General features: G+C 38.6%; 5 protein-coding genes, 1 non-coding gene and 1 pseudogene across 20 annotated transcripts; 2 read left to right on the forward strand and 5 right to left on the reverse strand.

Moving 5' to 3' along the window:
- Positions 1-2,749: 2,749 nt before the first annotated feature.
- TRNAS-UGA (transfer RNA serine (anticodon UGA)) lies at positions 2,750-2,831 on the reverse strand. Its single transcript has one exon. It is a non-coding gene; the product is annotated as a tRNA-Ser (tRNA).
- Positions 2,832-3,372: 541 nt separating this feature from the next.
- Positions 3,373-12,706, forward strand: LOC147477271 (G-type lectin S-receptor-like serine/threonine-protein kinase At1g11330). 2 transcript variants are annotated; one of them, XM_086583484.1, is made up of 8 exons: positions 3,379-3,706; positions 3,818-5,056; positions 10,246-10,353; positions 10,430-10,614; positions 10,865-11,075; positions 11,599-11,836; positions 12,094-12,244; positions 12,341-12,706. In XM_086583484.1, the coding sequence occupies exons 2-8, from the start codon at positions 4,126-4,128 to the stop codon at positions 12,644-12,646; spliced, it is 2,130 nt and encodes a 709-aa protein (XP_086439610.1). In that variant the 5' UTR covers positions 3,379-3,706; positions 3,818-4,125; the 3' UTR covers positions 12,647-12,706. The 2 variants fall into 2 exon arrangements, with proteins under 2 accessions (XP_086439609.1, XP_086439610.1); XM_086583483.1 differs by having other exon boundaries at positions 3,373-5,056.
- Positions 12,707-12,845: 139 nt separating this feature from the next.
- On the forward strand, positions 12,846-14,861 carry ENODL8 (early nodulin-like protein 8). The gene is made up of 2 exons (XM_086583488.1): positions 12,846-14,192; positions 14,276-14,861. The coding sequence occupies exons 1-2, from the start codon at positions 13,904-13,906 to the stop codon at positions 14,659-14,661; spliced, it is 675 nt and encodes a 224-aa protein (XP_086439614.1). The 5' UTR covers positions 12,846-13,903; the 3' UTR covers positions 14,662-14,861.
- A 1,322-nt stretch (positions 14,862-16,183) lies between these two features.
- On the reverse strand, positions 16,184-31,927 carry LOC147477273 (uncharacterized). Of its 12 annotated transcripts, XM_086583486.1 has the most exons (8): positions 31,527-31,927; positions 30,302-31,397; positions 18,161-18,248; positions 17,930-18,060; positions 17,692-17,848; positions 16,983-17,106; positions 16,714-16,896; positions 16,184-16,603 (listed from the first exon to the last, which is right to left on the reverse strand). In XM_086583486.1, exons 2-8 carry the CDS (start codon positions 30,330-30,332, stop codon positions 16,478-16,480), a joined length of 840 nt encoding a protein of 279 aa, XP_086439612.1. In that variant the 5' UTR covers positions 30,333-31,397; positions 31,527-31,927; the 3' UTR covers positions 16,184-16,477. The 12 variants fall into 12 exon arrangements, 2 of the variants coding, with proteins under 2 accessions (XP_086439612.1, XP_086439613.1); XR_015208344.1 differs by lacking the exons at positions 16,184-16,603; positions 16,714-16,896; positions 16,983-17,106; ... (1 more) ...; positions 17,930-18,060; positions 18,161-18,248 and adding exons at positions 24,994-25,715; positions 26,040-26,221; positions 26,548-29,628; positions 29,712-29,896 and having other exon boundaries at positions 31,527-31,921; XR_015208340.1 differs by lacking the exons at positions 16,184-16,603; positions 16,714-16,896; positions 16,983-17,106; ... (1 more) ...; positions 17,930-18,060; positions 18,161-18,248 and adding exons at positions 24,994-25,715; positions 26,040-26,279; positions 26,548-29,628; positions 29,712-29,896 and having other exon boundaries at positions 31,527-31,921.
- Positions 20,164-23,482, reverse strand: LOC147477274 (uncharacterized). Of its 3 annotated transcripts, XR_015208348.1 has the most exons (7): positions 23,417-23,482; positions 22,856-22,952; positions 22,666-22,762; positions 21,817-22,589; positions 21,462-21,523; positions 20,532-21,006; positions 20,164-20,434 (listed from the first exon to the last, which is right to left on the reverse strand). XR_015208348.1 is itself a non-coding variant. In XM_086583489.1 (5 exons), the coding sequence occupies exons 1-4, from the start codon at positions 21,841-21,843 to the stop codon at positions 20,756-20,758; spliced, it is 369 nt and encodes a 122-aa protein (XP_086439615.1). In that variant the 5' UTR covers positions 21,844-22,029; the 3' UTR covers positions 20,164-20,434; positions 20,532-20,755. The 3 variants fall into 3 exon arrangements, 1 of the variants encoding a protein (XP_086439615.1); XR_015208349.1 differs by lacking the exon at positions 22,856-22,952 and having other exon boundaries at positions 23,417-23,435; XM_086583489.1 differs by lacking the exons at positions 22,666-22,762; positions 22,856-22,952; positions 23,417-23,482 and adding an exon at positions 21,595-21,623 and having other exon boundaries at positions 21,817-22,029.
- LOC147477275 (replication factor A protein 1-like) lies at positions 23,510-24,689 on the reverse strand. The gene is made up of 4 exons (XM_086583383.1): positions 24,187-24,689; positions 23,827-24,100; positions 23,627-23,711; positions 23,510-23,543 (listed from the first exon to the last, which is right to left on the reverse strand). Exons 1-4 carry the CDS (start codon positions 24,337-24,339, stop codon positions 23,510-23,512), a joined length of 546 nt encoding a protein of 181 aa, XP_086439509.1. The 5' UTR covers positions 24,340-24,689.
- A 3,557-nt stretch (positions 31,928-35,484) lies between the features above and the next one.
- LOC147477276 (uncharacterized) lies at positions 35,485-36,106 on the reverse strand (annotated as a pseudogene).
- Positions 36,107-70,515: the final 34,409 nt, after the last annotated feature.

A 70,515-nucleotide genomic window follows, 5' to 3' on the forward strand; every position in this document is an offset into this window, starting at 1 on the left:
ATGAAGGCGTTAAGCGTATATTACCAAGAGTTGGGCCGTTGGCCTTCTTGGGTTTAGAATTTGAACAGTTGAGTACATAGGTTTAAATCAAACCCTCGATGACTGAAAACTGTTGGACTGACCTGCAATGTATCAAACTATGCCATAAAAAATGTCGGTGTCTGTCAGTAAAAAGTCTAAAATGTTATGAAGACGAAAAAATATAACGTTTTGTCTTGATTGACTATGGTGAGGGTTTGGCCATAATCTATAGCTAAGTCACCAAATGTAGTGTGTAATGGAGTACCACGCGGTGGGTTATGGCCCTACTTGGATTTTGTATGTATGCGTTGATGAGGTCGTTGTAAAGACACTTTTTTTCCCCTTATCTACATCTCTCTTCTCACTAACAATGACCTGACACATCATTGTTATGCTATTAGAGTCTGATTGCAACCGCCAGCACATGAAGCCTTATCCAAATCGGTTTTGGTTTTGATAACCATTAGTTCATGGAGTTGGTTATGTACTAGGACTCTATAAGTGGAGTTGGTTATCATAACCAACTACTACACATGATCCTTATCTCAATCAGTTTTAGTTTCCTTTTTGCTTTAGGACTTGTATTCGATGGGAGTCTATAAATAGGACCCCATCCTTAGAGTTTTATTATCACATATTAGAGAGAAACTTGAGAGCATAGATTACAAATTAGGTGAGCTATTTTGTGAGTGCTTTGTGTGAAATTGATTGAGAGAGATATATTAGTGTTTGTAACTACTTCTTGATAATAGTGAATTGCGGTGCGCTTGTGGATTAAGGCAATTGCCTAACCACGTATATCTGTGTGTTCCTCTTCTTTGTTTCTTTCTTATGAGTTTTCTAGATTTTAAATTCATCGTGTTGGTTGGGGTAGATCCCTAACAATTGGTATTGGAGCATTAAGGTTTTATTGTGGATCTTGGGTATTGATTGTTCCTGTGTGAGCAATGGCGAATGACGAAGGAAAGCTAACATGATCCCCGAAAGCAGTCATTGGATGCTTGCAGTCAGAACATACAAAGGATTTCCTACTTGCTATTCCGATGGAGGGACTGGGACATTGTATGTCGTCGGTGGAGTATCGTTATATTCTCCGGTACCGTCTCATGATTCCTTTGTACTCTGATGGTGATCTATGCCCTGTTTGCAAAAAGAGTAGACTAGATGCTTCCGGGGATCATACAGCACATTGTAGATATTTTCCAGGCTTCAAATACCGACCTGATCATGTCAGAGATATTTTATGTGATGCATTTTGGAGGGCTGGTGTACAAGTGAAGGAGGCTCCCATGAATTTTCTCACTGATCCAAATGAGGGAAGATCTATACTTCGGCCTGCGGATGTATTGATATACAGTTGGTCTGAGGGGAGACATGCATGTGTTGATGTAACTCAAGTCTCTCCGTTGGTAAGGCTTGGGAATAGAGTCTTTGAGGTGGGAGAAGCAGCTAAGAGAGCAACGACAGGGGAGATGGAGAAACATGATGAAGCTTGTACGACTAACCAGCATTGTTTCATTCTGTTTAGTTTTGACACTTTCGATTTCTTGGAACAACAGTCTGTTGAGCTTCTCAAGAGACTTCAGAAAGTTATGGACGATAGCGTTATGACAAAATTGGTTCTAACGAGTTTGTTTTTAGAAGAATAGGATTTGCTATTCAAAAAGGACTTACGGCGCAGCTTGTTGCACGCTTGTCCTAATTATTTGTAAAATTCCTTATCATTATCAATAAAATTTCCACTAAAAAATAAAAAACTTAGCCTTGACTATGCTGATGCTTCTAAATGAATGTTTGAGTCTGGATTGAGATTCATGGTACTTTGAACAAATAGATTGCACCAAATGTAAGTGTTTGAATGATGATCCTCAGACGGTATCAAATGTGAATATTTGAATGGTTGGATCTCCACAAACGGCACCAAATGTAAATATCTAAATTTACACCAGAGATTAAGACTTAGTTCTTAGCTTTTAAGTTGGAATAATCAAGATAGGATGGTTTTATATAGTGTTAATGTCTACTCTTCATAAGTAAGAAGATGCCTACGTATCCAACACTGTGTGTGTGAGATTGGAATCAAGCCACATGTAGCTCTGAAGGGTGGTTTTTATAGTCATTTAGAGTGAGCATCGGGTGCGACACGTATACTGATGAGTACAGATGTGTGGTCGAGATGGATGACATGTGGCTATGAGGAGCACGTAGATAACAGTTGTAGGTCTATCTGAGTTAGCATAGGATGTAATGATGCATGATGTTCTCCATAATGATGGTGGATGACTGTAATAGTGCATGTATTACGACGGGAAAGAGGCTTAAGGATAAGCTGGCAATGATCACAGTAGTAGGTGATGATGTCACGAGATGAAGTCGAGTGACGAGTCACTGATCTGCCGATTGTGCGAGTATTATGATGTAACGAGTGCGATAAGCGTTCGTATGCCTGGGGGTCGCGTTATGTTGAGGGAGTCATTGTGCGTGCACATCATGTGACTGATGGGAAGTCCCTTACAATTACATTAAAAATTTCTACAGTATCGAACATGTTCGCAAATTCTTATATGATCGACATTCCAAAATGAAGAAAAATCTTAGTATTAATGATTTTGTAAGAAATCATGTTGTTCGGGTTATGTGATTTTAGAATTCGGTATTTCAGATTTATATTTAGTTTACCAAAAAAAAAACAAATTAATAACAATTTGGCGATCAATAATATACAACTCGTCGACAGCAGGGTTCGAACCTGCGCGGGCAAAGCCCAACAGATTTCAAGTCTGTCTCCTTAACCACTCGGACATATCGACCTTTGCTGTTGTTGTTGTAGGCTTTAACCTTATCACTCATTGTTGCTAGATGCTCTCGCCCCGTTAAAAGTAAATATTAAATTTCTGCCTCACGAGCAGTGATACTGTCCATTTCTTTCTTCCCTTTGATTCATTTCAAACTCCCAATTTTTTCCCACTGTAAATTGTTTCTGGAATTTCGAAATGATGAGTTTTGGGATCAGTGATCTACCAGACAAAATCTTAAGCCCAAGCCCAAGCCCAAGCCCAAGCCCAAGCAAACATGTTTTTGCCTTTCCAACGTAACCATATGCTACTCTCTGAGGAACATTCCAATTAAGTTCGTTGACAAAATGGTTGACTTCCTCCCCTAGACTTAAAAAGAAGGAACATGTAGTGCTTTACTTCCATGGCTGTAAGAGGTTTCACACAACGCGTCAAACTATTCTTGTTATAAGTTTTGATATCTCGAAAGGAGATCTTTCAGGTCATTCCAAAATTAATTTTCTTTCCTAGTCGTTTTTGTTTTACACTCATTTTTTTTAAGGATTGAAAATTATGCTTGGGCAATGATAAGTAACAATATATCAAGAAGGGCGGAAGAGTAGACCATATATAATCCTCAAATATGACATATCAGAACCTACAATGTCTATAACGTTGAATAATGGTGCACAAGCCACCAATGAGGACTGTCAAGTGTCAATAAGGACATTTCAATTGCTAAACCACATGAACACGATTCACTTCCACCACAAGTCTTAGTCAACACATTGTTGGCAGAAGCATCTAAAAGATATACCAATATGAACATTGATAAGTATAGTAGTTTATTGCTTTTTATAAGACGTTATGGAAAATATGGTCAACTTACCTTCTCTTCATATATCATTGAGGTATGTTTTTCAGTCCAAGAATTTGATTAGTTATGGATATTAAGAAAACACCATTGTCTTTTTTTCTTTTGATCATCTTATTTTTCATCCATAACTTTTGTTTTGCAATAGACACCATTTCATCTGCTGAAGTTATTAGAGATTCTGATAGTGATACCATCACTTCTTTGAATGAAACCTTCAAACTAGGATTCTTTAGCCCTGGTAACTCAAGCAATCGTTACGTTGGAATTTGGTTCAGCACACTTCCAGGAGACATAGCAATTGTTTGGGTTGCCAACAGAGATAACCCATTAGCTGATTCTTCTGGAGTTTTGAGGATTAGTAGTGATGGTAATTTAGTTGTTTTAGATGGAAGACAGAAGGTTGTATGGACAACAAATGTTTCAGTTGGCACAAATAGTTCACGCGCAGAGTTAATGGAATCTGGAAATCTTGTTTTAAGAGAAGTGGATTCCAGAGGTAGTAATGTTGGCAATACTGGTAGAATCTTATGGCAGAGTTTTGAACACCCAACGCATACACTCTTACAAGACATGAAGTTTGGTGCTAATGTTAGGACAGGGGAGAAAGAAATTATAACGTCATGGAAAACGGATTCTGATCCTTCTGAAGGAAGGTTTCATATGGAGCTTGAGCCTCTAAACATTCCTCAGTTTGTTCTGTGGAGTGGATCTCAACGCCATTGGCGGAGTGGTCCTTGGGGCGGTAATACATTCCTTGGAGTTGAAGGAATGAGCAATCTTTTTCTCAATGGATTCAGTGTCAATAGAGCGGATCAAGAAGGATATGTTTTTGCACTTCTTTCTTATGTGAAAAAGCCTTTGTTTGTAAGGTATGTGCTGAATTCTATAGGGAGAATAGCTGAAACACGTTTTGATGAAGGAGAAAATAGATGGGTAGAGGACTGGTCAGCACCACTGACTCAATGTGATTTTTATGGGAAGTGTGGATCTTTTGGATTCTGTAACTTATTAAGTTCACCAATTTGTAGTTGTTTGAAGGGGTATGAGCCTAAATCAATTGAAGAATGGAACAACGGAAATTGGTCTAGTGGTTGTTTCAGGAGTTCCCCATTGCAATGTGAGCGAAATAATACAAATAGTGATGAGGGGAAAGACGATGGGTTTCTTAAGCATGAAAAGATGAAGGTGCCAGATTTTGTCAATTCTGAACGGGCCCCGGACATGGAAGAATGTAAACAGACCTGTTTAAGGAATTGTTCTTGCATAGCTTATTCGTACCAAAGTGGTGCTGGTTGCATGTGGTGGCATGGAAATTTAGTTGACACGGAGGAATTCTCCACTGACGGGGTCGATCTTTACATCCGTGTAGCATATAAAGAGCTCGGTAAGATTACCTTTTGTTTTTTTAAGTTCATAGTATATGTGATGTAGATTAAACTGGGGGAAGCTTTAGTTTATTAAATATACTCTTGAATTAAACAAAACAAAGAAACCTAAAAGACGACTCTTTTATTGAATCTCACAACTCATAAACTTCAACACTGAGAAACCCTAATTACAAGCCTCTTATTTATACTAATAACAATAAAGCAACAACTAGTGGGCTCATGACCCATGGGCTCAACCACCGAACCTATAGGCGCACGCGTATAACACTTGACAGACGAACTAATGCTCTGAATCACTCTTCCCGAGTTGAAAAGAGCTCGTCCTCAAAGCGTAATCAAGGAAATGCTGATAGAATGTAGGATCGAGTTGCTGAAAAAGTGCACCATTAATCCAAGAATTGTCAACTGAAGAACGATTGTACCATTTTACCAGAGAAAGTGGTCAGGTGTTTTCAAAGCAGAAGACTCCAACACAGCTTCAATACGATCTGTAGCAAGAGGGGGAGCTGCCTTGCGATTGATATGCAGTGGAATAGGGGGAATATGATCACCCACAAATGGCGCAAGTTCACTAACATTAAATGTTTTGTTCATCCGCAATTCAGGAGGAAGATCAATCTCAACAAGAAGTAACATGAAAAGGACCAAAACGTCGCATTTGTAATTTATTAACCTTATCCATATGACATTCTTTTCGAAAATAAATCATAACCAAATCACCAAACCTGAAAGAGTAAACGTCGTGGATGGATATCAGCATCTGATTTATATTTAGTATAAATCTGGGTTAGTTGCTGTCTAACATTATCATGAATTTCATGGAGACGTTGTGAAAAGTCGGTAGTTGAAGTGCTAATGGGCATGGTTGGAGGAAGAGAAGCTAGATCGATTGGCATAGTAGGAGAAACGCTACGAACAATATGAAAAGGAGACATACCAGTGGAACGGTTCACTGCATTATTATAAGCAAACTCTGCTTGGGAAAGTGCAAACTCCCAAGATTTGGGGTCACCCCTAGTAATGCAACGTAGTAAATCCCCTAGACTACGGTTGACAATCTCAGTTTGGCCGTCAGTCTGAGGATGAAAAGCAGTAGAAAACTTCAAGGAACAACGCAGTAGTTTCCATAAAGTTTGCCAGAAATGACTCGTGAACTTAACATCACGATCAGAAGTAATGCTACGAGGAATGCCATGGAGACACACAATCTCACGGAAGAAAATAGAAGCAATGTGACTAGCATCTGAAGTTTTCTTGCAGGGTAGGAAGTGAGCCATTTTAGAGAAACGATCCACCACCACAAACACCGAATCAAAACCTTTATTAGTCTTTGGCAAATCCAAAACGAAATCCATAGAAACATCAAACCAAGGACGTTCAGGGATAGCTAATGGTGTGTACAAACCAGCGTTCGTTTTCCCCCTTTAACTATTTGGCAAGTATAACACCTCTTGATAAAAGCATTAGTATCACGGCGCATAGAAGGCCAAAAATAATGCTCTCGTAATGGGGGTAACGCACGTAAGACGCCCACATGACCAGATAATCCACTTGAATGAAATTCAGTAATGAGCTTCTCCCACATGGATGAATCAGGGATACATAACTGAGAACCCCTAAAAAGAAAGCCATCCTGAACAATATACTCGCCATAAATAACCGCATTGGCAGTGCAAGAGGATAGAATAGGACCGAAGAAAGAGTCGGTCGGATAAACCGTCTTAAGTTCCTAAAACCCAAAAACAGTAGTGTGGAGTGAAACTAGGGCATATTCGCGCCTGCTCAAAGCATCAGCCACCTTGTTGTCTTTACCAGCTTGGTGCTTGAGAAGAAAGTTATAACCCTGTAAGAACGCGAACCATTTAGCTTGACGGTCACTAACTTTAGCTTGGTTATTCAGAAAGCATAATGCTTCATGATCGGACTTGAAAACGAATTCCCTGTGAAGAAGATAGTGACGCCAATGTCGCAAAGCCTGAACCACGACATATAACTCTACATCATAAGTGGAGTATCTACTAGAAGGACCAGATAACTTCTGGCTGTAGAAAGCAACAGGTCGCCCATTCTGGGCTAAGAGATGCACCAACACCTGTTTTACAGGCATCACATGTGACCTCAAAAAGTTGAGACAAATCAGGCAAAGCCAGGACTGGTGCAAAAGTAAGCTTCGCCTTTATAAGGTTGAATGCTATAGTAGCTTCCTCCGTCCACTCAAAATTCTTATCCTATAGTAAAGCGGTAATATGAGCCATGATACTACTAAACCCATTAATAAAACACCTGTAGAAACTGGCTAAGCTATGAATGCTTCGCACCTGAGAAACAGAATAAGGAATAGGCCATTCTAGAATTGCCTGGACTTTAGAATCATCAACAAGAATGCCATCACCTGAAATAATGTACCCCAAAAAGCCAACAGAGGAAACCATAAAAGAACACTTCTTTAAGTGCAGATAGAGCTGTAGGCGCAAAACTTTGAAAATAGTTTGTACATGCTGTAAATGTTCCCCCTCAGTGTTGTTATAGATGAGGATATCATCAAAATATACCACAACAAACTTCTCCAGATAAGGACGCTGGATATCAGTCATAAGCTGCATGGTGGAGGGTGCGTTTGACAATCCAAATGGCATAACCAGGGTGCCAAATGGCATAACCAGCCATCATTTGTTTTGAACGATGTCTTCCATTCATCTCCTTCATGCATACGAACCTAATAGTACCCACTCTTGAGGTCGAATTTTGTGAAAATCCAAGCTCCCTGTAAAGAATCTAGCAAATTCTCAAGCCTGGGAATAGGGAACCTGTACTTTATGGTAATCTTGTTGATGGCACGACTATCAACACACATACGCCATATCCTATCTTTCTTCGGCGTCAACAGTGCAGGGACAACACAAGGAGATTTGCTTTCCCTCAATAGACCTTTCTGACACAATTCAGAAACCTAGCATTGGAGTTCTTCGTGCTCAGTCGGTGTCATCCTGTAGTGAGCCAGATTGGTAAAGAAGCCCTCGGGATAACATCAATCAATCGAATGTTGGATGTCCCTGAGTGGAGGAAGGCCCCCACTTTCTGACTCTTGGCAAACATCAGAAAAAGATTCCAAAAGGGGACACAAGTATGGAGGAACATCAGTAGACTCAATGTTCAATTTCGGTGCAATAGCAAAGACTGTGCCGGTTTCTCGTGCTTCAGCTAGAAAAGAGGCACGTACAATATCTTTGACATGAGATGTTGATGGTTATAACAGTTCTAGAATTAACCGTTGCCCATTATGCACAAAGGAGTATGTGTTCAATGCACCGTCATGAATGCTTTTATGATCAAACTGCCACGGGCGTCCCAGTAAGAGGTGACAGACATCCATGGGAACAACTGTGCACATGAATGTATCTTCATATTGACCTATAGAAAGCGGTACGACACATTACTGATTGGCTTCCACTGGATCACCCTTCTTGAACCATTGGATTGAGAATGGTTTAGGATGTTTAGTGGTCTTCAATACCAATTTGTCAACCATCTCCTGCGCAACTAGATTATCAGTAGAACCACCATCAATAACAACAGTACACAACTTACCTTTACTGATACAGCGAGTTCTAAAGTTAGAATGGAATGGCGTCTCCATGCCTCCTTACTATCCCCATCAATGGTCTTTGCCGGTGTTGCAACTAAGGAGAAATGAGTTGCGGGTAACACTTGGGATTGTGCATGTTGCATAGGTGTAGTCGGTGTTGTGTCTTCACCAACGCCTTGTTTTAATGGCTGGTTGATAGTTGGTAACACTGGAAATTCTGAAGTGTAGCTTGACACAAGCGCATAATCTAGATTAGGGTTAGGCACATCCCAATTGATTGGAGCGCCAGTACCCCATCCTACATTCCAGTCGTCTTCATAAAGCTTATTTAACTCTGATTCTGTCATGTCAGTCAGATCTATCGACATAACTCAATAAAAATTAAAAATTGGAACTTTAATTTCTGGTGAACAACAACACTATGAACAGTAATACGAAAAAAAATTCTTCTCAAAGAATGAAGAAGAAGAAAAACGAATATTGGATTTTACTCGGGAACAATTCGTGCTTCGATACCAAATGATGTAGATTAAACTGGCGGAAGCTCAGTTTATTAAATCTACTATTGAATTAAACAAAACAAAGAAACTAAAAGATGACTCTTTTATTGAATCTCACAACTTATAAACTTGGGGATGGTTATATGAACTCCATTTAAAATGACTCCAAAAAAACTCCACCACTAAATATATTGAATTAGAAGCTAATTTTTTGTGTAGATGTTCTCCACACAATATAGATCATCCTCACAAAAAATCAATTCATTTGAAGATGTACAATCTCGTAAAAAATCGTTTATAATGTTATGAAGTTATCCAACGGCCCATATTATTTTAATTTTGGTACAACTTTTGACAATGTTAAACGTATTCGATTGAGCTGATTTTTTGTGGGAGTGTTCTCCATCATGTGATGTATATCCTCACAAAAAATTAGATCTCAATTCATCTTGTAAGTCCACTATTATGAGTGGAGTAACTTTGGAGTAATTTTAAATGGAGTTCATATAACCATCCCCTATAAACTTCAACACTGAGGAACTCTAATTACAAACATCTTATTTATACTAATAATAATAAAACAACAACTAACTAGTGGGCTCATGAGCCATTGGCTTGACCACCGAACCTATATGCGCACGCGTATAACACTTGACAGACAAACTAATGCTCTGCATCAGTATGCTTCAAATTCAGATGTCTATATCTGTTTTACTCATTGATAATGAAAAAAGACATTACAGTTTGAGAGCTTGAGCTTCTTTTTGTTCTTAAAGATCGATTTCAGCTTCTCACAATATCAGCAGACATCCTTGAAGTTTCATACCAGAGGACTACGGTTTGAATTCCAGCTTGGTTTTATTTCACAATTGTTCACACTTGCATAAGATCTCTTGACTTGACGAGGGAATACTACACCTTACATCCACACACTATACAAACAAATAAAGGCCAAAAGGCCACATGAAAGTGATCACTACTCATTTTTTGTAACTATTGCCATAATGTAAATGTGGACTTCAATTCATTTAGGTTAAATATAGTATCTAGTCGAGTTTATACATGGGAGATGTTTGATGGTTTGTTTCTAAAATTGCAGATAAGAAGAAGAATATAAAGGTAATCATAATTATTACAGTAATTGCGGGACTACTTATTGTCTGTCTCTGCATGTACATACTATGGAGGTGGATGGACAAACGAAAAGGTTATAGTTACTTTATCTTTTTCTGTCGAGCTTATGTTTAGCTCAGTACTCACACTCTACTCACTACATAAATCAGGAAAGAGGAAGAAATATATGGAAGTTGTAGTGCTTGGAAAGAGTGACAAGGTGAAAAACTTTTCAGATTCAGAAGAAATTGATCCAGAGCTACCAATTTTCAAATATGAGCAGCTAGCAGTTGCTACTAATCATTTTAGTTTTGGAAATAAGCTTGGGGAAGGCGGTTTCGGCTCAGTATACATGGTACTTATCTTTTTGTCATTCTTAAATCTTATTAACTAAAAAGTAACATTGACAAACATGGGAAAATCTACATGCCCCATACTCCACAAGCTTACACTGGCACTGTTGAATTTTCAAATTCCTCGTGGCACGACAAGTCCAATTAGTTAAATATGTTAGTCGAGAAGAATGCATATACGCATTACTAGTGGGTAAGGAATCTATTGTTTTTAAGCATATAGACTTGACACATCGAATTGGTTGCCGACAGGGCAAGTTGCCGAGTGGACAAGAAATAGCTGTAAAAAGGCTTTCCAAAAGCTCTGGACAAGGCACAGAGGAGTTTAAGAATGAAGTTGTGGTTATTTCAAGACTCCAACATAGAAATCTTGTTAAGCTTCTTGGATGTTGCGTCGAGGGGGTAGAAAAGATGTTGATCTATGAATACATGCCCAACAAAAGCTTGGATGCTTTCCTCTTTGGTATAATCTTTTAAAGGCTTCATATAGTATATATACATGGTCTTTCTTCATTAAATTAGTTAATCTACCTTAAACCCTAAACCCTAATCTACCTACTATTTAAATTTTTGTTATATACATATGAGAACATTACATACTCATAGTTGCCTGTCGCCTGAAATTTCACCTTACCTCACTTAATCATTAACTTAAGTCAGTGCCATGCAAAATTAAATATGAGCCCCTGTTAATAGAAGGAAGATGCTTTTGTAAATTCCTTCCATTTCTATCTGAGTCTAAAAGACTATAATATACAGCATTTTCATTTTTCTACATACGTCTACTCGATCAAACAGTCACTGCTTCACCTAACATAATTGGGTAGTTCTACATTTTCTGTATTTAAATTTGGTTACATAGTCAGTAAGGAAGGATACTATTTCTTAACAATTCTTGTTATATATTCTCATTGTATTATACAGTACTAATTCTTATACCTAAAAGTTTGTTTTAACATTCTTCTATTGATCTTCTAAATAACCAGATCCAACCAAAAAGGCACTCCTGGATTGGGGAAAGTGCTTCCAAATTATTCAGGGGATTGGTCGAGGGATTATTTATCTTCACAGAGACTCTAGATTAAGAGTGATCCATAGAGATCTAAAACCGAGTAATATTTTACTGGACAAAGATCTGATTCCTAAAATTTCTGACTTCGGTATGGCAAGGATATTTGGAGGGGAACAACTCCAGGCAAATACCAGAAGGGTTGTTGGAACATAGTAAGTATAATCTTAATCACTCTTGTTTTTCTAGTGAGTACCCTCTGAGAGTGGCAATAAAAAGTCGGAACCTACTTGTGGTAGCATTTGCTGATAGCAATTCAGTCAAAACCTTCCTAAGCGATTAACCAACAAGCCAATAGTCCGTAAGATTTCCGTCATGGAATGAATTGTTCAATATATAATGCATGTTATAAGATCTATTTCAAGTTGATAATACACTAAATTCTCTATTTCTTAACTGCACCAAAATGCAGTGGCTATATGTCCCCTGAGTATGCAATGGAAGGACTATTTTCTGAGAAGTCGGATGTATACAGCTTTGGAGTATTACTATTGGAGATTGTCAGTGGAATGAGGAATACCAGTTTTTATCATCACGAAGAGTCTTTAAGCCTTATAAAACATGTATGTATACACAAGTTACACTATTCATCCACGTGCATATGTCAATAACATATGCAATCTTTAATTATAAAAACTAAAATTATGTGATTGTTTCAGGTGTGGAAAATCTGGAAAGAAGACAGGACACAAGAAATAATTGATCCTGCAATTTCTGAACAATCTGTAGAAGAAATTTTAAGATGCATCCATGTTGGGTTGTTGTGTGTGCAAGATTTTCCAAAGGACAGACCTAGTATGGCTTTCATACTTTCTATGCTTACTAGTGAAATTACTAATCTTCCTACTCCAAAGGAACCTGCATTTAGTGCAAGACAAACTACTTCTGATTCAGAGTCTTCTCAGAGTAGGCACAAAAAGTGTTCTGTAAACCATGTAAGTATCACGACTCTTGAAGGGAGATAGTATCATGTAGATCAAAATTATTTTATTTCTCAGTTTGAAATATATTCATTCAATTACATATGAGTGTGTTTTGTATAGAATTGTTTCTCTTTTACTGATCCTTACATTCGATTGGACCTCCTGCTCCATATAAACACATTGTTTCCCCATCGTCCTCCTACTCACTGACTTGCATTTTGTATATGGAGTTTATTTCTGTTTAACTTGTGTATTTAAGCTTTGTTCTGGAACATCTTCAGAAAATTCAAACTTATTTGAAGTTCAGTTCATTTTGGATGTAATTTATGAAGTCACACTCAGACTGTTTCACCACTTAAAAGAGCTGAATGCTTTTTACATGATTAACGAACTTGGAGGATTCAAAAGAGAAATAGGGGAATATATACACAACAATAATGAGAAAAGAAAGTGAATCTTGTCTTTTTAGAAGTACGACTAATGCTTGTAATAGTAAGGCTAATGGACTAGCCATTTGGTCAAAAGACAGGGGTCTTAGTGATCTGTGTGTGTATGATGGATACTCATTTCCATCTGTTATCTTTTAGATTACTGAAATGAAGAATTTATCAAAAATAAATAAATAAATAAAGACGAAAGTAAGGATCTAGTATTTGGCCTTTGGCATAATTGATCTAAAGAGCTTATTTCATTAATTTGTTATGAAAACATGCCGGGTGATGACTAGAGATCAAAATCCCCATGTGGAATTATTATAGACAGGTTTCGCTGTTGCTCTCATGCCACCCAACACTCTTCCACTAATAATGTTTGATTATCAATCAAAACAAATTACAGGAACCCCACCTCCATGCAGCATTCAATCATATTCTGGCTGAAATGCCGGTATAGTCTAGCACATGTCCAACTATCAAATATGTTGCTAGTTGACACTCTTATGAAAGTCCCAATTCACCCTCAACCTTCTGATAAGTGACTCAACATTATACTTCTTTAATCACTAATCCAGATTACCAGGAAAAAGAAAAAGAGCTTGATCCCACATTCCCACTTCTCTAAATATTGAATATTTGGAGATTAACAAAAGCTCAAATAATGTTTAAAGTGTAAGTGGGCAATATATTTTAACGTCCCATATTTAAATATGAGGTAAACTTAACAATCTTAGGCTCTAAGCTCGGTGAAATCCAATAGATTTTCATGATCCACAAATGCCAGTACAGTTAGAAGAAAATCAAGGGACAACAGCACATGACCATTTTTGTTTTCTTTATAGTGGATGGGGATTAATGTAAACTGATGTCATTACAATTATATCTATCTTCCCTCCACCAATCTCTCACTCAGACCCGTAAGCTAGCTAAGCTTCCTCCTAGATTTGAGAGAGAGAGAGATATGGCAGTTCTTGGGATCACAAAGTGCCAACTGTTTTGTACAGTCAAGTTACTAGTCTTGCTTCAAATCAAAATCATTTCCTACCAATACAAAGTTGGAGATTTAGATGCTTGGGGCATTCCCACTTCAGCCAATAAAAATGTCTACACTATTTGGCCCAAGAAACATAACTTCCAGCTTGGAGATTCACTACGTAAGTTCTCACTCTTTAGCTACTCCTAAGAAAACATAAATAGTATTTTGGATTAATTGTCTTCATCTTATAATTGTTTGCAGTGTTTCTATACCCACCAAGTCAAGATTCAATCATTCAAGTCACAGAACAAGCCTTCCAGATCTGCAATCTAAAAGATCCAATCTTATATATGAAAGATGGGAATTCGCTGTTTAACATTACTACCCCAGGTAAATACTTCTTCAGTAGTGGAGAACCTGGGCATTGCGAAAAATCGCAAAAGCTCGCAATTTCGGTATTAACTGGAGATGGGTCTGCATTTTCACCCTCATATGGTCCATCAATATTGCCAGATACCGCACCTTCTTATCAGAATGCATTTGGATCTATTCCTTCGACTTCGTCGTCTATGCCATTGCAAGTGTTTTCGGGTTTGATTGTAGTTGTATTGGGACTAGTTACAATCGCACTTAATGGCGCCGTGTAGAGAAGATAATTTGAGATAGATTACAAGTATCCAAGAAAACAGACAAGTGAGAATGTTTCCAATTCATTTGTATTAATTGGCAGAGTATTTTTTTTTTTTTTCTTGTATATTTCAATGCTTTTGGCAGATTGATGCATATGGGATTCTATTGTTGTTATTCATTTCGATCTCTTAGAAAAATAAAATGTTTTTGAGTAGTACATTTTCCTTCTAGTTCTACATAAGAGTTGAGTTCATGTTCATGCATATGGGATTCTATCCTTATTATTCAGTGTGTTTCCCGTTTTAATTCCTAAAATAACATTATTGTACCTTGATTATATCAGAAATTATTTGCAACGACCTTTTGACAAATAGCATTATCTTTGATATCATTAGGCTTCGAACGTGATAGAATGTCCAAGGAAAATCTTGTTTATGTTCCTGTGTTCTTCTGAAATGTTTGTCATCATTTTTTTTTTCTCAAGAAATAGGACCCTGATGCTTGTTCACTAACATTTTTTTTTAATTGTTCTGATAATAGCTTCAAGTCTACATTTACTCCGGCAAATCGCTTAAAAATTCAAAATTTTCATGGTCATCAAGTGTATGAACCAGTTCAAATAACCGACCTCATAATTAAGCCAAACAGGTTCGTTCACAGAACACTCTATTCGTTCAAAACATGATACATTGATGCAAATGGCCACAAGAGACTGGAAATAAACTCTTTATTTTCATCTTTGTCCTCTTTTATGTCTGTGCCCTCGACAGAAACAATCACCAGTGATGGATAAACACTAGATTCCAGTGGTGAAATCTGTGAGTTAGGTTTCTTTAGTCCTACTAATTCGATCTAGTAACTGCTGTATGGGTGTCTAGAAAACCATTATTGGATTCCAGATTCCTCTAGAGTTCTAAAAATAGGTGAGGATGGAAATATTGTGCTTTTGAATGGAACACACAAGTATTTCTGGTTGACAAATGTTTCTTTTAGATCCAATAGCTCTGTGGCACTACTCTCAGATGAAGAAAATCATGTTCTTCTAAAAGTTACTGCAGAAGAAAAGCGAAGATGATCCATCTCCCGGGAACTTCGTTGTTGGCATTGGAGAAGCGAGTAACAGAATGAAACTCAGTGTATTGGTATTCCAGCTATTTGTGCTTTATACTTCAACGGTAGTCAATATATTCGAGATGGGGGTGGGGGCGAGGTACTTCTCTCAACATCTTCCTCAAAATCCAAACCAATGTGTATCTTTCCGAATCACCTTAATAAAGTTCAAGTGCATCGGGCTTCGCCTGCTTCTTAAACTGCACACATGCATGAGAAGTTCTACTTGGGATTCTACTTGGCGACCAAATTAAGTTTTATTTATCTGTGAATGTATTTTGACCTAAGATGCGATTCCATTGGAAATGTAGAAGTGACTGATTGTTGCATACATTCTTAATACTAGCAAAACTGCACGCGCGCTGCGCCTGCAATGGCCGAATTATTTTGTGGTATTGAATACAAAATAATGATTGAAAATTCACAAAAGAAAAAAATTTGTTTGTATAAAATAATTGATCTGGCATATAAGATTATAAGTAAAGTATAATTGAAATGTTGTACATAATAATATGTCTAATGCAAAAAATAAACTTCACAAGTTATTATGTCTTCTACAAAAGTACAAAAAAAAAATCATTCTCTAACACAAAAGCAAACATTCCAACATTCCAAGCCGCTGCTATTGTAAACATATTACATCTTCACCCAAACTTTTTCTGCACATAAATAAACGATGATGTTGTTATTTATGGAACAAACACAATGTGGGATACAAAATAATTAGGACAATATTAATTTTGTTACCTTATATGAAGGTTTTTTTTGGCGGTTTGATTTCCGTCCAGATTTGGGGTAACTCTTTGGAGTTGGTGTAGAAGCCTCGAGAGTGGTATCTTCAACAATAAGCTATATCAATGAAAGAGTACTCAATTAATGTGTTTCTAGTACAATAAAAAAAATATTGTATAAAAACTGCATATGATTGGCATATAGATATGTATATACAGAACCACAACCTTTTGTTTCTTTATTGATGATTCACAAACTTTATCAGCATCATGTGTTTGAAAAATTCTATTAGCTGTCAACGCTGCATTTGGATTATTCAAATTGAATTGACTTATTTTGAGCTCAAATGAAAGTGATAACCCAATCAGTTTTTCATTCAAAATTTCCTTAATCATTTGCGGACCTCCATCCTGAGAAAAAAAAAATGAAATTGTAACATAGTCAAGTGTGAAGTCCGTATGAATGGTATCTTTCACTTGAAAAATATCAGACAAACCTGGTCATTCATAGCAACCAAATCTTCAATTGGAACTGAAATGAGTTTTTCAGCTTCAGACCCAAAAATAACAAGTTGCTGTGACTCGATTGTTGGATCCCGAACATCGATGCGAACGTAATACCTTTTTGAAATAGACAATTCAAAATTTAAGTGTTGAACATGTCCTGAAAAACAATAATCTAGATGCTATGTCAGATGTGCAGACTGCAGACTATGGAGGCAGAGAGAATTTATTCGCAAAATATAGTTCGCATAACTAATATCGAATATCGACCAGTATCCGGCAAAGAACAATATGGACATTTTACTATATAGATGAAGTTCCTGCTCCAAAATTTTAATCACGAATGCACACTACCTAAAATTTTGATTAAGCTACACAAAACTAATACAACCCTGAGTAATCTACAACTCGACCAGAATAACCCAAAAATCCATTATAGCTCTTTTCCATTTGTACTCATGTTTGTTCGACTTTCTAGAGGCCATACTATACATACAAGTAAAAGGCCTATCTCATGACAGAGAATGAAAGCATATTCTGGATGATTTCACTACTCGACACAAAATCATGGTAGATGATGATAAACACAATACAACTTTATAAAAAATAGTTAGATGACGACAGGTATATTTGGAAAATAAAATTATATTCTATTTATTAATACAGTACATGCCTATTTAATTTTATTGTTTTGATGAATACCTTGCAACAATATTTGTAACAACACGGTTGCACTTTTCACACCATTTTCCCGTTATTCTGTTTGTCACTTTCTTGCTGCACTTTCCGCAAGATAAATAGAAAGGCTCACGATCATGTATAACACCAGTTATTGTGCATTGACATGTGAACACTGCACCTTTTTTTTTTAAAGAAACTTTGTTAATGTCTAATCTATTTAAGATAACAAAAGCTGATCACTATAACTTGTATACTCTTACCACGGGCTTGTCTGTCTTTACTGCATCAATAATCTCTTGTAATGTTTTTTGGTAGGTATTGCGGCAATTTTCTGACATGTAGTCTACGATTGAATAGTTTGATAGGAAACTGATTTGTTTCTGTTGGGACCTGCATTTTAGATGTATTAGTTCCGAATAATTAAATACTTAATACGGATTTAAATGTGGAGTTCAGTTTTTTGAAGATTTATGAAGCATTTGCATAATACCTGGTAATCTGTAGTAAAGGCTGTGTCTCTGGGATCTCAAGATTCGAATAAATCCGTGTCGATGATGTAGAGGATACACAGTAAATATCTGGAGAAATAATTATTCATAGTAAGCAACAAGTAATCTCAGTTGAGTTCGTCTTCGATTTAAATCGAATTAAAAAGCTCACCATTGAATAAATTGACAACTACGGATGTAATAATAAAAACAGGTGCAGGTGTACTTGAAGAAATGTTATCATTCTCAATTTCATTAGCTTTGTTTCTCCACAACAGAAACCCTTATTTTTTTCCCTGGAAAGTTATGTAGTGCATAAGATAAGATGATGAAACATGTTTAATTGATTAAATGGAAATTAATAGAACTGAAAATTGTTACCCCTCACCTTGTAAGTAAATCTCTCTTTTCTTGGATATATTTCCACTTGGTTCTTGTATTTCACAAACTGAATGAAGTATGCCCATAACGTCTGTTTAAGATAGAAAAATGATCGTTAAGGAATTGAGTTATAAAAACGTAGTAAAGTGGCAACAACAATTTTTCATATTTAATGAAGGGATGCCTTTATTGAAATTAGTCTACTTGGGAGAAATCATACCGATGGAATAGTCTTTTTGTCCATGGTGAATGTGAAGATTGTTAAATGGTACCAAATTGAACTTGTATTTCGGGATATCAGTAGAATGATCATCAAGAACCTTAAGTATGGTATCCCATTTAAAATATAACTTGAAACCATGATCAACAGGCTTGTAATTGCTTTTAGCGACACCGACGCTAAAATTTTGAAGTTTACATATGTTACCCTCCTGCAAGGCCTGCTTATATTTTGATATATAATTTCCTGTGATGATTCCTTGTATTTGATCACCCTGCAGTATTCGAAGGAATAATAAGAAAGCATAAAATAAATCGAAAATTGGTACATCAAAGATTTCAATAAAAATACGTATGTTCAGTATATGACCTTAGCATCAATAAATATGATATCCATACTCTGGAGTTCTTTTTCATCTTCAAAGTTATACACCTTGCAAACTCTTGACAATCTGACAACCAGTTTCCATGGTTTTCGAGTCCCATCAACTTCGGCGACGTAGTGATCATTTCTGGCGTCCATTTTTTGTCCAAAGAACCTGTTGTTTATATGTCAATTGATAATTAGTAATAGTATATGTACTAATAGCGAAAAAGCGAAAAAAAAAGATGGAATTGCAAATTCTTACTCATCAACTTGCATGTAAACGAGTATATGAGAAGTGAGAAACAACCCCAAGGCTGTATGCTTTTATTTCAGAGCGGTAATACATATATATATATATATATATATATATATATTTTTTTTTTTTTTTTTTGCTTAGAACCGTTGCGAGTTAGTTTATTTGAAATGTTGTAAGGTAATTTTTTTTTTCCTTTTTGTTAACTGGTAGAAAATCTGGGCGAAGGGGTGCGAGAGAGTAGAGACGGTTAAGGAGGTTTCCAAAATAGGCCATTTTTGTTAACTGGTAGAAAATCTGGGCGAAGGGGTGTGAGAGAGTAGAGACGGTTAATGAGGTTTCCAAAATAGGCCATTGTTGTGTATACTAAAGTCGTGTACATATGTACTCATGGAAGCCCAAAACAATTATGACCTTTCACATCCAATTGAATTCACTCAACTCAATTCGGTTTGACCTGTTTTTTTTAGTGCTGTTAAAAGTTTATTACACTTTCATGAATATTGTTACAGAGTTACAGTAGTAGTAGAGGCGTTGATAGGCTTATTAGTCCTAACATTATTCCCTATAAATTTCTTTTTTAATTACTTGTTAACAAACATGTTTCACGCATCGTATTGTCGTGATTATGATAGGTCTCTTGTTTGGATTAAATATTGTAAACAAAGTTTCCTGCAAAAATTGTTAACGGAAGTATTGCCTGTTTGATATGATCCATAATGGGATGCCCCTCTTAACTTACGTGTTATTTGTACCATAACTGTAGAGTGGGCATGCAAAGAATCTACTAATAATGCAGAATAATTTGATAATCAGATACGGTGTTCATACAAATAATAGAGAGAAGTATATAACAAAGCTACATTCACAATAATCTATTGTGGGGAAAAACGGTTGCGAATCACATTCACAATAATACTGCTTTTGGAACGTTTTTACTTTCAGTGAAGCTACATAGGTAATAACAAATGACAGCATGTCTCTTGGATCAGTGTATAGTCAGAAAGATGTGTGCATGCGGCAACCCTCTACTTTGAAATTCAACTTCGTACATTGCTGTTAGGAAAGTAACAGAAATGAGCATGTTAGTCGTACTAATATTACCAATTTTTGTTTTTAAAATAATAATAATTAAGGCATTCTTTATCAGTACCTGTAACTCTTCTACGATGTAGTGGTTGTTGGTACAAACTTTGCATGAATTGATTTAATTTAATTCTGAAAACCCGATGAACAATATCGAACCTATCAGCTGCTTGTTGTCTCATGTTTTGGTTCAGAAAGAATTTGATCTCATACCAATTTGGGTTGAAGCCAAAAGTCAGAGAAAGAGTAAGGGGCTTTGACGACCACCTATAATAATTCAACCTTGCATCTTCAATATGTGTGTTGGCATCCATTACATATTGTTGATGCAAACGACCAGCTCTGATCAAATTGTACACTTCGTTTGGGGACGAGTTGACTTGCATAGAATTCACTAAGTGTTCTTCTGTAATGTGGTGCTTGTCCATGCATTCCTCTTCTACATAGAATTAAATTGTGACTGAAAACGATAGCTGGATGCAATTCACGTGTATACTGCAAAGTTGTAACAACCCTCAGTACACGATCATTCCGAGTACGCTCTACAAAGTGCAAAGTAGCTGGTTGAATACAAATAATAGTATAGTATAACATAACAAACGACGGTATATGAATTAAGATAGCATTCCTAATTTGCTAAATGTTTATACAGTAAAAGTTTCTGTCTGGCAAAATGCAATAGTACATTAAACTCAAACTATACTGGTATGATTTAAAATCAAATAATTAATGCACTAAATTCTGAAATAAATATGAAAATATTGCTAAGAATTAGAGGCAAAACAATAATTCAGCTACATTTATGGACTGATATATTGTAAGTGTGTGACAATAAAAGAACAGTTTTGATATTGGTTGCAGTCATGGAGATATAAATTGTCAAAGTTAGTTCATATTGTGGATTTTTTTTCCTCTTTTCACTCTCTATCAAATTAGTTTAGGGAAAAGCATGAAGTCTGGAAAAACATCTAAATTTAACTGTGTCAATGCAAGTTACCTCTTAGTCGTATCAACCTTGCAAGAAATGCAAACAACAGTAGTATGAAGGCGTCCATTGACCTGTTATGTAGGCATGGTATTTATTTATGTCAAATAATTTGAATAAAAAAAAAAAAAAAACATGAAAATACCTGTGCTTAAGGAAAGAGGGCCAATTAATCTGGATAGTGGTCATTGAATTAGGTATTATATATAAACAATCATGGGTATGAGAGAATTATATCTTAAAGCACGACATCTAGGGAATAATGGAAAAAAAGGAAAATAGATTTGACAATCAATCAGCGAATTTTTTAAATTGATAGCAGAATACTCTTACAAAAACTTTGATAAAAGTCTGAATGAAAAAGTACCTGTTCATTTTTAAGTTTATCCCGCATCAAATGCTGTTGTATTCTTTTACTAAGAAATGGTGAAGGCGGAATAAAATTTATATAGTGCCGTTGAAGTTTGGAACCGGCGAGAACCCATGGAAATTACACTTTAAATCGACGCACCCCTTCGGAAGGTTGCTTTGTTTAATTAGTAATTAGTAAAGTATCGAGTCCACCATCCAAGGCTCACGTGCAGTTCGAGTTAATATAGTTTTTTTTGTGTGAATTAGTCAGGTGCTCACGTGCAGTCCTGTCAATGCATCTCTATTCTCGAAGGAGTGAAAATAATGTGTCGCCATGGTCCATATTTATATGTATTTTGGAGTAGGTAATAATGGTATTTGTACTGATTAATGTAAAGAATCATGAGTTAATGTAAAGAATCATGAGTCTTTAGTTTAGTTAGTATGTACGTTGTTGCTTAGAAATGGGTATCGAATAGTTTTATTTATTTTGTTAATAGTTCGCATAAATGCCACTTGAAAGTAAACAATTTATTAAGTACTGTTGTGAGTGACAACTATTTTTTATCAAGTTCTGTTTGAATTTGAGGCTATCATCAGATCAACAACTATGACTTAAAACAAAAGTGATCAACGTCAATAAAAAAAATCATCGTGTAATCATTATGTAATCATCATGTAAACTATGACTTAAAACTAAAGCTATGAATTAATATCAGTATTAACTAAAGAAAAGGGCGATCGTTTGCAGCTTGGACAGAAAATTGTATTGATATCCTCTTCGGCAACCTATAAAAAAGCGAGAACAAATGATAAACAAAAACATGTTAAACACACTAAAAAAAATATATACCCAAACATTTACCTTTGCATGCCAACATATAATTTCTTATTTTTTTTCATTGTTATTATGTTCTTGCCTATGCTTTGCACCATGCAGCATAGTAACTTTCGATCGAGACCTGAAAATTTTAATATAGTGAGCATAACTCATAATAGTAATTATAATGTTAATAATATTTTTATGAAAGTGTCGTTAGGCATATGATTTATACCTGCTAAAAATTAGCAAAGGCTGTACTTCTGGAATGCCTAAATTTGAATAGATTTTTGAAGACCTTGTAGTGGATACATCGTAAACGCCTGCTTGTCCTAAGAAAGGCATACTGATGAGGGACTTGAGACATACTGACATATATAGTGTCCTAAGAAAGTCATATATACTATCATCGAAGAATTTTTTAAAAAAAAAGAAAGAGAAAGAAAAGGTTAAAAATAATGGAAATGACGAATGGAGCAGCTGAGTTAATGAGAGTCACAAAGTCTGGACTATATTCAAATATCCACGTTATGCATTCCAGAACACACATATTTAAAAAGGCATTGGTCCCCGACATATGCAGTTGTTGAATGAGGAATTTAGTTAAGTGGAGGCAAAAATGAGTTTGAACATAATAAGACAATATTATTTATATGCAAATATAAGTCATTATAAGTAGATAATTCTACAGAAATGACAATTTTCCATTAAATTTTTTATATACTAATCAATAACGCGACAACAATTTAATAGCTTAGAATTATAACCACTTGAGAAGTTGTGATTTAAGGTTTACCTTTGAAAAAATTAACACTTGCAGATGTAACAATCAAGACAGGTGGTTGTGTTTTAAAAAAATTGGTCTTGTTGTCAATTTCAGGAAGCTAGTTTAGATCCACAATGTAACTCTCAATTTATTTCCCCTGCATATAAATGAAAAAGTTCATAACAAAGTTGTTGGAATAGATTCAATTTGGTTTGTGTGTAATACGACAAAATTATATACCTTTCATCTTGTAGGAAAATATTTCCTTTTTTGGCAATGACTCCTTGTTCCATTTCAGACACTGAGCACAATACGCCAACAATATCTGTTTACCATAAAAAAAATTATACATATATAATTAAAACAAGGTATGAACATGTGCATTCATATGGAATATGCATATTTAATGAACTTGTAAATTTATTGACAACAGGGCATACCCACAGAATGTTCGATTTGTTTAGAATGTAGTCTGAGATCGGTGAAAGGAACGAAAGAGAAGTTATAGTTCGGAATGGTAGCGTGTTGTCCATCAAGAACCTTTAAAGTGGTATCCCATTTGAAAAAGATAACAAAATCATGATCCACAGGCTTGTAAGCGCTTTTGTAGGCAGCGACGTTGAAATTGTTAATTTCACACACTTTACCCTCTTGCAGAGCATGCTTATGTCTTGAAATATAATGTTCATAAGCAATTGCTTTTATTTGATCACCCTGGGGAAAAAATTGCAAAAGCGAAGTAAGAAATGCACAGTAATACTGAAAAAAGAAATGTAACAATTGTTTGTTTTTTTACTCACATGTTTATCAATCAAAATCATATCTATACTTTGGAGCTTTTCTTCTTCTATGGAGTCAAAAACTTTCCAAACTCTTGACAATCGGACGAGTAATTTCCATGGCTGTCGAGTAGCATCAATTTCAGATGTGTTGTGGTGATCCCTGATGGCCATTCTTGTATCGAAGGCGTGCTTACGATAAGGACGTAGTAAGTGTTAATGTCAACCCTGGAAACAAAGGGAAACCATTGCATGAAACACATATATATATATATTAGAAGTGGGACTCTTATGGGGGTGTTTTTATCAAACAATTTGAATGCAATGGTTAGAAGGTTAAACTATTTAAACATCAAAACAGAGAGTGGATTTTAAGTTTATCGGGAAAAAGGAAAAAAAAAAGTGAAAATTTAAATATTATTGAGATTGTATGAAACCAAGTAGCAACAATATGTTCATATGAAAAGTATGAAACTACTCCAAAGACGCTTTGGTTAGTTTTAGAGTTGTAAGACATATTTGGAGTTGAGGAATACTCACAACGTTGAAACGTCGCGAAACGCTGTGAAACAGATTCGAACATCTTTTCTATTTTCTTCGTCGAATACATTAGAACAGGTGTCGGTTTTTGGTTAGTTAAGAAAATCTGTATTCAGTAACTACTTTTTTTTGTTTTTTTTTTGGTAATCAGTAACTACTTTGTTGGCTTGCTGAAGCGGTGCCTCTGTAAAAGAGGAATGAAGAGATACCAGTTAAGAACGTAGATATAAGGCAATCGTGTGAAATAACAATGAGTGATCTGGGAAAAAATTAAAAAGAGGCTCAACATTCACAAACTTTAAACTTAATGGATTTTGTTTCTAGCGGAATTCCACATATACATTGAAAAGAAATGTTTTCTAAGTTTTGTAAGTCTAAAACGATTCTTATAAACTTCTTGACCATTTAATCCATCATAACACTGGCCTGACTTCTCTTTGACAAGTTCAAGCAGCTTTTCACACAACTGGTTGCTCTGAGAAAACAACGATAGCCCTCGATTCTGTAAGCAGTCAACTCGGGAAAGCAATTCCTGGTCAAGTCGGAAGCATGATGACATCCCTACTTCGCTGCATCTAAGCCGATCTAATAGAGTAATGTTCTCATGCCGAAGGGACTCAGTTTCAAGCCTAGAAGATTAAATTTCTCTTCCCAAGTTCTGCTCCACACCTGTCAATCTCACTTGCTCCATTTGCAGTTTACCTACATAACTTTTAAATTTCCCAGAGGATACGTTCTTATCAACTTCGTCACTAAGTCCCTGGTGAAGCCCACTGATTGTCTTCTCTTGCTCACTGCAGGTCCTCTGTAATCTTGCGATTGCTCTATGCAATTCTTTGTTTTCCCTCTCCTTCTCTTTATAGCTTCTTTGTATGGATTCCTTATCTGATTGTGTGCTTGTGAACTGTTCTTGCAAATCCAACAGGTTCTGTTGAAGATCATTGTTCTGCTTTCTCACTTCTTCCAAATTTGTCTTCATGTCCTTCAAGTGCAGCTCCGAATTTGTGATCCTGTCTATGTTCTCCGTGGTTTAGTATCCGTAATTTTTAAGATTGTACTCGATATAAAATATTTTATAAATATAAAAGTAAAACTATAAAGTTCAAGAATGCATATAATTTATTGCTTTGTTATTGTTCATCAAAACCTTCAAGCGCAGCCCAAGGACTGATGTTAGGATCAAACTTAAAACGAATGTATAGAGGATGACAGAAGAATAATACTTATTTAAGTAATTGCAGCAAACCTGACAAACAAAAACAGGAAAAATTCCATATATCGTAATTATTATCACTTGAGAACATGAGTTTGGAATAGTTGTTCAGAGTTCATACCAATTCTTATTAACAGCAAGGATAGACCCGTCAGAAGATGCCCAAGAGAGAGAGATTATCTCTTTATCCTCTTGTTCATGGTCAGAGATGTCATCTAGAATTTAACTACTTGATGCTTTTGAAGAACCATCTACTTTCCCATCCCGCAATTGGAGATCCTTATAGCCTCTGACACAAACAACCTGGGCCTCAGAAACATCCCACAGAATAATCAACCCTTTCTCATACGCAATGAGCACTCTGCAGAGAAAAATATGTGAACCTTAATTTGAGGTTTTATTGAGCAATCATGCGTCTTTATGTCCAACCTATAACAAAATAGCTAGTTTCACTCGGAGAAACGAAAGTTTTGATTTGATGAAACCAAAAATTTCCCAGGACATAAAGTTACTGGAGCTAGTTTCTTTGATAACGGCATAGTTAGTTCGTAAATTTAACGCAAATGTTACATAAGAATAAAAAAAAATCATACATTAGAAGCACATGAGAGTAATATGTAGTGTAATACCTATGGTCGCTGTAAGGATGTGTCACACTGAGACAGGACCTCTTTGTAAACAACATTTCTGGTGTGTGTTCCAGGGAATCTTGGTAACCTTCCATTCTTCACCATAATTTTTGTACATTCTCTAGAAACACCTCTCGACAAAGCAACATACATCTGCCCATGACTGAAGACAGGTTCCGGGAGATAAATACCTACATGTTTGATTGTCTGGCCTTGTGCTTTGTTTATAGTCAAAGCAAAGCTCAGCCGTACTGGAAATTGCTTCCTTATAAGCTGAAAAGGCAAGTTTAAATCTTCTGAGGTTTTCAAAGGAATGCGAGGTATAAATTCCTTTCTGCCAGCAGCATGTCCGGTTACTATTTCTGCATGAATATGGTTTGTGTCGAATCCCAGACAGACTAACCTGGTCCCATTGCACATTCCATACCCAGGATTTATATTTCTAAGCAACATAATTGGTGCACCAATCTTAAGACGCAACTCATGAGCTGGCAGACCTCCTGGAGAGATATTATTTAACAACTCTTGTTGGTACAAATTAAGAAAATCATCCTCGACCCGAATCAAATGAATAGAATACAACTTCCTGGCGGGTAAGAATTTGAGAACACGATCATTCAATCTATTAACATGGCTGTTCAAAGGTGTCAATATAGCTCTATCCACAATGTAATTCAAGTCCCTTGCATTGTCGATAGATTTGGGAAGACAGCGTCAATCAATCTGTCAATGGAATCTTCATTTTCCCAAGGGATAACCATATCATCCGAACTCTGATCATATCATTTTCTCGTTAGGGTTCTTCAGCATTTCCAAGCTTCAGTAGATAAGCAGAATAAGAAGGATCAGATTTTGTACGCATGTTTTCTTTCAAGCGAAAGATCCTAACCTGTTTCCATAAGTCCGACTTAACAATACATGCATTAATTGTTTGTGTCCTTGTACCACGAGGTATTATTGGTAGTGTTTGCCTGAAATCTCCTCCAATAACCATAACTTTTTTCAATAAAAGGGAGTGTTTCATCGAAGAGGTCTCTAAAAGTTTTGTCTAAAGCCTCAAAAGTGTAGCGATGAGTCATCGTGATTTCATCCCAAATAATAACACTGGCTTTTTTGATGAGGTTAGCTAAATCTGTTCCTTTACTGACTAAACACATGGAGTTAGGTTTTGGAGAAAGCGGAAGTTTGAATCTAGAATGAGCTGTTCTTCCTCCGGGTAATATGGTGGCTGCGATTCCTGATGTTGCTGTGGCAAGAGCAATTCCCCCGTCTTTCCTAATAGAAGCCAGTATTGCACGATACAGGTATGTCTTTCCAGTACCCCCAGGGCCATCCACAAAGAAAATTCCATTTTTTTTTTCTTCTACCACTTGTAAAATAGCTCTGTAAGCAGTTAACTGTTCTTTATTCAAGCAATCAATAGACAATAAATCTTCATGCGGCACTACAACAGACAGCTCATTCTGTAGGAGTTCAGAAAAGGACGACTCTAGAAGTAATTCCTTATTTACAGGAGGAAGATCATAATCAGATATTACCCGGTTTTGTAGTACTAAGAGTTTACTTATATCACTGAGAACCTGATTGTGCAATACTTCAACACGTAGTGTTAGAACTTCGCATAATCCTCAGCCATCGCCATGACAAACTCATCCCATAATCTGCGCACACCTGTTGGTTGGCAGTAGACTAAAAGCGTAACAAATAAACTTCTCAAAGCAGATGGCATTTTGACTCTAGAAGCTTCTACAAGGCATGCTCGATAACTATCATCATTTTCTAAGAGTCCAAGTCTTTCAGCAGCTTCTTTGAAAGTTTTGCATCTCTCACCATTAACATAAAGCATATCATGGAAAAATGTGGGACCCCTAACATGATTCAGCAGAACCCTGAGGAAAAATACATCACCTTCTGAAGGATGAATGGTATATATTCTTCCAATAACTTTCAATGTCGATAATCGACGGACCCAAGTCCTTTCTTTTGCAAGCCACTGGTAATATTCAGGTATTTCTCTGTATAATAATTGCCTTGCTTCAGGATCATCTCTGTTTAACTTGAAAAATTCTGTTAGCATAGTTCTAGAATTTAGCTCATCTGCAAGTACATTGGAGACAGACTGATGACTATAGTACCGAACATGTTGCCTGTTCGGCAAGTGAATGTGTAGTCTTTCAACAGATGGATAAATCTTACTCAAGGCAAATTTATAAATTCTCCACAAAGCCTCAGGTGCACAAATCCATCTGCCATCAACAAAGTGTTGTATCTCATCAAAATCAGGTCCACGTCGCACTTCTAGAGATACACAGTCAGGTCCTTTGTAAACATACTTGTAGAGATACTTAACAGATGAAATGCTACTGCAGACTTCAACATTAATATGACAATTATATTTCCTCAGCAACCAAGGGTTATATGGAACGACCCAACTATTGTTGGCAATTTTTTTAGATCTCCCACCAAGAGGGACAGAACGGCCGTCATAACGCCTTTGATATATCGGGTAGGTATCATTCCCCTGAGTTGTAACAGGTGCAAAAGGCTTGGGATAGTTTCTTTTGCATTTTCCAGTTTTCATACATGGAGTGCGCCTGTATGCAACTCCACATGGACCATGTATCATATGTTCAAGAACAATACGATATAATTCTGGTTCTTCATCTTCATAAGGTATTTCTGCCCTAACTATCTTGTCATAGTCATCAGGCCCCTTCAGCTTGTCCTCTTCACTGAAAATAAGCAGCATGTGAACATGTGGCAACCCTCTTTTCTGGAACTCAATAACATGCACATGAGCTACGACTTTACCCAGAACACCAACTTCATAGATATCCTTCTTTAATTCCTCTAACTTTTCACGAAATACACGCGTGGTCAAATCTGGTCTATCCTGTGAAGTTTGGCCAGGTTTTAGTCTGAAACAATCTCGTCCCCATCCTGGGTTGCATCGTCATAGTGAGAAATATGTCAGGCTTTCCATATTTGTGGACCAACGCCATTCGTCCTGGTATCGCTGATACATATCACGCGGACTACCATTGTAAGAAGAGGGCAAAACAGTTTTTCGACCAACATTGGCTGCAATTGTAAGAAGATGTAAATGTCATGATTGCAGATAAGTGAAGTATGTAAAAAAATGTTTATAACTTAATCAATATTACCTGCATTGTTTTCACCAGCAAGCAGCGATCTTGAAGTCCTTGATAGATTTCAGCTCGAAGGGTGTCTTGGTTTTTTTTCTAATCCAACGCAATCTACTACTATCAATTTTTATGTAGTTGTCAACTATGTATTGCTGAAGCAAACGACCACCTCTAAGAAAAAGAGAGGTATCATGCTGCCTAATCTACAAATTATATAGTTAAACGATTATAACCATATCAGATACAAAATGATAGTTTAAAGGCATCAACAAATTAAGGGAATGCATAAGCGGAGTAAAGCATGGAAAAGATAGCAACCCTACTATCGTATAACAAAGCATATTCTATGCAACCGTATACATTAAGATCAAGCATGCTTAACCAATCTAAAAAATAATAATAACAACATAATGGGGTAAAGTAAACAAATTGTGATTGGGAAAAATAAAATTAAGTATGGCAAAGTCAGCAAGAGTCAGTCCCTTAAAATACACCAAAGTGCATGTGATTTCGTATGGAAAAAGTAAAAAAATTTAGGAGAGGAGGTGGACAGAAGGTTTGTAAAATGTGTACACTTTTTAAGAAGATGTAAATAAAGAGTTTCTGACCTGAAGCACATAAGAATAAAATGCACGGCATGTCACACTATTTCCGTTATTGCTCCTGCTATTAAGATCCCACCCATAGCTCCCATAAGGTAAAAGTAAAGGGTATTGCAAAGGATCATAGTAGCCAGCTGTTTCTGGCACTGGGATCAACTGTCCATGCATGCCTTGAACAATGATCTCCCTCCCACTATTAATTTCTTCATCAGCTGCGCCAACTACTACCGCAGCAACTTGGGATGCACTTGGAAGAGAGTACTGCCGTTGATGAGGGGATTGTTCCTTGATAATCAATCTACACTGTGCTATGTCATCGCGCTGTCCAATCTGTCTCAGCACTCCAACGAAACAGTTAGCATCCAATGCAGTCTTGATTTTCTGAACAATTTCCAAATTTAGTCCATCGTTCTCGGACATACGATGCTGTAATTCGTGATCAGTATCGTATATATACATCTGCAAGAATCTAGGCTTGGTTCCTTCAGCAGGAGTAAGGCTTCCAATTCTATGGTACACACCACCTTGAGCACGAAATGTATAAACTCCTTGTTCTTCATTAGCCAAATCCCTATCGAATTGCACACCCATCGAAGTGAACGAAAAGACATGATTGTAAGAGCGGATTTGACGCCGAAAATCACGACCAATAGGTGTTTGGTCCTAAAAAAGTGCTAAGATTTCTGGTGGGGATGCGATCTGAGTAAGCACAATCTTTCCAGATTTACAACAAAAATCAGATGTCTCTCGACTGAACAATGCGGCCACGCAAAATCTGCAGGTCCTTGTATCTGCCAGATGAAACGCAACAAACGCGATTGAGTCTCTGAAATTCCTCGCACAGTTTCGATGTCTACGCATAAAAGTGGTGACTGGAGTCTGTTGAACCCCACTATAAGTATCTGAACTCTGAGAAGTAATATTCTGATCCATCGCAACTGCACCGACTGCATTGGTCTGTCTTTGTTCGTCTCTCAGAAGTCTTCTTCTTGCACGCCTTCTAACATTTTGTGTATTTATTCTCTCAGCATCCATAAGTAGCCTTCGAACTCTGTATCTTTCACGGGCTTGTTCTCTCATTTGTTCAATAGAGCAATCCATTCTGTCACATTCAATTCAATGCGTAAGTCCAAATAGGAAAAAATGTAATAATGAATTAAAGGAAGATGTATTAATGTAAATCAAAAATATAATCCTAACCATAACAATTTATCTATTGTTTGGAAGATACCTTTTTTAAAGGTTGACAGATGCATTGATGAAGCGCTGATGAAGAACTGATGAAGCGACTGATGAAGCGAATTAATTGACAGACGCACCAAATTTCTCTATGAGAAGCCCTGATGAAGCGACTTAATAGCATGAGATGAAGCAGTTTTTTTTTTGTAAGCGATTAATTTCGGGGAAACCGTTTTGTTTGAAGAGGGTTTTTAAAGCAGATTACCGAAGTGAAAGGGTGCGACGTCGGTTCGGAGAAGAAGTGCGGTGTACCCTTTTATTTTTTTTGGGTAATATAGATGAGATAAGCGAATTTGGGAGTAAATTTGGAAAATATAACGCGTATTTTTTTTAGCCAAACATGTTGAACCAAAAAACCGTTTTTTTGGGGAGTTCGCTTTCTCTATTAGAATAGACTTCTTGCACGCCTTCTAACATTTTGTGTATTTATTCTCTCAGCATCCATAAGTAGCCTTCGAACTCTGTATCTTTCACGGGCTTGTTCTCTCATTTGTTCAATAGAGCAATCCATTCTGTCACATTCAATTCAATGCGTAAGTCCAAATAGGAAAAAATGTAATAATGAATTAAAGGAAGATGTATTAATGTAAATCAAAAATATAATCCTAACCATAACAATTTATCTATTGTTTGGAAGATACCTTTTTTAAAGGTTGACAGATGCATTGATGAAGCGCTGATGAAGAACTGATGAAGCGACTGATGAAGCGAATTAATTGACAGACGCACCAAATTTCTCTATGAGAAGCCCTGATGAAGCGACTTAATAGCATGAGATGAAGCAGTTTTTTTTTTGTAAGCGATTAATTTCGGGGAAACCGTTTTGTTTGAAGAGGGTTTTTAAAGCAGATTACCGAAGTGAAAGGGTGCGACGTCGGTTCGGAGAAGAAGTGCGGTGTACCCTTTTATTTTTTTTGGGTAATATAGATGAGATAAGCGAATTTGGGAGTAAATTTGGAAAATATAACGCGTATTTTTTTTAGCCAAACATGTTGAACCAAAAAACCGTTTTTTTGGGGAGTTCGCTTTCTCTATTAGAATAGATAAAATCATTATATTTTTCCAGGGCTATGCCATGTCTGACTCCACTGCAATATTGACACGTTGCTTCAATAAAGGAAAATTCAGTAAGTATACGTCAGTGGGACTTAAGGCGCCAAACATGCAGGCTAAAATTGTGAATCGGAACTCTGGTTCCTGTAGTATGCCTCTAGGCAATGGTGGTGAGCTTTGGTTAAGAGGACCTGATGTTATGAAAGGTAAGCGGAAAAAAGTTAGGAATCTAAGATACTAAACTGGATAGGCAGTACGTGAAACAGGACAAAATGCCTGAATTTACCTATTTACCTACTTCGATCAATTTCAAAAGTTATTTTGTCATAATTCTTATACGCATTGAGTTAGTTTTAGCTTCTACTGTAAATTTGAAGTTTTGAAGTTGGGTTAGTTAGACTTACCCCCCTATTACTAGTTGCAATTAGTGTTACCTCCTCGTTTTCTAAAATATTAGTGATACCCCCCAATTGCAAGATCCAACGGTTACGAGATAAATTCTTTTTTCAGATGAAGAAATCTGACCGTTGGATCACTCAAATGGGGGGGTAACACTAATTGCAACTAGTAATGGGGGGATAAGTCTAACTAACCCTTTTAAGTTTTGATTGAGTGACTACTTCATATATATATATAACCTGGTATGCAACCCCACAAAGAAAAGGCTATGGTGTTGTATAACCTGTATCAATACACTATTTTAGCAACCTCTTAGAACAACATAGAGGTGTGGGCGAGCTAGCCTTCAACCGCTAAACTATCTTACCACGTTTTAATAGCTATCATTTTTAGTCATCTAAGCCTCTCGACTGTGATTCTGGGTGTCCCATCCTATCACAATGCGAACACATATTTCTCTCACCTGTTGAAGCCGTCTTTTCTCCAACCTCTAATTAACACTTGGTTTTGATTCTTCTCAATCTCCTCGGGAAGGAAACCCAACTCTATCTTATCACACTCCCTGCTAAACCCCAATTCTTCATCAAGCAAAAAAGTTCACCGGGTAAACGACTACAACATTTTCTTTACTGGATGAACACTTCTTTATGCTCTTCAAATTCTGATTTTATTGTATGAACAATTCTTTATGATGTTATTTTTAAGAATTTTGAATTGGCATTGCAATATGTTAGCTAATGTGAATTATTATTTTTTGTTGGGGGGAAATTTTGAAGTTTTTGGGGATTAAAGCCTTCATGAAGATCAAGTTCAACCTATATATTGCTAACCACACTACTAAAAAAATGACATATTATGACGCTTGTTTTTTTATCTATCTTGACGGCTTTGTTAAAAACCGTCAAGATAGGTGTTTTAGTAATATTTTTATGACGGCTATTGCAATATTATGTCGTGTATGACACAAGCGTCAAGAAAATATAATAAATTTATGACGGTTAGTACAACATTATGTCGTGTATGACACAAACGTCAAGAAAATATAATAAATTTATGACGGCTGTTGTAACGTTATGTCGTGTATGACACAAACGTTAAAAAAATATAATAATTTTATAACGGCTGTTGCAACATTATATCGTGTATAACATAAGCATCAAGAAAATATGGTGGTGTTTCCTAAAACAGTCAAATTAGCAATAGAATAAACCGTCAACGTTCTCACAATTTTTTGGGCACTAGCTAGGCTGTACCATTTTGGCTTTCAATAAAACCGTCAACAACTTTACAAAAAAAAAAAATACCAAAATAATAAACTCCTCACTAAGAATTGAACCGGTCAATAGACTCCTCAGTCCTCACTTATGGAAACCGCAATAGAGAAATCCAAGTTCCCCTCTCCAATGAAAATTCTCCCGCTCACCTCAATTGTTTTTCCCTCTCACTGGATATTAAGGGATTGATGTTAGGGTTACGCCTACTTTCTTCCCCTTCCATTGCAAACCCTAACTGTTACGCATTTTTTTTTTCTTAGTCTCGTTAGTTTCTCGCACACTCACTTCTTCGCTACGCTTAAACTTGTTTGAAAAGGGATCAGTCTGATTACTACTACAACAAAGTTTTCTAAAATCTAAAAGTAAGTATTTTATTTTTTGTTTATTTCTTTTTTCTTGTTTAAATTGTTTGTAGAAATATTTTTTATTGCATTTGAATTTTTTGTTTTCAATGAGAACCTCAGTCTGAGGTTCAAATCATCTGAAAAAATGCAACAATATTATGTTTTCTCCCTCTCTCTCTCTCACCGCCGCTACACTATTCTCTCGCTCTTAACAGACTTATTCTTAAAGTTTTGTTTATGCAATGTTTGATTGGAAGCTTCAATCCTCCTAAACTAAATCCATTAAAGTATTTGTCGGTCTGGATGGTGGTTTTTTTCCGCTGTAGAGCTGTACTCTTAGTCTTATCTCTTGAAGATTTCTATCAATCTTTGTGAAATCTACAGATCTTGTAGGCTTCCTAGCACTGCCCTACGATGAATCCCATTTGAAGACAAAACACCCAAACAACGTCTCTCTTCATTCCTCCTATATACTGGATCAGTGAGAGAGATGTGGCATTAGTATCGTTAGTTGGTGTTGCTACAATGTTTGATCTTGCAGAGATGCATCTATCTTTTTTTTTTTTTTTTAATTGAATTTGTTCTTATGTTCGATTCATATTTTTAAGTTGTGGGTTCCCTTTTACATAATTAAGCTTGTGCGAAATGTTTTACTCAATTCTAGGATGGGGCAGTCATTATTGGGAAAATGCTATTCACAAGGCAAGGAAAGAAATTTGACTATGATTTAAAAGCAGGTAAAGTTGCACTTACAAACGTAGCACTTTTACTTTTTTAGTTCAAGATATGATCAAAAGAAAACAAAAATCCAACGGGTAAAACATGTTCTACAAGTAATTACATGTCGGTGTGGAGATCCCCCGGATGACAAATCTAGAAGTCAAAACCGGTATAATTTATCACCATTCATCGGATTCTGCGAGCCATCCTGCTTCATTTTCATGAGGCTGCTCTCAATGTTTCGAAATACAGGTTTATACATGCGTGCAAGGCCATTATATGCTTGAACAGCGTGTTGGAGTTGTGCAGAAAGCTTCATGACCTCAGCAGAAAGTTCCTCTACTCTACTTTTGTTCTTTTGCAAGTTGCCCCTCAAGTAACAAATATTCATCTGTGTAAACTTTAGCACCTGCAACATTTCCACGATCTTTCTCAGCTTAAAAAAATCTTGACTGGACCTTTGCGTTACCCATAGGTAGTATGCTAGTCTTTTCAGTTCATGATTTATCCAGTAAACCACGGAGTTCTTCATTCTACCTAAGACAGTCTTTGACCTGGTTCTGCCATTGTACCACCACTACGGTTGCTTCTTCATAAGAGGCCCAGATATTATAATTTTCCTCAAAAAGCCTCTCTATCTCTGAAGATTGTGAGTCGATCTCCATCAGAAGTTTCTGACGACTATTTTCCAGTCTCTCAACCATGACTGCCATATCATGCAATTGTTTCTCAAATCTATCCTTGTCTTCCTTTGAAAGTTCCTTGTTAGCAGCTTCATCCATAGCTTCGAGGTCTTTTTGATAAAGCGGCAAGTCTTTCTTCCAACTCTTGCTTTTCAACAATATAAGCAACGAATTCCTAGATTGCTCCTCTGCTAATATTCGTTGCTCCCGCTGGCTTTAAGTAGCTTCACTTGCTGCAACTTCGAGAGTTCAAATTGGCAAACTCTTTTCCATGCTTTGGAAATGATCTTGTGAGATACCCATAGAAGAGATGCCACCAAGTGGATTCATTATTGCTTGTTGCTGTAAAGAATTTAATTACGCTCTCAAAGCCGCAACATCTTCCTCGGGTAAATCTTGTTCCTCTTACGCCTCCTTCAATCTCTTCTTGACCATCCGAAGGGCTGAGCTGAAATCCTCCCGTCGCGAATCGCTGCATCTTTTCCATGGCCACATCCCGGCGAGCTTTCCTCGGTGAGAGCACACATTGTTACGCTCGAGGTCATTCAAACGCGCTTGTGCAACGCATCGTTTTCAATTTCCTTTGCTTGAAGCTCAGAGAGTTGGCCACCACTTTGTGATCTATTGATTCCCAAAGACGGAAGTGGATTGGAAGAAGATTGGAGATCAGGCCCTGATGATGCTTTGCTTAGTCTTTCTGCCGCTCTTTTTTGAGGAATTTCTTCCAACGTTCGTCTGCCTAGAGTTGCGTGGTCACCTCGTGCACACAGTAGCTCATAACAATATTGTATTATGATGTTGTTTTATGTTGTTCTAAGAGTGAGCTATATAACCTTGTGGACACATTTAGCTCATAACAATTTCGTTTTTATAATGCTGTTTATCGTTGTTCTAACAGTGACCCTTGCTGTCCATGTACTCCTTCCAGGTCACAGTGGATTTTCCATGATGGCATGATCCATGACTCATGCTTCATTTAATTTTGTAATTTTGGCAAGAGTATAATAGTATTTTATATAGAAATGTTGAAAATCTTATTTTCTTTATTATTGTTCGTTTCAGTAGAATTGATTTGCTCATTTCAGGTGCATACTGAAGTATTTTTCAGCGACCGCCCTGTGCTAAGGGTATGTAATACAAAGGAAATGATTGATAAGCACTTGAAAGCAACAGGAGGCAGAGTTTTTTCTCGTTTCCTCCAGAACTGAATGGATACCTACAATTGGTATCCCAAGAACTGTTATTTATCATACTAATTGCAAGTATATAAAAAGAACAGAGATGATTGTAATTTCTTTGTTGACTTATGTAGCTAATGGAGTTGGCTAACACTAGGACATATACAAGCGCAGACCTTATTGAAATTCGTTTGGAGTTTATCAAGTACATCGAGAAATTTATCTCGACATAGGTATGTGTACCATTTATATATCTTTTATGTTTGATAGGTATTTGGGGGTTGTATATGAAGCTTTAGTTTGAAGTTTTTCCACCATACATTTCGAATTTAGGTCTAACTTCTTATGTTCTTTCCTTTGCCTATTAGCTAAAGGGTTATTTGTGTACTTGTGGTAGATATATATACGGTCGGATATATCCTACTGATGGTGTGTATTATGTTATTTTTCGGGCTTAACCAATATGATTCTCTGTCATAGTTGATTGTATCTTTTTCGTTTAGTAGTTATTGACTTAGTGTGCTAACACATTGTTTGTGTATTTTTTTTAATACTGTGTAGAAGTCGTTATATGATTATAGTTTCAGTTTACTTATTAAACAAACTAACACATTCTTCTTCATATTGTTTTTTAGGTTATAAGTGAGATAAGGTAGCTCAATTAAGTTTGTTTGAGATGGATTAGTTGATTAGCAATTTGTTGGATGGGTTATGTAAATTCCATTGTTGTTGGATTATGAGACTTGCTTGATTTTGAATAAAGTGCTTAAGTTATTTAATTTTTTCTCCGTGAATAAATCATGTAATATGAACAAGTTCTTGGAATGATTTATGCTGGTAATAAAAGTATGATTCTTGTTTCCGTAATGGACTCTAGCTGTCGGTGTCTAAATGTATTGGTGGTGTCCTGAATGTATTGGTTTACAAGAATTTCAAATTCTGAGGAATTTTCAGATTCTGAAAAAAAAAAAAAAAAAAAAAAAAGGAGTTATGGAGTGCTTCCAAAGAACTCAGCTGTCATGTGGCATACCAATTTTTGACAGTTTTTAGTGTTAATTTCTTGGCGCTTTTGTTTCTCGGTGGCGCTTAAATAAAAACAAGTCATAAATGAAGGTTTAGTTCTTGACACTTTTTCTAGTAAACTATGATGGTTAAGTAAAACATGTCATGCAAAAGGATCCAGTTATGGCGTTTATAAATGAATTTTTGTGATATTAAGTTTGAGCTTTTATGTCAGCTTCTCCAGAACCGTCATCATCTTTATGACGTTTTTTGTTAATTTTTATGACGGGCTCTATAATAATGGTTGTTTTTTAAATGAAAAAATGTCATTAAACCTGTTTCATGACGGCTAAAAGCCGTCATCACAAGTCATTTTTTTAGTAGTGCCAATAAGTAACTTATCTTGCTATTTATTGCTCAGTTTATTGTACATTCATAACTATTCTAAGTTGCTCGAAGTTTTAAAAATCATTTTTACCGATTTCTAGCTTCATTTCATTTGTTGGTTTAGTATCTGTGTGGACCCTCATAAATAGTCCTCATGACATTATCTGATCCTCCTCATTCTGTGGCCTCATTGGATCGATTGTGTGCAATAAGACATCTAGCCCGATGGAATGCTCAGCAACACAATGTCTCTATGGACCAGCTGGGCATGTTCTCTAGACATGGCACCCGGATTGGATCCTTTATATTTGCAGGTTTAGCCCAGGTTTGTAGCCAGGGCACAGAATGCTCAGCAGCACATCGTCTCTATGGACCAGCTGGACGTACATGTTCTTTGGATATGGCACCCAGATTGGACCCTTCATATCTGCAGGCTTAGCCCGGGTTCGTAGCCAGGGAACATCATGGCATGTGGGCCAAGCCTCACTATAAGCCCGGAATAAGCTGAAAACAAGGCCCAACCGGATCCCATAGAATCCGGAGGTTATGACTCTATTCAATGTACCTGAAAACTAGGGATAAGGATTCAGAGCTAGAGATTCTCTAGGGTTTTGGGTGGTTACGTATGGAAGAGTTTTCCTCAACAGAACTACATTGGAAGCTCTATACATTGTAGACTTTCAGATACTTGATCCCTCTGGGGTATGTAGGCAGCCACTGATCTAAAAACTGGTTCAATCTCAACATCAAAACAAACCAATTCATCGTCACTTTGAATATTCTGTGCATCATTCTGTGGGTTGCGATATTTGGAGGTCAGTTTCTCAAGAGTGTCTTGGTAGATCTGTAGCTTACAATTTTTGCCCCGACATCTTTTGGTGCCGTCTGTGTGGAGCGAACCCACGACCACGTTCTTCTCTTTTATTGAATGTCACGATCAATGGCTGCTGGTAGATCCAAAAGAAATCAAAAGTTGGCTGACACCAGTTAGTCTCAAGAAATTGCACAAAACTTTCCTCTAATCTTTGAAACATCCACGGCAACCGATTCTTCGACGAGGTTTATGCTTTCGGCGATAGCATCTTGGCGTCGATTCCCCATAGAATCTAGATGCTCAACATGAAGAAGAAGATTTGGTAGAGAACTTGCGAATTACTGTTCCAACAGGGGAACAAGATGCAACTAGGGATACTCAAGTCATCACACTCTGAGACAGATTTGCATCTACTAGGGCAAGGCCTTCGATGCTGCCTCAGCGTTTGCAGTAACGCCTTGGGCCTAGGTTGGGTGCTATTTCCACCAAATCTGGACCATCCATATTGCCTAGGCGTTTGCAAGAGCGCCTTAGGTCTGAATTGGGCCCTCAAGATCTGAGCCACGATGCTCACCCATCCAATGAAGAAACTCTAATGTCTATGTTGCTCAAGCTGAGCAGAGAAAATGATAAGCTTAGGAAAAATGACAACAAAAGGCTAGGGAAGAAAACTCTCAGCATGAATCTTCCGCACCAAGGGAGAGTAGGTCTCCAAAGAGGAGGCATCATCCAAGGAGCCACTCCTCCAGCTGCACCCAAAACCATAGAAGCCTGCCATAATTCTGTGGTGGTTACACTGGAGGCCACAGAACCGGAGTCCGTCATAATTCTGTGGGTGGTTACATTGGAAGCCACAAAACTAGAGTCTGCCATAATTCTGTGGGTGGTTACACTGGAAGCCACATAACCAGAGCCCGTCATAATTCTGTGGGTGGTTACACTGGAAGCCACATAACCAGAGTCTGCCATAATTCTGTGGGTGGTTACACTAGAAGCCACAGAACCAAAGCCTGCCATAATTCTGTGGGTGGTTACACTGGAGCTAGAGAGTGAAACCCCTGCAGGCCTGACATAAATTTTAGGCGATATAGGCACTACTCTATTGATCCAGGCTGGAGCCCTGAAAGGAGAAATTGTACCCACAGAGTATCTGGTGCGGGCAGATAGGTATGCTATTGTTGAGGAAGATTTGAAATTTCAAAAATTTTAACGTCACTGAGGGCGACTTCAGCAAAACTCTAGGCCTAATTAATTGTTTATGTCAAAGGCATCATTCTAGCCGAAACAAAACAATTACTTTACCTTGTTCTTTAGAATCATCTGGCAACATTGAATTATCTTTAATTTAGAGGTTCAAACAAGAGCGTCTGCCTCAACATGCTCAGTTTTTGAGGGTTGAAGTCTGATAATCAAGCTCAGCATGCTCGGCATAAAACATTATGTTGTCTACACCAAGATGTTGTGATCATCACAACATGGTTCATATCCTATAACTAATAAGCTACTTCTGTCATTGATTTCAATTGTGATTCAATAAAGAAATGATCCATCAAAATCAGTCTACATTACACAATTTACTTTGTTCTAGTGGACTACATCTCCAACTATATCTAGCCAATCTCAAGTTCTCATATTAACATGCTTCCAAATTTCCCATACAGAAGGGGCACTTCAGTGTTACTGGGGGTGTCTACAGTGCATTAGTCGCAACAAATAAAGCAAGTGGAGAAGCCAGTTTAAGGTCCACGATGATGAGATCAACCTTAGTACAAGTTATTATGGGGCATGCAGGGAATCCAGGGATATCAGAACCAAAATATTTTGGATATACCATTTCAGCAAATAAAAAACAATGATGGGGCATCAAAGCCTCAACACTTGCAGCAATTAATCTAGGAAAGTCTAGGCATATTATTATAAATTCTTTGTCATAGCCGAATTAATATTTGAAGTATTTTTGAGCTTTTGAAGTTCCACAAGGTTTTCACTTCAGCACCAAAGTTTGTAAAGCAAAGCTAAACTAAACTCAGAAAATCATTATTATGTGCTCAATCTTCAACCTTAAACCCAGGTTTAAGTGCTCAGTACACCTGGTCAAGTTAGAATCAGTGAACTTCATCTGGCATTTTGTTCAGAGGGGCGAAGTTTCTGTCCATCAAGGGAAGAGTTTCTTCAGCTCCTTCCACACATGGCTTCTTTTGTGGTTTTCTATCTGCACTACTGATTACTTTATGGTACTGACCTCTGGGCATTCATCCTTTTGATGGGGAATTGGGGATTCAGCCCTTTGGTGACCACGATGATGGTCTCTCTTCAGTTTTTTAGGGGAAGAGTTCCCTTCTTGAGGGGCCACAGGGGCTGTCCGATTAGCTTCTTTGCTTCCTGACGTCTGTTCAGGACATCCTCCTCCCACCCCACATGAGTCTCAACCCTGTCTAGGAGTTCCTCCAAATCACGGGGTGGTTTCCTGGAGAGGGATCTGAATAAGGCATTGTTTTCATCCAATGGCAGTCTGTTCGTCACAAGACTCTATCTGGATTGAAATTTCCATGAATCGTTACATGTAAGACCTTAATGCTTCTCCGTCTTTTTTCTTGATGTTGAACAATGCGTCGATCCGCTTTGGTTGGTGCTTGTTGCACGAGTACCTGCTATGAAGGTCCTAAACATTTCTTCTGAGGACCTGATCTGCCGCTTAGGTAACCTGTGGTACCACTGGAGCGTAGATCCAGATAGGGAAGTTGTAGGGGAAATTCCGAGAATCCCCTGATCTTCTTCTGTGCCTTATGATCTGGAATCCTTTCCTGAATAAAGAAGGGATGAGATGATGGTGAGTTCAGGGTTGGACCGTCTGACGGCTGCCTACATATATCCTTTGTTCTATTGGAGAATCAAACTCTATTTTGTGTAGTTCCTAAGAGCGAATCCCTATGGTTTATATAGAAAGGGCAATGAGAGTCCTAGGGTTAGGGCTGCCCTCACCGCTTGTGAGTTCCCTTCCATCTTTGGACTCTGCCTTCCTATTAGGATTCCTCTTCTTATGGAAGTCTGAATCTAGACCATATCTTATGAGAGGTAAGTTTCCTTGTTGATCATAATGTCCCATCGTGTATGGGAAGATTATATCTAAAAAGTAACTCCTAAGATATGTCATCACGATTCCTTCCTTATCATCAAAGATCACCATCTTCAGTTTCCTTATATTCAGGAACTGTCTATATCAGTTCCTAACGACTGGGGTAACTGTTATGTTCGAAGGCGGTCAGTCATGTGCCTAGCACATGTCCATTAAACACTCGTGCTAAGCACGAGATCACATATTCATAGAACTGATCCGATGGTCCTCATCTCATTCTGGACATCTATAGTCTTAGGTTATTTCCCATACACGTGTCATATGTTCAGTGATGGGAAATCCCCCTACAGATGCCCCCTTTCGTGCCATCTAGCATGTGGGCGCTTGAAGCGACGCTGCTTTTGGTGGGAGAATCTTTTTCCAAAACTGTTGTTGGAACTGAAAAGACGGCTTGAACAGATACGCCGTTTCCTGAAAAAGGTAATGATGGCAGTTCCATCCTGAAAAGACGCACCGTTTAGGTTCATGCTAACCATCCATCTTATCTATATATAAGGGATCTGGTAAGAGAACTTTCATTATCTCTTTTGCTACTTTTTTCTGCATATTGAACCTTTTGATCTCCCGCTAGGGTTTAACCAAAGCTTGAAACTTTTCCTTTTCCTCGATCATGAATCCCAACTGGCCACTTGTAAACTTTGGAGATTTTTCCTCCCTGAAACTGATCCGCGAGAAATTTCACATCCCTGAAGATATCGGCATGGAGTGGGGGAGGTTATCTGATGAGTTGGCTTACAAGGAGGTGGCGCTCATCACCATTGGTCAGCTTAGGGCCGACTCACTCTTCCCCTCCACCTATTGCTACGAGAGTGTTTGATTCACTTCAATCTTGCTCTTGGTCAGACAGCACCCCCATTTTACAGAACTGTTATGTATTCTGCCCTTCTTGCCAAGAGACATGGATTTGCTCTAAACCGTTGGGTGTTCAGTTACTTTTATGAGGTCTAGCGTATTTGAGACCAATCGCACTATTACCTCATGACCAGAGACAATAAGAATTCCCCGAACGTCTTTTTTGAGGGGAAGCAGAGTGACAAAGGCTGGGCTGATCACCACATTCGTGTGTTGGGTGATGCGTGGGGCATTCACCCCTTTGATGCTGATGGTGAGCCAATGGGAATTCATGTTCCAAGAAAACACACCCATGCTCCAACCAGTAAGTCTTCCTACTCAGGTACTTTATAATTTGATATAGAGTCTTTCGCCTGAATATCTTTGCTATTCTTCCTTAGATGACTCTTCCCCCTGGAATCAACTAACTGCAACTGATGCTGCTACGGTGGACTTCATCAAGAAGATCCCCAGGGAACATAGGATGCCTTGGGTGATAGTTCCTGATCCCACTCATCTTTTTGAGTATTTCAACATGTCTACTGAAGAATTGCTGTAACTTGCCCCAGGTTTTTCCCTTTTTGGGATAAGTACTATGAGTTCTGGGCGCACAACACTTCCTCCTCCTGTGGATATGTAACGCCCGTATTTAAAATACGTATTTATTAATTAATTAATTAATTAATTAATTAATTTATTTAAAATTCGCTGGATTGGATTTGGGATATGTGGGCCTGGTTTCTGGGCCCGAGTCTGTGTTGGGCTTAGGTTTCAAACCCAAGTATATATTCGTATTGTTCTAGAGAATAGGGTTCGGAGATAATAAAATAATAAAAATGGAGGTGGCTTGTTTGCTCGAGCGTTGGAGCGCGACGACTCGGACTATGATGAATTCGTAGGAGCTGTTAGTACAGGTGAGTAGTTATATTTTTTTTCATTTTCATAAAAACTAGAGTTTTAGAATAAAACATTTCTGTCAGAGTTTTTGTTCTCGCTCAATTTCTATTTTTTTCCTATGTCGGGTTAATTTTTCTCATCCTGCGGAATTCCTGGGGATTGGTTAGATGTTAGTATAGTTATTCAATAAATCATTGAAATCCTTAATTGAACTGTTGGAGCTCTGTAGTGGTCGTTAATGGCGGCCAAAGCTACAACCTAGAAATCGCCAGTTTATGCCTTGAACTATTTCGATTGAAACTAGATCGGATAATGTTTTTTATGTGGTGATATTGGTGGGATGATGTTTGGTTGTCGAGGTTGGATTTGGGTACTATTGGAAGCTTGAAGCTTCGACAGGCGTTAATGGCGTCGCCCATCCTCCTGTTCGTTGGTTTGAACTTTTTGGTGGTGAGGTTAGATTTGTTTGGTTGTTAGTCGATTGAATGGGGTTATGGAAGCGTGAAGGAGTGTTAAGGGGTGCTGTTAAAGCTTGGAAAAAGCTTGGAAATGGCGTTAATGGCGGCTCGCCCAAATATCCTTTGTAAAATGGTTTGAACTGTTATTTGGTTGATTGTGTTGGTTGATGGACGATTGGTTGTAGTGGGGTAGTGTAGTGTGTGAGGGCTGTCGAATGGGGGCTGTTGGGAGCTTGAAGACGCATCAATGGCGTTGAGAATCCAGATCTATGGTTGGGGGAGTGTTTTCGAAACTTAAGATTTGGAGTTTCTTGGTGAATTAAAGTTATAGGGTTTTTGTTTAGGAGTGAAACCGTGGGGTTGAAAGGGGAGGACGAGTGGTGGCCGGACTTGAGGAGCTGGTGGTGGTGGTAACTGATGGAGAAGATGACCGGCTTGAGCTTGGGCCTTGATTGGTTTATTTGGGCCCGATCTTATTTTGTTTTGCTTGGGCCGGTCCATATTAGTTTAAACTGTTTTGGGCTAGTTCTATTTGTTTTGTTTGGGCCGGTTTGGTTTAAAGTTTTTGGGCCGGTTTAGTTTAAGTGGTTTGGGCCAAAACTAATTAGTTTTCTTTGGGCCGGTTTCTAATTTTATGTGGGCTGGTCCTTATGTCCCCAATTGGGTTAGGTTGAATAAAAAGTTGGTTTAGACTTTTGGGGCCGGGTTCTAAGGTTTGGGTTTGGGCTTGGCTAGTTGGGTCCGAACCATGACCTTAGTCATGAGCCCATGGGCCATGCACCTTGACCTTAGCCATGAACCATGGCTAGGACCATGAACTTGTTGAACATGGAAATGACGTGCTGACTTTGACTTTGACCGTTGACCATTGACTGTGGAATGTTGATTTTTTTCCAGTTTTTCACATATTTAAGAATATGGACAAGGTAGTAATAAAATATTGTCGAAAATTGTATAACCTTGTTTGTCATTATCTAATTAAGATTTGACGTGAATAGTGTGTAAAACATATAAGTTTGGCACGTAACAAGAGGGGAATTCTTATAAGACTTAGATATATACGTTTTTATGATAATTAAATTATATACGGACTTAGATCCATGGACTTTAGTATTAGGCTTTGAGGGTGACTTGAGTTCACATAAATATATTGAACAAATAGATTTCATGATTGATTTTTATTATGAGTTGCTACTTAAATGAATTGTAGTATGTATGAAGGTTGAGATGTTCCATATGGTGTAGTGCAATATATAATTGACACGTGAAATAATAAGTTTCGAGATTTGATATAGAGATACTTGGATATCGTGCAATGAATAGTATTGGCACGTGATAATGTGGATTGTATTATAACGAGAAACGTTGAGCTTCAGTACAATTAAGTATACTGGCATGGGATATAATAAGAATTATTCTGAGATATAAATGTATGACACCTGAATAAATTACGTAATGAAAATCCTAGAACCTAGCTACCACAACTCATGTGATTTGGCCTTTGTGATGGGCGTATGTGATATGATTGGCCCTTCGGGCGTTTCAGTGAATCTGAATGGCCCTTCCGGCGTTAATATGATTGGCCCTTTCGGCGTTTCGATGGAATGGACCTTCGGGCGTAGCCGAATGGTGGCTTGATTATTCCGTTCGCAAAATTAGAACGAGACGCGCGATATTTTATGCCGAATAATGGCAATACTCACATAATGGCTTTCGTGTGAGGGTTACCTGTGTCTGCGACATCCCCGGCCGGGGTAGTTACCGCACCTGAGGAGTGGTTCATTATATGAGGGGAGGCATGTGGATGTACATGTTCGGCATTGGGAAGCGATTGTGGTAGCCAGGGAAACTAGGTAAGACATAGTTACGACGTGATTTTAGGGACACGCAAAGAAAGCCTTAATTAATATAATTATGGTAATGTGTTGGTTAATGATGTATCTTTAGATAGATGATTGTATATGGTTTTGCAGAAGTGTGGGTCAAACTAATTACTTAGGCGCAGAGGACCACTCTCAGAATTGAGCATGAACTGCGGTAAGTATAGAAATATGCTTGGTTGGTTATTAGTTTAGTTAGAACCTAAAGCCTCGTGGAGGAACTAAATGCTTTTTATTATCGCGTATGGTTTGTTGTGTGGTTAGTGGGAAGTTAAGGCGCCTCAGTGGAGGAACTACCTGCCTTACTTATTGTAGTTAAGAATGTCGTATCAGTTGTTGGAAGTTAAGGCGCCTCAGTGGAGGAACTACCTGCCTTACTTATTGTAATTAAGAATGTTGTATTATTCGTTGGATGTTAAGGCGCCTCGGTGGAGGAACTAACTACCTTATTTAGTGTGTATATATATGTATAAGTATATGCTGTATTTTAGAGCTACTCACACCGATTTGCATGTTTGCTTATCAGGTGTGTTCATTAAATGAACATAGTTGATAAGTCTTGACAGGTTTCATGTTGAAGAAGGTTGGTTGCTGCTTGTGGTTTGCATTAGCGTCGCATTCAGGATATGTTTTGTTTTCCCTTAAGGTGTAATAGATTTTTAGTTGAGACAAATGTTGTTTTATATTTTCAGTTGTATTTATAACTAAAGAGGGTTGAAAGGAGAATTATAACTTAATCAGTTTTGTGAATTTTTGTAATGAAGAGGACTTTTGTTAATTTGAAATTTTTATTGGTTTTTAATTATCCGCGTATTTAAACTGATTATGGGTTTTTGGGAGTGGAGAGTGCATCACACCTCGAAAATCGAAGAGTCGGGAACAAATATTGTTTTTCCGAATTCTGTTGAAATTCGGGGTGTGACAGGATAAGAAAGCGGGACTTTTTCTTCCTCCAGTTCAGGACAAATTCTCTTTGATTACTAGAAGGAGAGGAAATCGTAAGGAGAAGAGTTCTACAGCCGCCTCTAGCGATGCTGTGACATCGGGCCCAGTTCAGGAGCCTGCTGTCAGTGATGATTATGTGATCACTGGCAGGAGGGGCCCTAAACTGCCTCATGAATTGCTGGCAGCTAGTAATTTTAAAAGGGAAGCACGTGCGTCCAACCATCATAAACTGAAGAGAACTGATCCTTCTTCTGCTTTTGATGTTGCCCCCTCTGGTAAGAAAACGAAGTTTCGCCTTCTCTCTGTTAGTAAAAACATACTTTTTAAGGTTCCTGCTAGTATTCCCCCACCTGTTAATCCTTGTAAGAATGTAGTTGTACCCCCATTAGTTCCAGATCCTTCTATAGGTTCTGAACAAACTGGTGATAATGTCTTTCTGGCTGTTGATCCTTCCCTCCCTGATAATCGTAAGGGGAAGGGTATTGCTGAAACCACTGTTGTAACTGTCGCTCTCCCTCCTCCTCTATCCAGTGATAGGAGGGGGGTAAGTGACGACATTCCTTTTTCGCCAAAATCTCCAGATTCCCCTGAGAGGGAGATGATTATGGAGATGAGGCGTTGGGGGACGAGCTAATGAACTACATGTTACCAACAAGCACTTTGTTAAAGATGTTGATATCATGCTTAGAGTTCTGGAAGCTGCGTAACTTCCTATTGACAAGGCTGAAGGCAACATAGCTGGGACCTTGGACCTGTCCTTTTGCCGATCTGCTGTTCACCTTGCTAAGGTAAGACTTTCTTCTCTGTCCAGTGTTTGGTTTCTCTAATTGTGTTTCTTACACATCCTATATTTTTCTCCAGTTGGTGAATAACGTTTTGGCTATAAAAGAACCCATCTTTGCGGCCTTTGCCGATTCATCCACTGATGCCATGGCTATTGGTGAGCTAATCTGGGCGAAAGAGGTTGCTGAGAAGAGAACTGCGGAGCTGCAGATCCAGGTTGACCAGCTCTTGGCGAAAGAGAAGAAATTTGATACTGGCTTCAAGAATATGAGAGACACTATCTCCAACCTTCGGAGCTCTCTAGAGAAAGCCCAAAAAGAGCTGCTGATGTTGCCACTTGGAAAGTGAAATTTTTAGAACTGCGCGCCCACTTCACTACCCTGAAAGCAAAACATGACCAAGTCCAAGGGAACTTAACCGTAGGAACACCGAGATGAGGACCCTTGGGCAAGCCATTGACAATGCAAATGAGGTCATATCAGGCTATGAGAGGGCTCTAAAAGAGAAACATTTTCGCTCTGATCTGGTGACCTCTTGGCGGAGACCTCTGAGTTATATTCTCAAGTGGTGAAGGAGGTGAAGAAGAGGTCAGCTGAAAATGCCATTCGCTTTGCTATGAGAGTACTTAATGTTTCTCGAGAGTCCTTCGATGTTGCCAGACAAGTTAAGTTTGAGGAGGCTATTGAGGCTACTGGATATGTCTCTCAATTGGATGCTCAGGGGCGAGTGACCAACCCTTTCATCTTGTTTCCTGATCTAGACACCAGTATCTCAGCTATCCAGGAAGAACTTATGCCTAATGTCTCCTCATCCTCTGAAGAAGACATCGATGATGACATGCCTCCCGTTCAACTTCCTTTTCTGCCAGTTCCAGTTTCAGGTGAGTGTTCTATTCAGCCTTCAACCGTTCCAGCTAATCCAACCACACAGTCTATTCTTGAGAGTGAAATACGAGTTCCTGACAATGGTGAACCGAAGTTTGATTCTACCCCTGCTTCATAAGTTTTTCAGTTGATGATTCACATAAACAATTATTTTTAAACAATTATTCTATGGATATGTAATATTGAGCTATGTAGCTCACATATAATTTACTTACTGAGCTCTGCAGCTCTTCTATTTTATGCATGCGTACTATTTACTTACTGAGATCTGTAGCTCTTCTAGTTTATATATACACTAGAAGTACTTTATGTTATATGACATATGTTACTATGCATACTCTACCCCTGATGCCCCCAAAGTTCATTTGGAACAACAATAGGTGACCCTAGTAGGCTAAATAGATTAAAATGAGGCATGACCAGAATCTGATCAGGATATCATGGGAGCCATTCAAGTTAACTATAATTATGAGTTCGATCGCAAAAGAGTCATATATATGTCTTTGCGAAAGTAACTTGGTGCCATGAGCATGACACTGTGTTTAATAACGATAGGTTCTATTTATAATAGGTTATCGCCAGAATAGCAGTGGGGGAATCTTCCTCAGCGCCATCATGCCGATACAGTTCCAGGCCCATGATTTGCGTGCTATGATCTGGATCCAACCTAGATCTTCCCAGCAACTCATATGTTGATGTTTCGAGAGCGGTAGGAATTGGCATATAGTTCAGGCTCTCAAGAACACTATCTCTTACCCCAAGTCAAACTAGCATACAGTTTACTGAACAATTAGTGTGGTCGGATTCCCTAAAGGCTTAACCTATCGAGGATAATTGTAGTTTGAAAGAATTGGCATACAGTTCCAGCTGCGTGGGAATGGGAAAGGATCTGGCGTACAGTTCAACTTTCCCATACTTAGTATCACTAATTCTAAAGCAAATTGGCATACAATATTCTTGAACAGATAGTGAGAGGATAATTCCCTAAAGGCTTAGTCCATTGTAGATCATAAATAAAAAACTAATGCAAGGAATAAATTTGAGGGCAATATGAAGCACTTTATTGATGACTTGGAGAGGAGTGAACAATGTATAGAAAAGCATAGAATAACAATTTACTGATAGTACTTGCGAAGGTGTTGCGGGTTCCATAGTTTGACAAGAACGTCCCCATCAACAGTGCGTGGATAATAAAAACCAGTTCGACCAACCTTGTCGATGATGTATGGTCCTTCCCAGTTGGGCCCAAGCTTGCCATTGGGCTCTGGGATCTCGCGCAAAACTAGATCTCCTTATTTGAAAAATCGAATTTGGACTCTCTTGTCGTATGATCTCTTCAAAATCTGCTGGTTAGCAACTAATCGAAGTGCGGCACCTTCTCGATTTTCTTCTAGGAGATCCATTTCTCTACATAACAACTCCTCATTGTCCAAGGTGTGCACAACATCTGACATCTGAGTGGGAGCTACCAGTTTTGGAGGTATGACAGCCTCAGTTCCGTAGGTCAGTGAAAATAGAGATTCGCTAGTTGACCGTCTAGGTGTAGTTCGGTATGCCCATAGGACCTTAGGTAGTTCCTCAACCCATAAACCATTCGCGTTGTCTAATTTACGCTTCATGTTATCTAAGATGACCCTGTTAGAGGCTTCAGCCTGGCCATTGCCTTGTAGGTACCTTGGAGTTGAGAATAGATGAGTAATGTAAAACTCCTCACAGAGTTCAGCGACCAATCTTCCAGCGAACTGTTGCCCATTATCTAGATGATAACTTTGGGTATGCTGAACCTGCAGACAATGTTATTCCAAATGAACTTTTTGACATCATGTTCTCGAATGAAGACAAGGGGAACTACTTATATCCACTTGGTGAAATAATCCGTCGCAATTAGTAGGAATCGGACATTGCCAGGAGCAGGTGGTAGAGGTCCTACGATGTCAGTTTCCCACTATGCAAATGGCCATGGACTGGCCAATGGGTGCAGTTCTGTTGCTAGAGCATGAATTAGCAGAGTATATCATTGACATTTTTCACATTTGCAGCAAAAATGTAACGCCTGTATTTTTAAAAGACATATTTAATTATTTATTAATTAATTTAATTAATTATTTTCAAAATTCGCCGGACCGACTTCGGGATCGTGGGCCCAGTTTTGGGCCGAAGTTCGTGTTGGGCTTGGGTTTCGACCCAAGTATATAAACACTTTTCTAGAAAATAGGGTTCATAAAATAATAAAATATTAAAAAATGGAGGCAGAGATGAAAGCCGGATTTCGGAGGGTGGAGCCAGCGACGTTCGGGACGACGATGGATTAAGTAGAAGAGTCGCTCGCATTGTGAGTAGCTCTCTGCTATATCACCGAATCTGAAAACCGTTTTACTTGTCCTATGTTTTCACTAATTTTACCGTTCATTATCCGTTGTATTGGACTTAGTGTCTTTGTAATATTTAACTTTGTTAAATTTCGTTTTTGTTGTTAAACCGCTATAACCGCGTACCTTAAACCTGTCGAAGTTTCGAGAGGTTGTCAATGGCGGCGAAAAGCAGGAGAGATCGTCTCTCGCTGCCTTTAAAACTTGTCTTGGATTTGGTTAGAGGTCGGGGGCGTTTTTCCTCAATCTTTGGAATGCTAGTTGAAGCTATTTGGAGTTCGAACGAGTCGCTAATGGCGGTTCAAACTCGATATCGTTTTCTTGTGTTTATTGTTTTTTGTTGGTGGAGGCGATGGAATTATGGGTGGATTAAGTTGTTGATGATGGGGGTAGTGTAGGGTGTGTGGGGGGCCATCGGTAGTGGTAGAAGCCGTTAATGGCGGCGTTTTGGCTGAAATTAGCGATGGCTTCGGTGTTGAAATTTTTTTTTTGTTTGTAGTTTGGTTGATTGGTTTTGTTGATTGTATTGTTGAAGTGAGGTAGTGTAGTAGAGTGAGGGGCATTTGTTGGAAGCTTGAGGCCGGCCATTAATGGCGGCGATAAACTCCCTCGATCTAGTTTTGGGTCGATATGTGAAGTGAAGAATTTGAGTTTTCGGTTTTGTTAAAGTTGTAGGGGTTTGCTAAATGAGTAAAACCGATGGGTTGAAAAAGTGGTTAGTGTGGAGGTGGTGGTGGCGGTTGGGGTCAAAGTGTAGGTGGAGAGATGATGAAACGAACAAAGGATTTCGATTTTGGGCCTTGGGCGAAAATGTTTTAATTTTGTTTGGGCGGTTTAGATTGTTTGGTTGGGCCCGATTGAGTTCAAGTTGTTTGGCGAAATTTCGATGGTGGTTGGCGAAATTTCGGTTTAATTTTTTGTGGGCCGAACCCATTTGTATTTTTGGACCAGTTTAATTAAGTTTTGTTTGGGCCTTCTCCAATTAGTTTTGGGCCAGTTCAGTATACATTTTTGGGCCCGTTTCTAATATTGCATGGACCAGTCCATTGGACTTAAAATAGATCTACATGGGTCTTTCACTGTTTAGACTTCCGGGTTTTAAGGTTTGGGCTCCGCCTGTTGGGTCCGAACTATTACCTTTGGTCATGAGCCCATGAGCCATGCACTTTGACCTTAACCATGAACCATGGCTATGACCATGAACCTGTCGAACACGAAAGCGACAGTTTGACTTTGATAGTTTGACTTTGACTAGGACAGTTTGACTTTGACCATCGACCGTTGACTTTGATGGTTGACTTTGACCATGACCATGGACGGTTGACTTTCATCTTTGACTTTGACGATGACAGTTTGACTTTGACCATGACATGTTGAGTTTGACCTTGACCATGAGGTGTTGACCTTTGACCGTTGACCGTTGACTTTGACCGTTGACCGTTGACTTTGACCGTTGACTTTTCCAGTTTTTCACACTTTTGTTTATATGGACTAATATAGTAATAAAATATTGTCAGAGATTGTATAACTTGGTTGGTCATTATCTAATTTAGATTTGACGTGGGTAGTGTGTAAAGCATATACATATTGGGCTTTGACTGTGGATTGTGGACTGTTTATTTGTGATACGTTTTATGTGTATATTATATGGACACATATAGTAATAAAATGCTGTGGAAGCTAGTATATATTTGGTTGTCATTATCTAAGAAAGATTTGACATTGATGTTGTGTATTTTGACACGTGACGATATTGAGATGTTAGGAGACATTATATTCCTAATACGTTATAATAAAATGTATGTGATACGTTGAAGCATTATGACATGATATCATATGTTGGGATATATATATTAATGCAATATCTTGGAGAAATGTATATACACTCCATTATTTTATATGTGAGATGCTAATATAGTATTGGTGAATACTTGCCCACGGGAGTGTGGTGTAGTGCAATAATATATTGGCACGTGAAAGGATGAAAATGGTTATGAGTTAACTGAGATATTTCTATATATTGTGGCTTAGTGCAATAAAGTAATTGACCTGCACGTGGTATAGTAGAAATGGTTATGAGTCATAAACGTATGACACCTGAATAAATTACGTAACGAAAATCCTAGAACCTGACTACCACAACTCATGTGATTTGCCTTGTGTGGGCTTATGTGATATGATTGACCCATGTGTTGGGTGTATATATGAGATGTTGATTGACCCATGTGTTGGGCAATCGTAGCCGAATAGTGGCTTGATTATTCCGTTCGCAAAATAGAACGATGATCGCATAATATTTTATGCGAATAGTGGCGGTTACTTACATAGATTTGGCTTCCGTGTGAGGATTTACGGTGTCGCGGCATCCCGGCTTCGGGTGGTTACGCACGAGTGGCTCATTATGTAAAGGGAGGCATGTGGATGTACATGTTCGGCGTTGGGTTCGCGATTGTGGTAGCCAGGAAAACTAGGTAAGACATAGATACGACGTGATTTTTAGGGACACACATGAAAGCCCGAAATAATCTAATTATGGTAATATGTTGGTAAATGATATATCTCTAGATAGATGATTTGTATATGGTTGGCTGGTTATAGTTTAGTTAGAACCTAAAAGCCTCGATGGAGGAACTACATGCCTTATTTATTATGAGTATAGTTGTTGTGTGGTTAGTGGGAAGTTAAAGGCCTCGATTGGAGGAACTACACCCTAGATTAGTGTACTTAAGAGTGTTAAAAACCGGATTGGAGGAACTACCTGCCTTAGTTATTGTACTTGAGTATGTTATATTAGTCGTTGAAAGTTAAAGCCTCCGGTGGAGGAACTAAGCGCCTTGTGGATTGTGTATATATATGTATAAGTATATTTATATTTTAGGGCTACTCACACCAGCATTGTTTATAATGCTGACCCGATTTGCATGTTTGCTTATCGGGTGTGTTCATTCAATGAACATAGTTGATAAGTTTTGATAGGTTTAGTGTTGAAGAAGGTTGGCTGCTGCTTGTGGTTTGCATTAGCGTTACATCTCCGGATACGTTTTGTTTTTCCCTTGAGGTGATATAGATTTTCAGTTGAGATAATATTATTTGCATTTTCATTTGTAAATTGTTTTATAATGAAGAGGACTTTGTTTAAGTTAAAATTTTTATTGGTTTTTAATTATCCGCATATTTTAAACTGTTTATGGGTTTTTGGAAGTGGAGAGTGCATCACACCTCGGAGATCGAAGAGTCGGGGACAAATAATGTTTTTCCGAATTCTGTCGAAATTCGGGGTGTGACAAAAAACCTATGCATCCTTTTGCATATAAGGCCAAAAGTACCCTTGCCTTAGGATCTTGAGAGCTAGTGTTCTGCCCCCAGCATGGTTGCCACAAATTCCTTCATGAACTTCTCGCATAACCTGTTCTGCGAGGTGTGGGGATAGACATCTAAGATGAGGTCCCAGAAATGACTTCTTGTACAGATCGTCTCCAACGAGGGTGAATCTTTGTATCTTTGCAAGCAGACGCTTTGGTACATTCTTATCCTCAGGAAGTGTTTTGTCTTTGACGTAGGACTTATATGGATCCATCCAACTTGGAGTAATGGCTGGAACAACACAAATTATTGTAACTAGGATCTGAATGCTAGATTTCTCCTAGAAATCTATAGGGATGAAACGTGACTCACTGTTGCCCAGCATTGAGGCAACATATGCCAAAGCATCTGTGTGTCAATTTTCAAATCGAGGCAGCTAATAAAACTGAATGTTCTCAAACTTTCCTTGAAGACCCCTTACCAGTTCTAGGTATTAGTTCATTCGTTCGCCCTTGGCCTCATACCCTCCATCAACTTGGAACACAACCAGCTGTGAGTCACTAAAAACTATGAGGTGTCTTAGGCCCAGGTCGAGGGCCATTGTGAGGCCAACAAGTGTCGACTCATACTTTGCCTCATTGTTAGAGGCGTTCTAACCTAATTGGATGGATTTCTCTTGTCGCATATTGTCAAGAGTAACTAACACAGCTCCAACTCCTGCACCTTTATCATTTGAAGATCCATCCACAAACAGCCGCCATCCGGAGCTCGACTCCCATAGGTCTGGATGGGAGTTTGGAGATTCAGGCAGGATGCCATCATCAGAATTGGGGGTGGTTGAATCGTACCCCATGTAGGTCATTGGGAAATCTCCCAAGAATTTTACTAGTGCCCGACCCTTCTCTGAGATTCTGGGGTCGTAAATAATATCATATTCTGACAGTTGCATAGACCATTTAGTTAGCCTTCCTGACCTGTTCGGTCGTTCCAGAACTGGTCGCAATTGGTACTCTGTGATCACTCTGATGGTGTGGGACTGGAAGTACGGTCGTAATTTCTCTGCAGCAAAAACAAGTGCTAAAGCGACTCTTTCGAGTTTAGGGTACCTTGTTTCTACTGGTAGGAGCGTCCGACTCAAGAAATAGACAGGTTTTTCAACCTTCTTTTCATCAACGGGTATCAGTACAGAACTGATGTCGTAGTCAGATGAATAGAGAAAAAGACCCAAGACTTCTCCCTCAATAGGCTTTGAAAGGATCAGCGGTGCCCCCAGGTATGTTTTGAGTTGATCGAACGCCTTTTGGAACTCTTCTGTCCATGCGAAGGAGGTGTTCTTTCACAGTAACTAAAAGAGGGGTTTGCACTTATCCGAACTCTTGGAGATGAACCTGTTCAGAGCTGCTAACCTGCCTGAAACTTTTTGAACCTTTTTCATATTTTTAGGTGAGGGTATTTCTATGAGCGCTTGGATCTTATCTGGGTTCGCCTCAATCCCTCTCTTAGTAACTAGGTACCCTAAAAACTTTCCTGATGATACAGCGAAAGCACATTTCGCAGGGTTGAGCTTCATGTGATATTCTTGAAGAACGTCAAATACACGTTTCAAGTGGGAGAGATGATCTCCCTATTTCAGACTCTTGATAAGGAGATCATCCACATACACCTCCACAATGTCGCCTATTAATCTTTCGAACATCTTGTTTACTAAACCCTGGTATGTAGCTCCTACATTTTTTAATCCGAATGGCATGACCTGATAGCAGTATAGACCATCCTCGGTTGTGAAACTGGCATGCTTGTGGTCCTCCTCATGTAAGGGGATCTGGTTGTAGCATGATGACCCATCTGTGAAGGATAACAGTTCATGTCCAGCCGTCGATCCACCAACTTGTCAATTCGTGGTAGAGGGTAGCTGTCTTTCAAACATGCACGGTTCATACCTGTAAAGTCAATACAGATTCACCATGACCCATTCTTCTTTCTTACTGGGATAATATTAGAAATCCATGTGGGGAAATTGATTTCCCTAACAAAATTAGCTGCCATTAGTTTTGCAACTTCAACTTTTACTGCTTGGATCTGTCAGCACCTATCCTTCTTGGTTTCTACTTGACTACTACTGTATCACTGCGGACATTGAGCTAGTGGCATGCCTCGTAGGGGTCAATTCCTGGCATTTCTTTGAATGACCAAGCAAACACATCTTTGTGCTCTCGGAGGAACTGTATCAGAGCTTGGCGCTCTTCAGAACTTCAACAAGGTGCCTATGAAAGTGGTTTTTGGTGAGCTACCACCTACAATTTCCACTTTCTCTAATGGCTCCAGTGAGGAGGGATCCTCCCTCTCTCGTGGGACCAGGTCTGTGAGAGGTGGATCCAACTGTAATTGATATTTGGCGGGTCGCCCCACCTCCATTGGTTCAAAAAGGAGTGGGGACTGCTTCATCGCCAGTGCGTAGCATGCTTTGGTGGTCACTTGATCCTCTTTGATCGTCTCAATTGTCCCGTTATGTGGGAACTTCAGACATTGGTGATAGGTGCTAGGAACAACTCAGAGTCTGTGCAGCCAGGTCCTACACAAGATCATATGATAGGGTGTGTTAGCTTTTACTACGACAAAGTTTATGATAAGAGTTACCAGACCAGTAGCTACGGGTAGTTGGATCTCCCCAACCGTCAGAGCTTTGTCCCCACTGAATCCATATAGGTTGGAGTTGGTGGTGACAATTTCAGAGTCAGGAATTTGCAGGTTTTTGAATGCGGCATAGTATAGCACATCTGTTGAGCTGCCCAGATCAACTAATATGCGATGCAAATCATAATCTCCAAAAGAAAGTGTCAAAATAAGCGCATCCTCATGGGGGCTCTGGATGCTATAATAATCAGCCTCAGTGAAGTGGATGAGCGGATCTTTGTGGGGTACCGCGTTAACCTGAGCTCCTGTAGTCAGCTCGCTGTTCATGATCCTCGTCTGCTTGGCGATGTGCATTTGATATCGCGCACCATTTTTTAGTGATATGTCTATTTCGTTTACTTACTTTTCTGGAAATCATATTTATCCGAGTCGACCATCGGCGGTCCGATTACACGGGGATCCCGAACCGACGTGATGATCTCCTCGTCGCATCTTTGCGTTTGCCTATTCGTGTGCCACAAACTGCTTTAGATACCCCTTTTCAATCAGATCCTGTAGTTCATTTTTCATGGTCCTGCAGGCTCTGGTACTGTGACCCTTACTCTTATGGAACTTGCTGTAGGTCCTTTGGTCTCTGGTGCCCAGGGAGCCTGGCTTTAGCGGAGCTAGCCATTTGAGGTAGCTCTGATTTTTGATTGAGTCCAGAACCTCATTTGGCATTTTGTCAGAGGGACGAAGTTTCTGTCCATCGAGGGAAGAGCTTCTTCAATTCCTTCCACATGTGGCTTCTTTTGTGGTTTTCCAACTGCATTACTGGCTACATTTTGGTAGCCCTCTGGGCATTCGTCCCTTTCATGGAGATTCGGCCCTTTGGCGATTACGATTATGGTCTCTCTTCGACTTTTGAGGGGAAGAATTTCCATTCCTTTCTCGGGGAAGCCCAAGAACTGTTTGACTAGTCTTCTTCGCTTCCTGATGTCTGTTCAGGACATCTTTTTCCCACCCCACATGAGTTTCAACCCTGTCAAGGAGTTCCTCTAAATCGCGGGGTGGTTTTCTGGAGAGAGATCCGAATAAGGAGTTGTTTTCATCCAACCCTTGTTTGGAAGCTATTATAGCAGTCTGTTCATCATAAGACTTTATTTGGATTGAAATTTCCATGAACCGTTGCATGTAGGATCTCAATGCCTCTCCCTTCTTTTTCTTGATGTTAAATAGTGTATCGATCTGTTTTGGCTGATGCTTATTGCATGAGTACCTGTCTATGAAGGTCCTAAATAGTTCTTTTGAGGACCTAATCTAACGCTCAGGTAATCTGTGATACCACTGGAGCGTAGATCCAAACAGGGAGGCTTTGAACTCCTGACACATGACATGGTCATATCTCTTATATTGTCCCATAGTGGCTCGATACCAGAACACGTGATCCATCGGATCTGACTTGCCACTAAAGACACTGAACTTCGGTTGTCTGTACCCACAGGGATATAGTTTCCTCATCACCTGTGACGCAAAAAGGAGATCTGCCTGCCCCATTATGGCGGATTAAACAAGGGAGTCTTGCATTTTTATCCCCTTGCCTATCATCCGATGCATCTGACGGATCATGTCATTCTTCTCAGTTTTCCATGCACTTTCTTTGGTAGAAAGTTTCCTGTTTTGAGTTCTTTTTTGGTGTCGAGGGTCGACATCACGATCCTGGTCAGTGGACTCTGGCTTTGAGGCTGTTCCTAAGTCCTCATCTGAGTTGCTGTATTCTGACTCAGATAGCTCGCGCTGAACTGGGTCCCCATGCCTTGGGTGCTTAGCACGACCACCTTTTGGAGGGTCGTCATCATCGAGATCGATGAGTGGCTCCTTCCCTGTGTCAGACTGATATAAGTGCCTTAGCAGCTGTAGTTCTCACTCAAGGTTGCTCCTTTGCTATTCCAGAGCCTGCACCGCTTGACTCGCCTAAACAGACTCTGGGTTGGTGAGTACATCATTCTCGCCATTTTGGCGTTCCTCCTGAGCGTTATTCCTGGGACCTGCTCCAGGAACAACTGGTCCATCGGTGCTGGTCATAGGTCCTTGGGGGGGATCAATCGCATCTTGGCGACCGACATTCTCACCCCTTCCGGGCATCTTCTTCTTCTCGATGGCGGCCGGCAAGGTGGGTAAGCCCACCCTTTGTTTTCTTTGCTCCTGCCATCACAATAGTAAGAGTTTATAGAATAAATCAATCGTTTGAAACGAATATTTACCTGCTTTTGTCCCCACAGACGGCGCCAAAAGATGTAGGGGAAATTTTGAGTATCCCCTAATCTTCCTCTGTGCCTTGTGATCTAGAATCCTTTCTTGAATAGAGAAGGGATGAGATGATGGTGAGTTCAAGGTTGAACCGTATGATGGCTGCCTACGTATCTCCTTTGTTCTATTGGAGAATGAAACCCTATTTTGCGTAGTTCCTAAGAGCGAATCCCTATGGTTTATATAGGAAGGGCGACGAGAGTCCTAAGGTTAGGGCTGTCCTCACCGCTTGTGAGTTCCCTTCCATATTTAGACTTTGCCTTCCTATTAGGATTCTTCTTCTTATGGAAGTCTGAATCTAGACCATATCTTATGAGAGGTAAGTTTCCTTGTTGATCATAATGTCCCATCTTGTATGGGAAGATTATATCTAAAAGGTAACTCCTAAGATATGTCATCACGATTCCTTCCTTATCATCAAAGATCGCCATCTTCAGTTTCCTTCTGTTCAGGAACTGTCTATATCAATTCCTAACGAATGGGGTAACTGTTATGTTTCAAGGTGGTCAATCATGTGCCTCGCACATGTCCACTAAACACTCGTGCTAAGCATGAGATCACTTATTCACAGAAGTGATCTGATGGTCCTCGTCTCATTATGGACATCTATAGTCTTAGGTTATTTCCCATACACGTGTCATCTGTTCAGTGGCGGGAAATCCCCCCTATAGAAGCTTTGAACTCTTGACACATGACGTGGTCATACCTTTCATATTGTCCCATAGTGGCACGATATCTGAATATGTGATCCACCGGATCTGACTTGCCATTAAAGACACTGAACTTTGGTTGTCTGTACCCATGAGGATATGACTTTCTCATTATTCGTGATGCGAAAGGGGATCTGCCCGCCCCTATTATAGCAGATTGAACAAGAGAGTCTTGCATTTTCCTCCCCTTACCTGTCATCCGATGCATTTGGTAGATTAGATCGTTCTTCTCAGTTTCCCATTCACTTTATTTGGTAGAAAGTTTCCTATTCTGGGTTCTTTTTTGGTGTCGAGGGTCGACATCACGATCCTGGTTAGTTGACCCTGGGTTTGATGTTGTATCCGAATTCTCGTCAGAGTTACTATATTCTGACTCTGATGGTTCATGTCGAACTGGATCCCCACGCCTTGGGTTCCTGGTATGACCGCCTTCTGGAAGGCTGTCATCATTAAGATCGATGAGCGGCTCCTTCCCTGTGTCAGATTGATACAAATACCTTCGTAGTTACAACTCTCGCTCAAGGTTCCTTCTTTGTTGTTCTAGAGCTTGTACCGCCTGGCTGACCTGAACAGACTCTGGGTTGGTAAGAACAGCATTCTCACCGTTTTGACGCTCCTCTTGAGCGTTATTCCTAGAGCCTGTACCCGGAACGGCTGGTCTGTCGGTGCTGGTCGTAGGTTCTTGGAGGGGACTATTTGCATCATGGTGACCGACATTCTCCCCCTCGTCAAGCACCTCATGCTCTTCTTCTCTGATAGCAACGCTGCGTGTGGCACCGCCACCTTTTGTTTTCTTTGCTCTTGCCATCACAATTGTAAGAGTTTTTTAGACTAAATCAGTCGTTCGAAACGAATGTTTACCTACTTTCGTCCCCACAGATGGCGCCAACAGATGTAGGAGATTTTCTGAGTATCCCCTGATCCTCCTCTGTGCCTTGTGATTCAGGAGCTCACCTCTCGATCTAGAAGGGATGAGATGATTTAGAGTTCAGGGTTGAACCGCCTGGCGACTGCCTACGTATCTCCTTGTTTATACGGAGAATCAAACCCTATTTTGATTAGTTCCTAAGACCAAATCCTTCTGGTTTATATAGGAAGAGCTTTGAGAGTCCTAGGGTTAGGGCAAACCTCACTGCTTGGGAGTTCCTTTCCATCTTTGAACTCTGCCTTCCTATTAGGAATCCTCTTCTTATGGAAGTCTGAATCTAGACCATATCTCGTTAGAGGCAGATTTCCTTGTTGGTCATAATGTCTCATCGTATATGGGAAGATTATATCTAAAAGGTAACTCTTAAGATATGTCATTACGATTCCTTCCTTATCATCAAAGATCGCCCTATTCAGTTTCCTTCTGTTCAGGAACTATCCATATCAGTTCCTAACAACTTGGAGAACTGTTATGCTTAAAGGCGGTCAGTCACGTGCTTGGCACATGCCTACTAAACACTCGTGCTAAACACGAGATCACTTATTCGCAGAATTGATCCGATGGTCTTCGTCTCATTCTGGACACCTATAGTCTTGGGTTATTTCCCATACATGTGTCATCCATCTAATGATGGGAAATCCCCCTTATAGTATGTACCATTATATTCGTACCCCTACAAACATAATTTGTCGAGTACCACTATAGCGCCACCCACTACTATGTGCGCTGCCCAATATCATGGCATGCCTGCACTACCCAAAATTATGGCATGCCAGTGCCACCCATAATTATGGCATGCCCGTGTTGCCCAATATTATGGCATCCTAACGCTGCCCATAATTATGGCATGCCTGCGCTGCCCAATATCATGGCATGCCTGTACTGGCAAAAATTATGGCATGCTAGCGTCGCTCATAATTATGGCATGCCTGCGCTGCCCAATATCATGGCATGCCTGTGCTGCCCAAAATTAGCTCGCCCATAATTATGGCATGCCTGCGCCGCCCAATATTATGGCATGCATGCACTGCCCATAATTATGGCATGCCTGCGCTGCCCAATATCATGACATGCCAGAGCTGCCCACAAGTATGGCACCATAAGCTAGATATATATAGTAGGTTCAGATTTAGAAAACATATTTGTCAAGATATGATTCCATATTAAGACTTTATATAATTACGGAAGATTTTCTAGCAATTAAGGAAAAATTATTTCTCATTATTATCCTATAAATACCCCATTTCTTTTAAACAAAGAACTACGCACAAAGAGACTTGATTCTGGAAAACACTCTGGATACGTAGACAGCCATATGGTTCAGTCTCTCCTCCACCACAGTCAACACCCCTTACGACTTCATTAGTGTGTTTAGGTGAATCATTGCCCAAACAGTTCCCACAACTCAAAGTTATGGTACAAGCAAACCTCAGTAGAGCAAGACTCTAATATACACTAAAAGTGAACTGCAGTCCACATATATACTACACAAAAGCTTGACTGTGATCATATAAATAGTATAGAAAACTAACTGCATGCAATGAATGTCGTATATCATTAAAAACTAAATCGAAACAAATACTGATTTCAATACTAGCTACTCAAATGAGGTAGAAATGGATAGTATAAGAACTATTTCTAATGAATAATGTGAACACAACTAACCAAAAATTATAAAAGGAGCAAAAGTTGGGAGTTCGTACCACAATCAAGGACCACCCTGGAACTTCGACATAAGAAAGTTTAATGAATGTTGTTGCTCATTGATTCTAGCTTGTTGGGCATTCATTGTCTGTTATTGGGCATCCATTCTCTCTTGGGTCGCATTACGTAACTCCTCTAGCTGGTTCTCTGCATCTGCTGACCTCCTCCTCAACTGATCCACCTCTGCATTCATGAATCCGCCTCCAACTCTACTTGATGTAACAACCTGTCCATGACCAAGACCTCTATTATATCCGTGTCTTACACCCAATATACTTTTATCAAATATATCTTGATCTGCCAATGGATTGGAGCCTTCTTCGAGAGGCTGAGATTTGAGTTCAATTCAAGCATTTTCTCCTATAGAATTAGTTAGATCAGAAATTAATATTAACTAAATACCAAAACTTAGCATACAAATAGATAAGACATTAATTAATTACATAGGTCTCTTCAACTTGGCGAGAAATCCAGCCTTTCTTCTCACTATAATGGGTATTTTTGTACAATATAATTCAATCTTACTAGGCTCTTGTTGGCTCTCAAGATCAGCCTGTACCATTTCCAAAGAGACATATTACAATGATAGTCCGGAAACAACCACAGACAAAAAAGTGTCCATCATTTAAGTAATGAGCAGTTGGTTATACCATGTCAGCTAGTTTCCGCATAAAAGACTTTGAACCACCACGGTGGCCAGTTGTTAAACACGAGCGATTATACTTGTTTTTGGTACTAACATTCATTATATACACAAATACATTTTGTATTAATTATAACGCATCAATTATCAAAACAAAACAACAATAGATGATTCTCAGTTACCATGAACTTTTCAGTCTCCCAAAAATCACACCAACTCTCCCAAGCCTCTTGTGAAACACCGTTGAATGGGTGTTCACGTTTGTTTATATTGTTTGGAACCTTCTCATCATGTGTGTGAAGCTTACACCTGAAATCTTTAAAGCGGTCCCTTAAATATCTGTTCACAGCTGATACTCATATCCATTTCAAACTTCTCCAACAAAAACAAATGTGAAAAGAAATAACCCACCAAAATAATTTGGGTTATTTAGGTTTTAGTCCTACTTTTTATGGGGTTTTTAGGCTTTTGTCCTAAAATTATCGATTATTAGGTTTTAGTCCTACTTCCATATGCTGACCGTTAGTCAACTCAGTTTACTATGGTCATACTGTTTAATCTTTTTCTATTTTCTCAAATGACTAGAATACCTTCGGAGCATGCTTATCACGCGACTTGAAATTGGATAAACGTATGACCAAAACCTAATTTACCCAATTATAGGAGGGGTAAATCCTAAAAATTTGATTCAGACATACACTAAATTCTAACATTTTCTTTATTTGCATTAAAAAAAATATATATTTTGGGAAAAGTCATTGCATGGTTTTTTTGAAAGCTAAGCTTTGATAAGTAAAGAAAATGTTAGAATTTACATGAACGTCCCTAATAAGGACTATAAAAAATAAGCTAATAAACAATACCCTATTAGGACTTCAGGTTCAATTTACTTTAGAGTTGTTCTGCATCAAAATTCATTCGTGTACTTGAGCTCCGTCGTCCGTCTGGTCATCCACAAGGAAATATAGGGTCAAGCTAGGTTTACGTGAACGTCCGACACCTCCACCTCCTCAGCCAGATTACCACCCTACCCTTCCTAATTATTATAACCCTTCTACCCTTCCTCGGGATTACCAAAATTACCCTTCTCCGTCTTCATACTCTCCCTATAGCCCACCATTTGCACCTGCGTCGGCCCTATCTTCGCCGTATTCGTATACAAATTATTCTGATCCTAATTATGGGTATTATTCGTCACAGTAGCAATTACCACCAATGCCACCACGACCGTTATTTAATCAGGGGATGAGGAGTTATGATAGGCATAGTGGACCGTTTGCACCGGTTGATTATTCGTCTATATATGAGCAGAAGGCAAAAGGGAGTAAAATGGGAATGGGAGGTAAATTTGGTTCAGGTTTATAGTTGGAGCTGTTGTTGGAGCTTTAGGTGGACTTGCATTGGAAGAAGGATTGAAGTTTGAAGAAGGTAAAATTGCGGATAAGGTTGAAAATGAGTTGGATGGGAGGGATGAGTATAGTGATTATCGCCCTGTTGGTCATTATCGAGAATGTGTTTGGAGTGTGACATGAAGGTATGGTTAACTAGTATACTTCATAGTAGTGGGGGCGTGAGTGGAGAATCAGAGAACTGGAGGCGATGAAGGGTTCGAGAGGGGAGGGGAGAGGGAGAGTGGAGAGGGAGGAGGGCGTGGAGAGTGGAAACTAGAGACGAAGGGTTGGAGATGGAAAATTGGAGAGGGAGAAGGAGAGGGAGGAGGGCGTGGAGAGTGGAGAGGGAGAGGGAGACGAAGAAAAGAAAAATGAGGACAGACAGACAGAAACCAACCAAATCACATTTTGGCCACATACCCCCCCCTTCAGCCCAGAAGTTTCGCTCCGTTCACTTGATTAATTACTGATAATTTGAAATGTGATATGGGTGGATGTATATATAATCACTGTTGCTTATTCCGTGTCTATGTTTATGCCACTTATGCTTATGTGAGACCATGTTTAATTGGATAAGTTTCTTCCGTGTCCATGATTTGGAAGTTGATTTTTTAAGGTATAAAGTCATTTTCTTTATAAGGTATTGTCAAAAAAAACAATGCAATGACTTTTCCCAAAATACATTTTTTTTTAATTCAAGTAAAGAAAGTGTTAGAATTTAGTGTATGTCCGAATCTCATTTTTAGGATTTACCCCTTTTGTAATTGGGTAATTAGGTTTTGGTCTTACATTTATCCAATTTCAAGTTGTGTGATAAGCATGGTCCAAGGGTATTCTAGTCATTTGAGAAAATAGAAAAAAAATTAAATAGTTTGACCACGGTCAACTAAGTTGACTAACGGTCAACAGATGGAAGTAGGACTAAAACCTAATAATCAATAATTTTAGGACATAATCCTAAATATCCCATAAAAAATAGGACTAAAACCTAAATAACCCAAAGAAATTTTTGCGATTAAACTTAAAAAACTAAGCTAGAAATATTGAGTCGCTATTATGTAAGAGTCATTTACCAAAACTTTGTCATGTAAAAGCATTCTTGCGTTGTCATCCACATCTTTCCATTTATGGGCGGGCAAACTGTGGCATGAAATACTTAGCAATGATGCTCATTGATCCATTATTGGCTCCAATCGCCTATAGGTCTCGTTTTCCCAAAAGGAATCTCTATTATAGGTTTCCTGCCCCCTCGCATTATTTGTCTTGTGCAAAATTTATTTTTTTTTTTTTTTTTTTTTTTTTTTTTTTTTTTTTTGAAGTGGAAATTTTATTGATAATGATAACGAGTTTTACAAATAATTAGGACAATTGTGCAACAAGCTGCGCCGCAAGTCCTTTCTGAATAGCAAATCCTATCCTCCTAAATACAAACTCATTAGAACTAACTGTCATTACATTGCAGTCCATAACTTTCTGCAATCTCTTAAGGAGCTCAATAGATTGTTGTGCCAAGAAACCAAAAGTGTCAAAACTGAACGAAATGAAATAATGCTAGTTAGCTCTATCTACAAGCTTCCTCGTGTTTCTCAATTTTTCATGTTGCTGCCCTATTAGCTGCTTCTCCCATCTCAAAGACTCCATTCCCCTACCAACGGAGAGGCTCCAGTTACATCAACACATGCATACCTCCCCTCAGACCATGACTGTAGATAAATACATCCGCAGGCCGAAGTGTAGATTTTTCCTTATTCGGATCAGTGAGAAAATTCACGGGAGCCTCCTTCTTCACTTGTACCCTAGCTCTCCAAAATGCATCACATAAAATATCTCTGACATGATCATGTCGGTATTTGAAATCTGGAAAATATCTACAATGTGCTGCAAGGTCCCCGAAAACATCTAGTCTACTCTTTTTGCAAACAGTGCATATACCACAATCAGAGTACAAAGGAATCATGAGACGGTACCGGAGAATATAACGATCCTCTACCAGCGACATATGTTGTCCAAGTCCCTCCATCGGAATAGCAAGTAGAAAATCCTTTGTGTGTTTTGACTGCAAGCATCCAATGACTGCTTTCTGACGAGCAGATAACACAAACTTTATATCAAGACCAACAACAATCTTACCATAGAACGCTTCTGCCAAAACTTTTTGTGGTTTTGAGGGGACGGTAGTATGTGATAAGAGCCCAAAACTGTAGTTTTAACCCCTTAACAATAATACTTTTAGACCAATTATGGGAGTAATAAATATGAGCTAATGCTGATTACGTGTTTTTATGTAGTCCAGGCATTGGAGTCAATTATGTGTAGAAATGTGTCACTTTTGCGAGATAAAGGAGCAAGGGTTGGTTGCTAAGAAGTTCTGTGATTAAAGGCCAAGATTCAAGAAGAAAAAGTCTTTTTAAAGCCCGATCAAAGTTGAAAAGTCAAAGTCAACGAGGGCAGAAACAGCACACAAAAGTCAGCAGAACTTCTAAAGAACGTATCTTTGGACTCAGACCTCGGAATTGGGCCTACCTTATGTTAAAATGACCGTCTTGGAAAGAGCTTTCCAATGGTCTAAACCATGACCCAATCAGAGGAGTAAAAGTGGACAAAACGTCTATTGAAGTCAAATCTAGCTGAAAAGACCTATGTGGACTGAAGAAATTGGGTTTTGGGCTTGATTTTCCGGCCCAAAACATGGCTCCATACCTATGCACGAAATTAGGGATCTCTTTCTCTTCTTGAAAGGAGGAAAAGAGGCAGACTCATTAGCTAGACCTAGATCATAAATAAATTAGCTTAGACTCCATTTTTTAATTAGTGATTTACTTGTTTTTAATTTAATATATTGAATCATTAATAATTCTTCATTAGATTAATAAAAGTAGTTAGTTATTCATAAATTTAGTTTTGGTTTATTAAATTACTTAGATCTAAATTCAGTTATTAGTTGTTAATCATTTCTTAATTGTTAATTCAGTTGTGAATCCTTGATTAGATCAAATTAGTAAATTTATAATCTTTATATCATGTCTTGCTTAAATTTATATAGAAATGATAGTTTAATGATTCAAGGCTAAACCTCCATTAGAGGGGTTTGAGGAAGCCTTGATGAAAACTTGATTATGTTAGCTTAGAAATCGTTGTGATAATCAATTCAATTCTAGAAAGTAATTAGTTCACCATGAGAATGGGTTTGATTGCTTCACATGCTAGTTATTATTTGGTAGAGATTGTCATGAATAATTAGGGATTAGAAATACCAATTTGTTATGCGAAAGCATTTCAATTGGAATCACGACGAATCTTCGCTAGTTAATTAAATCGAGTTAAGGTGGAATTAAATCCCCCTAATTCCTCCTCATATAGTCAAATTAGCAATTCCGTAGTTTGAATTATCATATCCTAATTAGTAGTTTCCCATCATAGTATAATTTCTATCGTTACTCTCATTAACTTTGATAGACTAATAATCGTAGTTAACTTAGAATTCTAAAGAACTAGGAGTGGAACAAATTTTCTATTCCAACAATATTGCAATAGCATCGAGAGTAGAAAACTTTGATAACATAAGCTTGAAAAATAGTTTTAGTTTTACTAGCGGTTGAGTTTCGTTGCTTATTTGTAGGTAAAACAATCATTTTACATTTTATCAGTATGCACAGCCATAGAACTGAGGTCAAAATCGGGTAGACAAAGACTCAATGCACTGCTAGCAACATCAAGAATCTCATCCAAAGGCACTGGGCCACAATTCCTAAGAATGTGGTTCTGAAGCTCAGAAGTTTGACAACGGGAGGCCACAAAAGCAAAAGTAGAGACATCAGTGACACAATAAATACCTAACCCACCAGGACGTAATAGGAGTGTTAATAAACGCCACTGCAAATCACTGAAGTCAGGACCATCAGAAACCACAATACCTGGAGAACACTGCGGAGATGCCGATCAAAAGTCTAGCTGCCTCTCTAAAAAGGAATGGTGGACAAGTACGAATCGCAAAGACTAACTTAGAGAGCCTATCACAAGCACGTAAGAGAGCTAACTCACACTGTGGATCTTCCAATATAGCTAAACGGTCCATCAAAGTCACGACCTTTTCAACACGCTTGCGAGCAAGGCCCATGACAAAGGATGAATCAGTGCTGACCGCACCTCCAAACAATTCACAGTGTGTTGAAAAGTCCAAGCACTACAACAAATAGGTTTTTTAGCGACAAAACTTTTAGTGACAATAAAATAACGTGGCTAATGATCATCTTTGGCAACGTTTGTAACGTCGCAATTTCTCTAGTGTCGGACCCTTTGATGATAAACTTTTGGCTACACTTTTTATGTTGCTGAAAGCCTTGTTCAAAAATTTTGGAAATTTTAGAAAATCATAAAAAGTTATTTGGCAACGAAAGGACTGTTGGAAATATATTTTACCAATGACAACATATTTAAGCGTCGGTGATGATAGAGTATCCCAACGTTGAAAAAAAAGCGTAGCTAGAAATTACTCTTTTGGTGGCAATTTTCATCGTAGCCAATGGTTTGGCATAAATAGAAATTATAAATCCATATATGGTGACGATACCAATTCTGAATTTGTGATTTCAGCGAGTCAAAATTTTTGTTTCGAAAAATTTCAGGCTCAAATTTTTTGGTTATCTCGCGCCCATCCAATTAAAAAGAAAAGGAAAAAAGGAAAAAAGAGAGAAAAAAGAAAAAAAAAAAAAAAAAAAAAAAAAAACCTAGCTACTACTCAGTACTCACGCACTCTCTCTCCCACTGAGCCACCATTCTTCTCGCCTCCACCACCAGTTATTAAATCACCTCAACCAATGTGAACAACCCTCCCCCATCGGATCGGAGAACCGTTTCAGTAGAAGGTACACTCTCCATCACTCTATTCTCTCTTAGGGTTTTAAATTTGATTTTTGGGGGTTCCAGCTCGATTAGCAAATGAAATTCATTCTAGGGGGTTTACTTAATTATGGCTGCATATTTTGTTTTTCTCTACTATTTTTTTTTTCAGTCATGGGTTTCTCACAAATTTCTTATAGAAATTGTTGCTGCAAGGTTTCTTCTCTGGTCTCTCAAACAGAAGACTTTCTAGAAACCAACCTGCTGCAGGTACGTGTTCTTCTTCCATTTCTTTCTTATTTCTTTCTGCAAATTAATTGTATAAGAACAAACATGCCAAAGCTATTATTTTCTATTTTAGTTGATGAACAAGTGACAACAAATATATACTCCTTTTATTTTTGAAGGGATGGAATCATGCCCTTAGCATGTATAAGAGTGGAGATGATCACTGGGCACTATATGTGAAATCAGTCCTTGACAGGACACGACTTGCTCTTGCA

The sequence above is a fragment of the Coptis chinensis genome, chromosome 9 (genome assembly GCF_015680905.1).
Source record: "Coptis chinensis isolate HL-2020 chromosome 9, ASM1568090v1, whole genome shotgun sequence".
In the NCBI taxonomy this organism is placed as follows: Eukaryota; Viridiplantae; Streptophyta; class Magnoliopsida; order Ranunculales; family Ranunculaceae; genus Coptis; species Coptis chinensis.

What these genes read in the sequence shown, in the direction of transcription:
- LOC147477271 (XM_086583483.1), top strand. Translation starts at nt 3,739, where the DNA reads ATGGATATTAAGAAAACACCATTGTCTTTTTTTCTTTTGATCATCTTA. An exon ending in GTGGATGGACAAACGAAAAG is followed by an intron (nt 10,354 to 10,429) that starts GTTATAGTTACT and finishes TACATAAATCAG; the next exon opens with GAAAGAGGAAGAAATATATG. An exon ending in CTTTAAGCCTTATAAAACAT is followed by an intron (nt 12,245 to 12,340) that starts GTATGTATACAC and finishes TGATTGTTTCAG; the next exon opens with GTGTGGAAAATCTGGAAAGA.
- ENODL8 (XM_086583488.1), top strand. Translation starts at nt 13,904, where the DNA reads ATGTCATTACAATTATATCTATCTTCCCTCCACCAATCTCTCACTCAG. An exon ending in CCAGCTTGGAGATTCACTAC is followed by an intron (nt 14,193 to 14,275) that starts GTAAGTTCTCAC and finishes AATTGTTTGCAG; the next exon opens with TGTTTCTATACCCACCAAGT.
- LOC147477274 (XM_086583489.1), bottom strand. Translation starts at nt 21,843, where the DNA reads ATGCGGGATAAACTTAAAAATGAACAG. An exon ending in ATAAACTTAAAAATGAACAG is followed by an intron (nt 21,624 to 21,816) that starts GTACTTTTTCAT and finishes ACCACTATCCAG; the next exon opens with ATTAATTGGCCCTCTTTCCT. An exon ending in AAGGTTGATACGACTAAGAG is followed by an intron (nt 21,007 to 21,461) that starts GTAACTTGCATT and finishes TGCACTTTGTAG; the next exon opens with AGCGTACTCGGAATGATCGT.
- LOC147477275 (XM_086583383.1), bottom strand. Translation starts at nt 24,339, where the DNA reads ATGGCCATCAGGGATCACCACAACACATCTGAAATTGATGCTACTCGA. An exon ending in ACAAATCGAACATTCTGTGG is followed by an intron (nt 23,712 to 23,826) that starts GTATGCCCTGTT and finishes TATGGTAAACAG; the next exon opens with ATATTGTTGGCGTATTGTGC. An exon ending in ATTTTCCTACAAGATGAAAG is followed by an intron (nt 23,544 to 23,626) that starts GTATATAATTTT and finishes ATTTATATGCAG; the next exon opens with GGGAAATAAATTGAGAGTTA.
- LOC147477273 (XM_086583486.1), bottom strand. Translation starts at nt 30,332, where the DNA reads ATGCCGTGCATTTTATTCTTATGTGCTTCAG. An exon ending in TTTATTCTTATGTGCTTCAG is followed by an intron (nt 18,249 to 30,301) that starts GTCAGAAACTCT and finishes TTATTTCTCCAG; the next exon opens with ATATTTACTGTGTATCCTCT. An exon ending in TGGTTGCTATGAATGACCAG is followed by an intron (nt 16,897 to 16,982) that starts GTTTGTCTGATA and finishes TTTTTTTCTCAG; the next exon opens with GATGGAGGTCCGCAAATGAT.